Below are 60,948 nucleotides of genomic sequence, written 5' to 3' on the forward strand. Positions count from 1 at the left end.
CAAGGTGGCTTGTGATAAAATTGGCCTGAGCCAGGCGGTCTCCGGGTTCGGTTTAACCGTTCTGATCCTACGTGAAAGTTTCGGGACTTGTGTCTTTTGGAATTTCTGTTTGAAGGTTGCCATTCGTCTGCTCTCTCTGTTACAGCTAAGCCATGAGCCATCTCCATTGCTTCGACTCGAATTTGCACCTCGTCTTTGAGCCAATCCTTTAAGCTTATAACAGATCACTCCTGGCCCTTTTCCGCTAGCCAACGGCTGTATCTTTGCACCTGAGCCTCTGCGAGTTTCTTCACCAATAAATTATGCAATGTTCCTTCTCCTAGTTTTCCATTGCGCCCCTCGGCCTTAGGTTTAACAAGAGTTATTCTGACCAAGTCTAAAAATTTTTCAAATCCTTGAACGTCATTACTTCTCAGCTAGGGCATTTTCTCCAGCTGATCCATTTAGGCCTGCAGTTGCCGCCGCTGTCCGCCGAACTTGGATGTCAAGATTTTTTTCGGATCTTCGTATTCTGGCTCTGAAACTCCAAACCCTCGGATGGCTTCAAGTATGCTGCCGAACAAGCTGCCTTAATCTCGCCATTTTAAGATTTTACTGGCTCTTTAGATTGGTCCACAATTCAGATAAACAATACACAGCTCGTCCAGAATATCTAGCGTGTCTTCCAGAGGCGACCAAAGCTGCTCAATATCTTTCTCGACGGCATATGCATCCTTTGGTGTAATGCAACGCTTCTCCAGTGTGGTGGCTAGTTTTGGTCTTCTCGGATTTTCGTAAGCGACTTTGTCGTTTTAGCTTGATAGATGCTTTCTCTTTTTCCAGTTTTGGCTCATCGTCCTGTTTGTCGGTCTGTTTAATTCCCAGAGCATTATCGGTGTCAGGATTTTGCGCCTCGTACATTTTGAGCGGCAAGATGATCCATCACAACGCAGCAAACATTTAGCTTTTCAGATTGCTCCCATCGTGGTCGCCAAAAAATGTAGCTACGATGAGACACGGTAAACAAATCACACGATTTGGGCTCCGCTTTAAAGCAAAAATTTTCCCTTAACAAGAACGGTTACACTACTTCTCCACTCGAACTAAAAACCTGCTTTACTTTCAACCGCGTGCTCACTCTTTTTTTAAAACTCTCAAGAACTAAACCCGAAGATTATGTAACAAGACTGAAATCTGATGATTACTTAACATACTGAATTGCGTGACGCGTGTCACTAGTCTTAAAAAGTCTCTTGGCCAGATATTTTTTGATAAAAGAAAAAAATCGAGGATTCTAGAGGCGTTTAATGCAAGGAATTGACTTCTAGAGAAAAATTGCGAGGGCCGTGATTGAAAATCCTGTTTCATCTTCTATCTTCTACTTCTTAGTCTTTTTTTTTTCATCTTAAATTTCATATTACTATTATCAACTAAGGTTTCGTTGTTATCTTGCAGTGGCCCAAAAACCTGAGATTATTAAAGGTCCAGAGAACCAAAGTGTCTGGATCGGTTCCAACGCTACCTTTAGCTGCACTGCTAGGGGCTTCCCGAGGCCAACAATCCTTTGGAGAAAGGACAATGCTTCATATCCTTTACAGTCCAACTCCAAAGCAAGTGTTATTCACGACAACCGAACGAATCGCAGCCAGCTTTTTATAACGGGAGTAGAGATGGAAGATTATGGCAAGTATCAGTGTATTGCAAATAACAGCTTTGGGAGAAGTCAATCAGGAGTAGCTGTATTAAGCAAAGGTGAGATATTTTTGGAAATAGAGGCAAAAGTAAAGATCTTAACGAAGGTTAATGCAAGGAATTGACTTTTGGACCAAAATCTCAAAGGTTTAGAATTAAAATGCCTCTATCTCCTCTACATTTCTTCCCTAGTCCTCTGCTTTGTCTTCATTTTTTTTTCAGTCTTTCTCAAGTCATAATTCTGACTTTTACACTATACCGTTACCACTTTACCATTATTATCATTATTATATTGTTTTTTTGTTATTATTATCAGTACTGTTCTTATTTCACCGCTTAAATCTAAGACTACGGACTCGAGAGGAACTTCTATTTTTTTCATAGTTAGTCCAGCACTTACTCCCGCAGCCTCCGAGAATGGAAAGCCAAAAAATTCAGCATCTCACACTACTACAATCGCTGTATCATGCACTCTGGTGGCTTCACTTATTTGTTTAGTCATTGGGTTTGTGTGGATTCGGCGTAGAAATCGTGATAAAAAGGTAAATAATACTTCACACGACATTCCCGTCCATAAAGAAAGGGAAAGAGTTTGATAACAGTAATGCTAATAATAATAATAATAATAATAATAATAGTAATAATAAAAATAGTGATAATAACAATGATCAAAACTTTGCAAAGTTTTTCTAATCTCTGTATCTCGCCTCACAAATTAACAAAGATCGATGACACGCGAAAAACGTACCTTCCGTGGAAACTGGTTCATGGCTGGTCAATCCTAACATTCCTTCGTGTGCCAGCATAAGTGAGGTTGCTTACAATGATTGTCGTTAGTTCGGCTAAGGCTTAGAGTAAGGCTAAGTAAAACGCCCATTTCTGTCCCTACTTGTTCTTTTCTCCTCCAAATTATCCTTTCCTCCACTTTGGTCTTAAAAACAACTTATGCAGAAGGATTCAGGGACCCGTGCTCGACCATGCATTTTCACTGAGTTTATGGAGATGTTCAGCCTGAAAAAGGGCTGTATTTCTTAATTACATACCTTCAATTTGTCAAATTTGAGGGTCATCGTAAGGAAAAATGCATTATCATAATTACCTTTTGTCTTCAATTATAATTCAATGACAGGACAGAAAACGTGCGACAGAGGTGTATTTAGACAAAGGCAAGCACTTGCCAAACGGGATAGAGGACCTTGAAAATGACTGGTCGCCCAATACCCAGACCATCAAGAACCCCGAGGAAAGGCGCCCGTTAGTGGGGGATGGAGTAAGGGAAAGAGGGCTTCCAGACGGAAGCGAGCAGGATGATACGATGCAAGGTATAGAAGAAAGAGATCAAGATAGGTTAGTTTCGGGTCAGAGGTTTGGTACTGACATTTTCACAACTGATAAATGTGTTGACCTGGTTGTCGACGATCAGCGACCGATATCGTCTCAAGAGACCGAAGAAGGATGCGAAAACTTGGAAAATCTTGAAGTATTCGATGAAATACTCGGAGAAGGCGAGTTTGGAATCGTCTACAAAGGTCGCTATGGTGGGAAAGACGGAAACATGACAGATGTAGCTGTTAAAAAGCTAAAAGGTATGTACACGACATCAAAATGTCAAATTATTAATTCCTAAGTGCAGTGGTTTACCACTGAATTGATTTTTCGTCCTTTAAACTTTGCGCCATCTTACTTTTTCGTCATTTCTCCCCTTGCTGAAAACACCCATTAAGTCTACTTCTCTCTCTTCTGAACGCTCTTTGCCGCCTCGCTTTGTTTTCCATATCATGTATTTTACAATAGCCAAGCAATTTAAGAGGTCCTCCTGCTTTTATCTCTGTGCCACTGTAGACCTTAGTGCTATTGCCAAAGAAACCCTGCTTAATGAGATAAGGACCTTGAAGCTTGCTGGGAAACATCCTAATATTGTCACTTTGATTGGTACGCGGATAGAGGAAGGTAAGTCACTTTTCGACCAAGTAACGTATTAGAGATAGGCAGGTTCACCAATAAGGTAACGTTTTATCCAAGTGTAAGATCAGTTTGAACGGTGCTTGTGTTGATATTAAGATTAAAGAAAACTAGTAGACTTAGTGCTCTATCCATTCTAAACTTAGTGTTTTATCCACTCTATCTTAGTGCTCCATTAGTACCTCCCGCAAAAAAGTCCTATGCTCTATCCCTTAAGGGTTAGCTCAATGGATAGAGCACTGGACTGCTGTGCGGGAGGTCGAGGGTTCGAGCCCCGGCCGGACCAACACTTAAGGTCTTAAAATAATTGAGAAGAATATGCTACCTATGCTACCTTTCTATCACGAAATGCTTAGATATTCTAGTCTTATCGGATAGGGACGAATAAATAGCAGTCTCGTCTCCCGCAGGGTTAGGGGTAGGAAACATTAATTTCCCACGCACGAGATTACTGTGTGATGGATGTCCTCCCCTGGGGTGGGATGGGTGGGTTATAAGGTGAGATCGTTCCATGGACTGAAGCGGCTGCCAGAGGCGCCTGATACTGCTGACTTCCAATCTCAACCTTATTAGGAATGGGTGGGAATTGGCCCTGAAAAGCCCCCATGGGGAGTGGTCAACTAATGTATGTATGTATGTATGTATGTATGTATGTGTTATGCCAAAAATCTGTGCTTCTTGATCGGAAACCATTTGATGCTATGCTAAGTTCTGGGGGATTCATATGGAATTTGTTTCTTCGTTTTTCTGGCACCAACTTAACTTATTTTTACCGACGAAATCACCTTTTGATCAACTCCAGGGGCAAATATTTTTCAATTACTTTCTCTTGTTAACTTTTCTGCTGGTGTTTGTTCTTCTTTCACTAGGAAACGTTCTTGTGGTCACTGAGTTGATTCATGGTGGCAGTCTGGAAAATATTTTAAAGGCCAAGAGGGCTCCAGGGGAAAACAACAATTATTATAACGTCTGCTGTAAGCTTAATGACCGGCAGCTGGTTACAATTGCATTTCAGATTGCCGCGGGAATGCAGCACTTAGAAGAGAGAAAGGTAAAACCCGTTGACAGTGCGTAGAAATGTTAAGGTAACTTTGTTTACCTTCCATAACCGATGACTGCTCTCAAGTGATTATAAACAGCTCTAAATATAACGCTGGCAGCTCGAGGTTATGAAGGGCACGTTGGGGTTCTTTTGCACTTTGGTATAAGCCACTACTTAGTCATTCGTGAGTGTCTGCTAAGCTAAAGATTTATAAATTGTCTTCTCTCACAGTTCGTTCATCGCGATCTGGCAGCGAGGAATATTTTAGTTGATGCCAACTTGGTGGCTAAAGTTGGAGATTTTGGATTGGCCAGAGACATATCTGATGCTGGTATATACACCATAACCTCCAACGTAAGTACGCTTTGCAATCAGTTTCAACGACCAAGCAAAAAATCAACAAACTGAAATGCATTTCAATTGATGGTCTTCCATAGTATAATCGAACACATTGAATTAATTCCCCCCCAAAGAGCTGGGTATTACGTTTACTTAATTAATTATGGTTAATATTTGTGCTGATAATAATGACAACAATAATGATGATAACTATAATAACGGTCAGGATAACCACCCCCTTGGATTTTACTGGTAATGAAAAATAATTAGAAAATGTTACATATCTTAACGTTGAAAAAGAAATCGCATAAACGTACTGAATGCATCATTCCGTTGCATGAGTCAGCCTCTTCCCATTCTGATATGGCCTTGACTCTACTACAAACAGGACCTTGCTCACATGAATCTGTCTTTTCAACAGGGCAAGGTTCCGTGGAGATGGTCGTCTTTAGAATCTCTCCGAGATCTGCATTTTACATCCATGAGCGATGTGTAAGTTCATTTTGTATTTTAATACTGTCAGATAGCTGTCTCTTGACTTACAGCCGGAGGTGTTGGTCAGCAGAAAGGATCTCCAAAAACGTCATCTGCCCGCCGGCTCCGCTATATTCCTCAAAGCATTACTATGGTTACATCTGGGCTTCATTTTACGTTATTCGCTCGTCTCCATGTCCATGCATGGTGTATGTTTACCTATTTAAATTTATTGACACACCATGAAAAATTAGCATGACCTAAGTAATTTCTTCTTTCAAATGGACAATCTTATGTTCATATGGGTTGATTGAAATTTATATCAGAGGCCAGGTCCGACAGGAAAGACTCAGCGAAGTCTTAAGCGATGCAAATATTCATTGAACCTTAAAGAATACTACGAGACTTGATCTTTAATCAAGTCAGTGCTACTCCTCTTAACCAGAAGGTCATCAGCTTCTTCCCCTAACTTATTTAAGTTATTAAAGCATTGATGCTTATTTGCAGGTGGTCATTTGGTATTGTCTTATGGGAAATTGCCACTTACGGTAAGTGTCGTGTGATATTATGTGCCACACCCTATGAACTGGAAGTCATGTACTCGCCTTCCAATCCATAAAGCAGCCCAAAGTTAGGAAGGCTCCCCTGTTAAGCTAACTACATAGACACGAGCATCTTCATTTAAAAAAATGCGTATTACCAGTCAGACGAAATGAAACTACATTATTTTTGTCCCCGAGCTGCGCTTCATTTTGTATTTGTATTTTTTCCTTAAAGTTTCTGCTGAAATACTCATTGTCTTAGATCCTTGTCTCTACAACCGAATTATTTAAATCATGATGATCTTCTTTCAACCAAACAGGTGAGTTGCCATACCCTGACATCTCATCACCAATTGCCTTGGCGAGTCGACTGGCTACAGGATACCGGATGCCTCGTCCCGATCAGTGCTCGGAAGAACTGTAAGCTTTAAAGTATTGCATAATGCCGATAGAAAATGAATTGAATGATTGATAATTTTGTAGAGGACTTCAAACAATGAAAAGTTAATTTGCCATATTTTAAAAATAATTGAAAAGCGTTTTACTCTTCGAGACAAGTCTTGCAAGATCCTTTGACACACACTTCCTCTCGTTGAAAATCGAAACGATGCATGGAATGAGTCGTCATGATTTAAAATTTTTTTGCATATCAAATGTCACACTCAGCAAATCAGTGATCTTTCCAATGATCATTGTCATTAGTTCAAAATCCCCCTTTGTACCTCTTTCCACGTTTGATACGGTCGATCCAGATGTTGACATTGTCAGCTTCAAGAAAACGTTAACTAATACTGCATTAATTCTTTAGATATGAGCTAATGAGTTCTTGTTGGAAAGAAAATCCTATGATGAGACCAGCCTTTTCACAGATCGCCCAACAGCTGAAGAATTTTTTGCGAGAAGTGAAGGTAATTAATGGTCGTATTTACAAGATTTCCATTTCTTCCCTTCAGTATCGCCTTTCTTAAAACCTTATCTGTCCTCTTCCTCCTTCAATTTTTTTTGATCGATGATTCAATATACCCTTTCATGAACGCCTCTGTCACCCTGTCAGTTCTTCTGGTAAATTTCCATCTCATGCCATGAATACACTCATCCTTTCGTAAACATAGTCATCCATCCGCTTGCTTGTTTTTCCGTCCTTCTGTCGACATCTGTAGAACTCTCCCTTCTTGTGCTTGTTCCTAACTTCATTCATTACTTTTGTTTGATTCATGTAAGGCCATTGTTTCTCTCCTTATTAATTTTTTTGTGACGGAATTATTAATGGCTGACTCTTAATTCCAATGATTTATTTCAGAGGACATATATGAATATCACAGAGGAAAACGATGGAGAGGCTTGATGACGCCCTGATGCTAGAGCAAAACCCTCATTTTATTTGATTAGTAATAGGAAGAAAATCGCGATATATCGAATACGTGCATGCATATAGCTTTAAGGCCTAACGTATAATAATAATAATAATAATAATAATAATAATGGTTTATTAACAGATTTATTAGATGGCTCTTCCCTGTTAAAATACATCAATTACAATTAAAATAGATCAAATTAAGTTATTCACAAATTACGCAATATGCAATTAAAAGTAGAAGTAGAATTAACAGAATAGTAATTACAGTAAAACTAACTAATCACTCTTTACTCTTTTACATAAAAAAAATTCCTTGAAGGTCTTACAAAGTTTCTGTAATCTTTACAGTTTCTAATAGATTCTGATAAATTGTTAAGTGCTGTTTTCGATTGGGACCACTAATTGTATTTGACCCAGGTGCCGACCACGCTCAAAAGAATTAGATTCAATTTGTTTCCTTTTAAGTGAAGGTTCCACACGTTTTCTTCACAATAGATAGTGCAAATCGCAGTAAAGGATAGACGGTCCCTCCTGTCTTACTTTCGACGCTGAATTGGTTAAGAAAAAAAATTGCTATCACGTAAATAGACTGGCTTAGAGTGGATTGGCTTTGCTAAGAAAAATCTAAGCGCTCATCTTGCCTGGCTTTTTAGCAACTCCTCCTTAATAATTTTCTTCGCTCGCACGAAAACTACACTTCTATCCTGCTCAAGCCGCTTCCTGCGTGCTTTATAACAGAAGAGAGTACAGTCCATGCTTCTTTATTTGTTAAATAAAAGATAGAACTTTTGAAAGACCATGACTTGCAAATGAAACCTTGACTTCAAATCAGAGCTACAGAGAGTCAGAAGCGAGGAAACACAACCACTTACGAGAGAAGTGTGTGACACTCGACAGAAGAAAGAAATACAAATGAATCTTCAGCATATAACATGGCAACAAATATATTACTGTCAACAACTTTCCCGAGTAATGATTATTATATCAACACGTAAATGAAGATAAGGGGAAAAAAAAAAAAGAAAAACCATTTGATCATATCACAGCCAGAATAACAATAAAACTCGACTTTATTTGCGGTTGGCAAGTGTTTAAGTTTATTTACAGGAAGAGGTTTGCCGGTTCACAAGAGCCGACACAAGAGACCGAACAATACACAACAGCTAACCGTTTTGTTTTCATCCAGAGTGCATCTGTTAAAGCCAGCAGAAAGAAAAATTTGGAACGGAAATCAGAATTATTTTAACGTCTGCATAGTTGTTTTCAGAAAAGGTCTCCTAAAAAGGAGTGACCTTGATTCGAAACATTTGAGGGATGGTAAACACATTGGCTGTTTCTCGAAGCTTATTTTTTTTTCTCGAAGCTCTGAGTTTTCCTCCTTAAATTTTTTTCATGTGAAATGGAGGCGATTGTTCATATATAATATGAAGTAAGAGAGCTTCAGCTGGTGGAGTTTTTTTGGAAAATTTTTCATATTAGGCTGTGGATAAAAAACATATAAAGACTGAAAATGATACAAATCGAGAACTCAATTATTGTAGTGTACCCTAGCTTTTCATTTCCCGGGAATTAAAGTAGAGATTGCAAAGTGAAAAGCACGCCACCTATGATAAATTAAACGCCTTGGATAGCCGGAAGTCACAATACTTTCTTTTCGCCAAACTTGTTATTGGACCTTATAATCTTTAAATCTCGCACAAGTTCTTAAAACCAATATTAATGCAGAAGCAAGTTGCGACGGAGGTCAAAGAGTAAAGAATTGAAAATAATTGAAAAAAGGATTGAGTGTAAATAATCAAGAAAGTCATTCCACCCTTTGTCTGATCTCTTATGCAGAGAATTTGTAACAGTGAGGTCTGATCCACAAAGCCAATGCGACCCTCCTCAAGTCCAATCTTGCCTGTTCCCCTGCCCCCTCACCCGCCCCCCCATCCGCTCCCCTCACCACCCGCCCCCCAACAAACCAAGATTTTGGTCCTAGAGGGATGGTGAAGACCTCATTGTCTCCCAACCCTCCTCTACTTCTCAAAAAAAAAAAAAAAAAAAGGAACGAAAAAGGCAAAATGTGTGGGGTAAGTCTTAATAAAAAGAAGTTCTGAAGACCTGACCTCTGCATCAAAGTCCTCAAATGAATAAGAAAAACTCGCAAAATTTTCTAGCTCAAGCATAACATTTCCCTCGAAGCGTTTATAATTGGTGTGTAGATGCTTAAAAAAAGACTTTCGCGCCTCCCTTCTGGTTCAGCAAAAGCTTGTTCGAGAAAACAAAATCAAAGCCATTTCATGGAGAGATAACTTAGCAAAGGGTAAATAGTGGCTTGGAAAAGGTCGCCCCTAGTATTTTTATTCCAAAGAAGTCGAGGCAGTTGAGGCCAAGAGAGAACGAGAATACGACTACAACAAGAAAGTAACAAGATAAGATTGATTTATCATCAAGGTAAATTCAACACGGAAATAAATTAAATGAAGTTTGACAAGAGAAGCCGTCTTTTACCTTCAATCTTTAATACAAATTGCAAATTAATCGCATTGAACAAGTCAATTGAATCAACTTGGGAACAGCTTAAAAAAGACTACAAGATTTATTAGAATAAGCTGCCTTGATTATCTGCCTAGTTAAAAAATTAGTGTTGAAAAATACTCGAAACTCGAAAAAGGATAAGATATATGATAAAAAATTGGCACTGAAGTAATAACATAAAATAAATTAAGCAATTTGTTGCGATAAAAAATAAGGCACTAAACTTATCAGAAAAAAAAAATTAAATAATTTCTCCCGAAAGCAAAGCTCGTGATACTAATAATCCGTAAAACTACAAAACTTTATGAGATCAGCACAAAGAAAACGATTAGCAATTTTAACGTCTAGCCAGGACAATTCTGATGAAATGCTAATGAATCCTAATTAATTATCTTAATGAAAAATTCAAGCACGTATAATTAAGGGTAATCTCCTTTCAAACGTGAAAGATTAATTCTTCACGACGAGAGTCTCATCATTCACATATTCAATGATTCCTTTCAAGTGATTAGTCAACCAATTTACTATATCAATATTCTTCTAATGCATAACGTTTCAATTGTCCATGTAATATATTATAACGAAAAATGTACTGCATTTTCTCGGACAAGCGCCTGGGAGCTTATTTAGCATTTCGGCTACAAAGGTGGAACGTTTATTAGAGAAAGGCGCTTATTCGAGAGGGGTTCTTATCAAGAAGCTAGAAACCTTTACTGAATCCACTCTTGTTGTCACTCAAAATAGTTTAAAGTCTAGGGAAACAGAATAGAAGCTGTTGTTCCCTAAATACCCGATGGTCGTCTCTCAGGCTGGTGTCCGACGGTTTCCTCTTCATCTGAGTCCTTAAGAAGCAGAAAAACAAAAAAAGAAAAAACTATGAAAAACATTTCAGGCATTTCAATAGTTAGAGCGATGGTTAGAGTTGAACCCCCCAGTTAATTCAATCCCTGGATGTACGCAAAGCTTAGACTGTCCTCTGTGCCGCACCACAAAAAGCCGGGACTTGAAAGTTTCATTACAGAACGTTTGAACATTTTAGTATCCTGTTACAAGGACTACTATACTTTATAGAATAATTGAGATACAACGAGTGCAAGGATTGGTCAAAAAACTGTCGTTTATCGCTACGGTAAACCGATAGAAAATTGAGACTGTTAAATTTTATTCTAATTCAAAAAGCTTCGAAAATTCGGTAAACCCAAAGAAAATCGAAACATTTTAAGTTAACTCGAGATGGTGTTGAATAAAACCCTTACGTGTTCTCCAAACATCCCAAGTGGGTTATCACACTGATAAAGAAATAGAACGGGTACGGTCTATTGGTAAAATTGGTACATTTTGGACTCTCCTATCACTGAAAGGGTAATCTAACAAAGTAACCGCGCACAGCAAGTTGTAACACAAAGGCCATCCAAAATGAAACTCTACGATATGTCTACTTACACTGCTCCATGACTGTTCATCACCACTTGCCTCACACCACATGACAGTACCAGCAGACGTAGAGTTTATCACATCCTTCATCTTCAACTTCTTGACACGAGCCCAAAGCTGACGATTTCTCTGAAACGTTGTTTTCGTATCAACATATTAATTACTGCCAAGCTCAAGTTTTGATTCAACTTACATTCAGTGAGATGTATGTGATTTGAAAGCTTTCCTCGTGTTCTCCCAACATCCCAAGTGGGTTATAATGTCACAAACAGATAGAATGTGTAGCATATTGCTTAATATTAATGCAGTTTGGAGTATCATATCAAAAGGTGGTCTAACAAAGTAAACGCGTACAGCAAATCATAACAAAAAGGCCATCCGACATGAAATTCTATGATATGTAAACTTACAGTGCTCCATGACTGTTCATCATTTCTTGCCTGACAACATCTTGATGTCCCAACAGACGAAAAGTCTCTCAAATCCTTTGGACTCAAGTTATTGACACGAGCCCGTAGCTGACGGTTTCTCTGAAACGTTGTTTTCAATTAAACATGTAAATACTACCAATTCTAAGCTCATGTTTTGATTCAACTCAAATTCAGTGTCTGTTCCCTCCTCCAGCAAAACAGTATTAATCATCACGACAGTGTGATTTCTCAAAGGAGAGGCAAGATCTAAAAAACAACTCATTGTTATCTCCTTCGTTAACACATATACATTAAAATCTATTTCTAACCGCTGTTTCAGACTCTGAAAAGCAAACTTAACAGCTTAAACCTCAACAATGAAAGGTGCCATTTTGAAAAACAAAAAAAAACAACAAAAAAAAAGCCTAGTAACCTGGCCGTGCACAAAAAAGGCGTGGTGCACGAAGGTACTGCTCATTTGAGGTAAAAAGAAGTTCTTTTGTGAAGTGCCTTATAATCTTTGAACATATCACTCTTAACAACTAAGAGTGACTTGCATCTTATTTCTCCCTTCAGTATCACCCTTGAATCAAAGATGAAAAGGTCAAAAGAAATACAGATCACCAACAAAACAAGTTCCTCATTGTAAACAAATTCTCCTTGTCAGCGCCTTATTGAGAAATAATTATAAGAAGAACAGTTTGGAGAATATGCATACCGATGCTAGGGCACGAAGTTAACATAACACCAATATAATTTGTAAGAGATGCAAGTCTAAGAACACATGTTATACAACTATGACACCTCACCTTGCACAGATTTTTATTTCTTTCTTTAATTCTCCTTTCTCTATTGGTTTTTTCCACTGCGATTGAACGTTTCAAACTTTTTACTCTCTGCTTTTCTTTCGCCAACATACGTTTCATTTTCTTCACTGCATTGGTCTCTGCTTGCGAAAATGCTTGTGATGCTTCCTCTTGCATTCTCTTTCTGTACTCCTCTCGACGTTTATTCAGCTCAACCGTTACAAATTTTATTACCTTTATTAAAAAAAAAATTAAATATCACATCAGTTTCCTCTCTAAAATTCCCTCCCTTACTTCCTCTCTTAAAAACGTTGTTTACTTGTTTGATGATTGCGTGCCGATTCAGTGCAGCATTCCAGCCCCAACAACAACAAAAAAGAATGAGACAGACTCCATTTCTGAGTCGGTGTGTGGTGTGTGTTCACCACAGTTGTTTTTGTTCAGCTTGAATTCTTTTTAACAAAAAAGATATTGCAGTAAATGGTTTGAACCCGGGGGTAACATGTGAAGGTGTAGTCTGATCGTCCGGGTGAGTGTAGTCCTGAGAAGGACTGTTGTCGGTGGCAGTGACTGACGTTTCGACAACCTGTGCGGAAGTCATCATCAGAGTCAAGGTTGTCGAAACGTCAGTCACTGCCACCAACAACAGTCCTTCTCAGGACTACACTCACCCGGACGACCAGACTACACCTTCACAAAAAAGATATTAGGGGCATGACATTGCACAGTTTCATATTTTTGAATGAAATAAGGATTATGTGTGCTAAAGTGACGAGCAACTGCAGATTCTAACAAATTAAGTACAGATAACATTTATTTCACTAAACAGGTTGTTATAAATAAACCTAAGTAGCTCATGAGACGGACTTTGAATGAACATTTCAACCCCCTGATCCCCCCCCCCCCAAAAAAAAAACAGATAAACAAACAAAAAATAAATTAACACACAAGCGCAGGTACATGTTTAACTTGACAAATCACATTTTCTTAACACATTTTACCTCACCACCATCTAGAGTTTTCTGATCTTGTTCTTCAATGCGCTGCAGACAGGTACAGGGTGTGATGATAAAATTTAAACATTTTCAATAAAAAACACATACAGGACTATGAACCTGTTTAACATACACATGTGTACAACAGAGATGTTTAGTCCGATGAAGTACAAAATATGTAAATATATAAATATCAATCTTGATATTTAAGAGGTGAGAAGAGCATTAATTACCAAAGTTACAGTTGTACAAGCACCACATGCAGAAAACCCCTGAGCTAGGGGCTGGTCATTTCAAGTTTAGCCAAAACTGCATTCTAAGCCATCTTCAATTTTTCCGATGATCCTTTTATCTTAACTTCTATTTTTTTGAACAGAGGCAATAAATGGGGCTAAAGCTAATAGTGGAAGGATATTTCTTTAATTAAATCAACCCCCTCAAAGAGAATCCCTGAGGCTCACTGCTTGTGTAAAACGGCTGTTTTGGGTCAGACAATGTCTAAATAAGAAGTCCTTAAAAGTTTAGAACTGTTTCCCAATGAATCATATAATATCAAATGTTAAAAACAGTAAAGGGTGCAAGTTCTTAGGAATCTGCAGCGCCGATTCAGAGAGGGACAAGTTAATTTGGATTTATCAAGTGAGTTGATAATGTAAACTGGCCACCACAAAGGGTTTCCAAACCACTAGCCCTAGTCAGAGAAAAGGGCTACCACCAGGTTAATGCTTGAAATTTCAGCATCTTATTTCTCAGTCATTCAAACAGCTATGCAAGAAAGTTAAGGAGAAGGAGAGGGAAGAGGAAATGGAAGAAAATGAGAGAAGCCAAGGGGAAAAGAGAAGAGAATAAGGAAGAAGGAAACAAATGGGAGGGAGAAGATGAAGAGGAAAAAATAGCTCATTCCAAGCACTCAGTCAGAGGAGATGAACAAAATGGTCATGCAAAATATAGCATTTGCTGATTAATTAAGCTGGAACACAACAGTGTAAAAGGTTACACAGTCATTTCTCTGACAACTACAACCACCACATCTACTAACTTGTCATTTTTAGTGCTTCCACCCTTTTTGCTTGGTTTCCACTTATTGAGAAAAATATTGAAGGGAAAAGAAGTGGGGAGAGGGAAGAAGGCATTATGGAGAACAAAATGATGGAAGGAAAGGAGGTGGAGCTGTGACAGATGTAAAATGTGAGGAATGGAAAGAACAACAATAAAGAGATTATAAGGAAGAGGAGAAGAGACAAAAGAAGTTGAAATGATCTTCTCATATCTTGTATTTCACCATAATGAAATGCTGTAGCTTAATAATCTTCATGACAATACCTGGATATTGGCCTTAAGTGGCTATATCCTGTTGGCATTACATCACAGTAAATAATGAATGGTTGCTGTCTACATGCTATCTATTGGGTAGCATTGCTCCCTTGGAACTTAGAAATGAATAACTCACCTCAATGCACTCAAAAAATTCAATCAATAAATGAATCAAACCTCTAGTAATTTCCGAATCGACTCATTCTTCTCTAATTCTCTGGTAGCACTTTCTTTCAAAAGTTGCTTAAACTGTTAAAAAAAAAGTCCCAAATTAAGCCAATGATAGAACATTCGGTACTTCTAACGAAACACAAAGTAATACATGAACACCTTTAATGACTGGTCCTAGGGGAGGGACACACATTTAATGAAAATGTATCCTGTTCCAAAACCCACTAAGATTGGAGTTATATTTATCACATCAAGGCTTAGAACTCTAATTTGGCCACAAGGGCCACACCAAGGACCCAGCATGAAAACCTTAGCACCATCCTTCTTCATAAAGGTAATATGATCTATAAACAGCCAATCATATTCAGAGAAAGCTAAACCATGGCTGAGGTTTATCATCAGCAGGGTTCAACTGATGTGAATTTAAATTAATAAAATCCAGATTTAATGATAAATACCTGGTCACATGATGTCTGTGCATCTCAAAGGTTGTCAAGGACTTCGCTAAATTGCTGTTTGGAAATAAATGTAAGTATAAGTAATTTTGTTCTGAACATTGCAGACGTAAAATGAAAGTTGACATCTTGAAAAAGTGTGACTTAATGATTGAACAAAACATCATTGCAATATGTACTCTTTGTTTTTTTCCACTTTTTTCACTATGTAGCTATTTTTCAAGTTACATTTAACTGTCTCTACATTGAATCTGGCGGGAAAAAACCAAGGCAGCACTTATTTTAAATATTAGAGATACAATTAGGCATCAAAACAGGACTCTGTAGAAAGATCAAATGTATTTTTCTACTACAGATGGTAAAAACTATATCACCACCCTTAACTCAATGTATGCTGCAGGCATACATAAAGGTGAGACAACTAATAGACTCAAAAATACTACCTGCTGAACCTGTTCATATTGACGAGAAAGCCTGTCAAATGCTTCTGTCTTTTTTCTTAATTCCTGAAACCAGAAATGAATATTGAATTCAGATTTATATGCCCCAAGGCCCAACTTCATTAAAATTTACCCTTTGGAAACCTATTATATTCGTTTCTTTTACTTAGATTTGTACTTTAATTACTCAGGTTGAAAAGCATTTCCCATCCTGTACTTGTTTCCCATAGGAGTAAAATTGCATTAGATGCAAAATATTTTCAGGACATTAACATCTATACATACCTCAGTAAGAAATGAAGCATTTTGAAGTAAGGTACTGTTTTCCTGAGGAAAAAACAGTTACAGAGAATATTATTTTAACATGGTACATTACCCATTAGATTGTTATCAAGCAGTTTACACAAGAAATTCATTCCACAGTGATTATAGGTATCATTGATAGTCCTTAACCCAAGAAAAGAAGATTTATAAACTACCAGACATGATGTGTCAGTACAGTGAAATTTGTTTTTATTTTTTATGAGACAAACATCCAAAAGCTTGCAGCTTAAAGGCTTGACCTCATATCAATTTAAACTATAACATATATTTAACATATTGTAAATAACTCTGAAAGTGAGAAATACATCTGTAAATAATTACCTTGTGTACTTCATTTTTCCTTTTTTCAATCTCATTTCCTTCTTTTACTTTCTGAGCCAGTTTTCCTTTTACTTCTTTATACTTGATTTTCCTGAGATTTAACTGTTGTCTCAACTTTATGACTTTCTTTCTTTCCTCCACATTCCTCTTCTCAAATTCTTCCTTCTGCTTCTCTAGAAACTGGGTCAACAAGATTGATAAGACAACAACACTTAAGTCATCCCCAATAAATACTACCTTTTTAACCAAATAATGTAAAAGGGATATTAATATTTATACTACAAATAGCTGCATTTATTATTCCACTACTATGTCATTTTACCAAATTCAATGCATGGGGAAAAAAATGTGCCATGGTATTAACATTACTGTAGAACAAGGAAAAAATATCCCAAAAATGGCCCAGCTGAATGATCCAACCTTTGATTTTTTTGTTTTTGTTTTTCAGGCTTGACTTTTACAAATTAAACAAACTTTTAAGTGCACTGGAATTTTTTGACACTCTGACACTCTTAATGAACTGCAATCATTACAATATATTTCAAATTATGTTTACTTATTGGTATTAATTTCAGAGACACAATTTTGACAAATCAAATTTCTGTATCAACACTTGTACTATGCTGACACACCAACTTTTCATCAAACAATGTTTCAAGATAAATACCTCAATCTTCCTTTCCAGAGCTCGCAACTTCGTTGCTTTCTTATTTAATTCCTGTGGAGAGGTAATATGACAATTAACATATATTCACAAAATGAGTCAGATCGAGAGACAGTAAGAAATTAACAATTATTATCTCACAAGAACATGTAATTCAAAACAATCAAAACAGACACCTTATTAAGCTCCTTGTTCTTCTTCTCTAAATTCTCACAATAAACCTATTTGTAAAAATAAAACAAACACTAACCTGATAAATTCATGTTTACATCAGGTTTACAAAGAATTTACATTTTGATATCTGTATCATATTTTAGTATAATTTCACAACGGAGCAAATAGTTTCCAGCAATCTGATTGGTCAAGCTGTTCCTTATATGATGCTGTATAAACCGCTCCATGCGGTTTATAAAAAATGTTAAAATAAAATGTTAATAAATGTTACTAAAATGTTATTAAATCTTTTAGAAATTTCTCTGTTGTTCAGCTCTGAAATTATACTAAAACAATTATTCGCCTCAGGTTCGGTGAATATCGTCAAATAATCCCCTCGACTTCATGTCGGGGATTATTCGATGATATTCACCTTGCCTTCGGCGAATAATAGTTAAATATTATTGCCTAAAACTTCCCTGAACAATGGACAATGTTAGAAAAGAGACTGTTTCATAAATTTAGTTTTAGCAGCTAGATCATTTAATAACAAACCTCTTTTGCCTTTGTAATTTCCTCACCTTCTGGGTTTACTGCTGTTTGCTGTCCCTAAAGGAAGAGGATACATATATGACAATAGTAACAACTACAAAAAAATACTACTCCATATTGGATTTATAACCAAAAAAGAAGCTATTCAGCTTCAATTCAGGATCAAATATTCCAATTTTGACGCCTCTTGAATAAATGCATGTACATACAGGGTTAATGACTGTCAAAGGGTTTTCTCATGATATAGAGAAAAACTAGAGAACATACATGTAAATAGAGACTGGCAAACTGTTTAGAATTTTATCAAAACACACCCAAAATTTACACTCACCCCAAATCCTACAGGAAAGCTATGATCCTGATATTCAGTGTTTTCTGCAGGTTTTCCATTTTCTTGCTGCATTGCAATTACCCTGTTACCTTGACACACGACACGAACAGCAGGGTGGTTTGGGGGATCCATGGAATGAGATATTGGAATCTTCATTGAGCTTGCTCCTTTGGGGGAAACTGGTCTTGGATCCTCTCTGAACATTCCCTCAGGTGGCAGGCCTCCAGAACTGATGGGCCTACTTGATGCATGCTCACTTTCACTAATTTCTGCTTCTAAATCTCCCACAGTCAGTTGATGAGAAAAATTTTCAGTCAACCCTGCCAACTGGTCACTGGCAGACCCCGCATCAAGACAGTCACTTGCAATTAGAGACCAATTAGGGTCAGTTTTGGTGGAAGTTTCATGGCCCTGTTCATCTGTGGAATTCTCCCCAACCTGTTTTCCTGAAGAAGCTAAAAATCAATAAGGATATACTGATAAATAATTCATAATATTGTAACATTAGTAAGTCTTTTTAACAACTTTCATTTCATTGTCTATAAGTATTTGAAGTTCAGCAGACATTTTTATAACCATTCTGATTTATTCACATAAATTACCTTAATTATACTTTTTAAGACACATTCTAGAATATTGTCAAAAATTAATCATATTCATCTTCCCTTTCTCTTTCTAAAAACCTCTTTGAACTCTTTGAGATCAGAGCTGCACTTTGGTTATTTTGAAACTTAAAATGCGGGGGGCTTATCTGATATTAGTAAGGTAATAAGTCAAAGAAAATCTTTTTGAATGAACTGGATGATTTCAAAGCACCACTTTCAGGAAACTTTCCCCCTACAAATCTGAGAATTCTGAGTTCTATCATCAATTCAGATAACGTGATGTATTTTTAATTTGTAATTTGAGAATTTTCTCCCGTTGCTTAACATTTATCTCCCCTAAGCGAATCTCTTTGAATCAAACTTAGATGAGGTCTAGCGTCATGGACAGTGAAAATCTGACCCACTACAGTGAAAACTTACCTTCCATCTCAATGACCACTGTAACAACCTTGAAAAAAACAATATGCGTATTAAAATCTTCATTCTCTATGAATGCCTCTACAATAGACTGAATAGTGAGTCCACCAACAGGCATTGTTGTCGATCTATCATAGTAGATCGTGTAGGTTGAAAGGAGGTCCAGATTGAAATGTAATCAAGCTGCGTATTTCGATTTGACTTTTCTTCGTATTAGAATCACGATAAAAACAAACCTGTTTAAAATCATTTTCACCAAGATTCGCTGCAAACTGAAACATAGTTCGACGACTGAAACTGCAGACAAACTATTCTCTAGACAGGGGTACAATGAAGGGTTGACGGGGGAACTTGGATGGGTCCAACTTGTGAAGTATCGACGCAAAACCCTCGTGATAATTTAACATTCAGAAAGCGAGATTTTCCCATTTTCGTCACTCATTCGCTTCTATATAAACAGTGTCCCCTGCTGGCAGTATTAGCAGTAGCATTTAACGTAAAGACCTTAAAAAATTCAACTATAATTCTTTCAGAGTGAAAGTCGTGGAAAACAGAAGCCTAAGACAAAGCGAAAGTGCATGAGTTCCAACTTCGGATCACTTTAACGTAAAGATCACTGAAACTCATAGATAAGAGGACCTTTACACATACCTGAATCAAGAATAAAGGGGTTTTCCTTGTTCAAAGAGAATTGCGCCAGAAGTTTGAAAACTTTCTCCTGATAAAGAAGTGATAGCGACAAAGTACGTTCAACCAAAGCAAACGCAGTCCCTTGTTCTGTTTCGTTCTGTTTTGGTTCTAATTAATCGGCTGTCAGGTGACTCGTTCCCGCGCCGCCGCTGACACAATGTGATATGTAATGTGATACAATGGGCAATCATATCCTGTGATTTATAGAGCGACACCCGGCTTGGGACTGGTTAAGAGACTCCGTTGCAATTATAAGTGCTCATTCAAGGAGTCAGGATAAGTAGAAAATTTGACTAGTATGAGCAACTTCCAACTGATCTCAGGAAAACATGCTATTCGCAATCATTGCGAACCGGATTATTGGCCTCTCACATTACTTTCCTTGAAGTTCTATCGTTCCTTCGTGTGATCGCATCGTTCTTCTAACCTAAACGAGGAAGAGCAACTTGCTACATAAATATGAAAGCGACTTTCGGCCAAAGGATGCGTTATTGTTCCCGCTTTATTTGCAGTCTTGCCTTACTTTTTTCGTCATTTTTCGACTTGCGACTTTAATGACAACATTTTGCCCACATCACAACTGCTTTATTCTCCTTAATAGCTGAAGATCATTGATTATGGTTCGTCGGCATATAATTATATATTTTTGACGCTTCGCTGATCTGCCGGAGGTGAGATCGACTGAGAGGTTAAGAGCAAATGTTACCAACGGTCAAACATAGTGGCAACAGCCAAAAAAATCGATTCGGCTCATATTCTCAAGTTAGGTAGGCCTTATGGTGAAACAAAGCACTGCTTACTTCGTTTTGGCTGAATATCGATTTATTTTCGAGAAAATCGATAATAACTGAATTTCGACCAAATGCCGCTCTTGGAGCTCAAAATTTCAGACAAATCTCGGAGCGTCGCGCCACGCCACGAATTGAAAACGCTTGGACCGATAAACACTACCAAATCTTGAAAAACAACATCAATACATATGTTCACAGCAATTTGATCAATTCTTGATAGTTTTTTTTACACAACGTAATTGACTTTAACCGACCTTCTTCTAGCAAGATTAAAAATAGGTCAAAAGTAGCCCGTTATTTAACTATGTGCTATACAAAATAGTCGACTGAAAATCTGGCTTTTGGAAGGCGAAGTATGGGTCTTTTCGACCTCCAAAGGATTCTTTGGGGAAATGATTCAGTGCGATTTAATCAAATTTTAAAGTTGGATAAATTGGGTTGATTTGACGGTGCCGTCAGTTGTTCGCAAATGTTCACATTCACACGCGAGCTCAATTGTTTCGCATTTTACATCCAATCTACAGCTTGTTTAACATAGAATCCAATGGAAACCCAATCATTTTTAAAAAGTGAAATTAATTAATTAATTAATTAATTTTTTAAACGTGGTTTTCATTCTAAAAATATCTTGTTCGCTCCATTCGCTAGATATTGACACCTGACTTTGAAAGGGTTTCCATTGTTTGCGCACTGGCGTGGCGCACAAAAATACAAAACATCTGGTTTCGCCCAGTGATTTGGTGGCTTTAGCTATGTGATTCAAGAAAAATTCATGAGGTACAATTAAAATTGTCGACGGTTCAAACGTGAGCGACTTACCTTGCTTTCCATTCCCTTAACAATGACAGTTCTGACAGTTGACTTTAAAATGGCTTTCTTAAGGGCGCGCGTACGGAATAAAAACAAACAATAACATTGCTGTTTTAATTTCTTGTTTTCTTATATTTATTCAGTTTTGCGATTCAAGAAAAATTCACTTCCTGACGAGTGAATTCCACGTTAAATTTCACGCGAAAAAAGCAATGAGTGCGATATCGGTTTTTCGCGTGAAATTTAACGTGGAATTCACTCGTCAGGCAGTGAATTTTTCTATAATATCATCTTACCGTCCATATGAGGGGATTGCAGTCCTAAAATTGTTGCATTGCTCTCTTAATTGCAACAGCAATAGAACTTGGCAGGATAGTCAACACATCCTGATAATGATTGTTTACAAAGCATATCTCGGGGTTTCTCTATTCCCATTTCGTTGAAATACTTCGCGTAAGAGATCTTTGTTTAAATATAAGTCTACAACCGAACCGTGAACCAAATGTAAGCGGAATATTGCTAGTTCAGAAACATGTTTCTCGCCTGCAGAATAACGCTATTTAATTCAAAATGAGGTTCACTGAAATAAAACGCAAAAATAAAACATTGGACAATGAAACACGTGGCTACAGGAACTGAGGTCGTTTGTTATATATACGAAACAGGAGCAAACAATTATCTAACTCCGATCATAATTTAATGTATCATAATTGAAAGTTTCATGGTACTTCGGGGGATAAAGCTCATTTTAGGACAAAAAAAGAGCGAAAGATCTGCAAAGGGCATAGCCCATCATACATCACTGCAGATGTGCGGCAAAGAAAAGTGTAGTGTTTGAATATTTGTTTATTTAAAGGAAGTTTTATAAGGGTCAAACCTGGAAAACCACAACTTTCGCTAAAATGTTTGTACAATCCAACGTTCAACAACTTTATATTTCTACTACTTCTTCTCCAGAGACTACTGTGCATTGCTAAGTTACTCGTGCCGGTGGAAAGACTACACGTTCACATTTTTCACACCCGCAGTTTTCCCGGCAGCGGTCTCAAAAAAGCTCACATCTGGAAATAAAACCATTTCTCTGTATCTCGGAACTCAAGAAACGCTTCGAGTAATCATTGCACCAGCTGACACAGCAGACTCGAGTGCGAGTCGGTATACCTACATCAAATACTTGCCGGCATTTTGGAGACAGTGGCTTTTAAAAATCAACTCAACTAGTTAGTTATTTAGTATTCTTGCCCAAGAAGGTAGCCAAGTAGTGATCTATCCCCCTCAAATATGGTCGGGCCCAAAGCCATCAATGCATTATATGACGAAATATTATAGAGCGTGGCTGATGCGTAATGAAAAGAAAAACATAAGCCTGTTGTCTGGTCAGACCAGAATGTTCACGCCCATCGGGAAAAGATTGACATCTAGATTTAACCAGAAAAAAGAAAGTAAACAAACCCATGTTGTGCCTATCTCCTTAAATCTTTTTTTCCAAGATAAGAGATTTAAGAAGTGAATGACTACTTCTTATAGAAGTCCAAAGCCATACAATGCATCATATGGCGATATATTATTGAGTGTGGTTTGATATAAAACAAATGACCGTTATGCCAACCAGTCACGTTCTCTTGCGCTCCGTCTTATTTTCCTGTTTTCTACTCAAATTAAGACCTCCTAGGGAATTTGACGATGTACAAAGGTGTGTAAGCACCCAGAGCTTCGTCTTGGATTACCTGAAGGAAGAAAGTCTCTACCATGGCTCTGCGAATGAATGTTTCTTGCCGTGCTTTCTTTCAAGTTGGGATCATCAAAACTCCAGCACATGGGATATTTGCATATGTTTGAGCGTGTACGATACTCCCAGAGAAACAAACAACAAAGCTCCTTTCGTCCCTGAGGAACACAACAACAACAAAGCCTGTCTCATTATCTACGCCAAGCGAAGCAAACGATCTCGCCGCCCTTGCTTATATTATATAAATTTTTGTGCCTGCTTTTGTCCTTCTCTTATACGCTGTGGAGACATAGAAGCAAACTCAGGCCCAAAGAAGTCGCAATAATGTCAAGAATGTGAGCAGACCTTAAGGAAAAATCAGAAGCATACAAAATGCAAATTGACTTGCCTTACCGTAAATTGTCAAAGCATCAAGAACAAAGTCGCCGATATTGCTGCAATCGTCGATCAATACAAACCAGATATAATTCTCGGCAATGAGTCCTGGCTATACCCAGATATTGAGAACAGCGAAATCTTCCCAGATAATTATAACATCTATCGAAAAGACCGCATATCTGACAACCATGGTGGCGTTTTCCAAGCAGTGAAGAAAGACATTATCGTTACTCATCGTGATGATTTGAATACGGACTGTGAGATTATTGGGACCCAATGTCAGATCCAAAATAAAGATCAAAATCTCTATTCTTCGCTTCCTTCTACCGCCCAAATAAGACCGATATAAACAGTCTACATGAATTTGACTCATCTTTATTCAAATTAAGCGATAGATTAAATACTAGCAATGTAATCGGGGCGGGAGATTTCAACGCCCCGGACCTTAAATGGAACGACCTTAAACTGACAAATTGCTCCTTCAATTCTGAACAGTTACTTGAAATCATCGATGGACATGGAAACATGGACTTACCCAACTAGTAAAGGAACCTACTAGAGATGATAACATTCTCGATCTTGTGTTGACAAATAATGTCAATATCATTAACAATGTTAGGGTAATCCTGAGAATAAGCGATCACGATATGGTTCTTTTTGAAGTGAACCTGGCATGTAGAAAGAAAAAGCCAGTGAGATGCAAGATTTATATGAGGAAAAGGGCAGATACCACCCGTATAAAGAAAGAATTACAAGACTTTGCGAACGACTTTGTAGAAGTGAAGAACGAATCCGTAGACACAAAGTGGAGTATATTTCAACAAAGACTCACAGGAATTATGGATTCCTGTATACCACACAAGTTTACTACCTCACGCTATAACCTGCCGTAGTTTAATCGTAGCTTGAGAAGACAGACAAGGAAAAAACAAAGGCTATACAACAGAGCGAAGAAATCTGAAAGCCAATCCGATTGGAATAAATTTAAATTATTCAGGAAGCAATTACATAAGAACTTGAATGAGTCCAGGAACAATTATCTTTCTGACTTTCTGGGTGATTCCATTAAACAAAACCCAAAGGCTTTTTGGTCACACATCAAAAAACTAGGAAGAGAGGGTACAGATACCCAGGACCTCAAAGTTAGAAATGAAGTGTTTATCGAACCGAGAGCTAAGGCCGAAGTGCTAAATAGCCAGTTCTCTAGTGTTTTCAACAACGAAGAATCAGAGAATATCCCAGACCTTGGCGAAAGCCCTATCCCGACTATTGGAACAATAAAAATCACAACCCGTGGAGTAGAAAAGCAACTTAGTGAGTTGAAGGTAAATAAAGCGTATGGCCCGGATGGAATTCCACCCTGGTTTTTAAAGGAAAATGCCTATGAAATATCACAGGTCCTTACTGACATATATCAAGGTTGTATTCATACCGGAACTGTGCCTATCCAATGGAAACACGCCAACGTATGCGCTATTCACAAGAAAGGAAATAAATCGGATCCTTCAAATTATAGGCCCGTGTCACTTACCTGCATTGCATCAAAGGTACTTGAGCATATTGTACATAGCCGTGTTATGAAGCATCTTTCACGATATAGGGTGCTCACTGATTGTCAACATGGCTTTAGAGCGAAACGATCAACAGAAACACAGCTCATATGTACCACTCATGACATAGCAAGTGCTATCCAGTCTAACAAATCAATTCACGCCGCAATCCTTGATTTTTCAAAAGCATTCCACAAAGTTCCCCATCGCCGACTCTTGAAGAAACTTGATTACTACGGAATTCGTGGCCCACTACTTAACTGGTTTGAATCGTTCCTAACACAGCGTACCCAATCAGTGGTAATTGAGGGGGCATCATCTGCCCCTGTAGTTACGACATCTGGTGTTCCCCAAGGAACAGTCTTAGGACCGCTACTGTTCTTAATGTATATAAATGACTTACCTGATACTCTTAAATCTACTGTTAGACTTTTTGCTGATGATGCATTGTTATATGGGACAATTTGTTGTGATAAAGACACAGCCGATCTCCAAGAGGACCTGTTTAGATTAGAAGACTGGCAACAAACGTGGAAGATGGAATTTAATCCTTCAAAGTGTAATATCATGTGTTTTACAACCAAGAGAGATCCAACAAAGCGAGAATACGTACTCTGTGGACAAATCCTAGAAGAATTGGAATCTCACCCTTATCTGGGGGTAATGCTCGATAACAAAATGAGGTGGTCACCACACATTGAAACAATCACATCTAGAGCAAATAAGGTCCTGGGACTTATCAAGCGAAACCTGTGGAATTGTCCAAAGTCAGTGAAAGAAACCGTGTATATGACACTTGTGAGGCCAAAACTCCAGTATGCCTGTAGCGCATGGGACCCACATTAGCAGAAAGATAGAGTCGCTCTAGAAAGGGTACAGCGGAAAGCAGCCCGCTTTGTCACTGGAAATTACGATCGAACAACGAGCGTGACGGAAATGCTGCAAGACCTACAGTGGGACACACTTGAAACAATGAGAAGACATGCAAAGCTCTCCACTATGTACAAGATGTGCCACAGCCTCCTAGATGGGGATTGGGGAGATTATTTGATGACAAACAAAGAAAAGAGAACCCGAGGAAGCCATGATTTTACATTTATTGTACCGAAAGGACATAAAGATATTTTAGATTTTCCTTTTTCCCCAGGACAATAACTGAATGGAACAAACTCCCAAAAGAAACTGTTTCCAGTCAATCCCTCCGTATTTTTAAAAGCAAACTAACTTAAATTTATTTATCGGTAGTTTTAAATAGTTTTTAATAATTTTCAGTAGTTTTTAGTAGTGTTGTATATTTAGTATAGCTTCACTTATTATTATCTCATAGTTGGCGTGATGTCCTAAACGATTTTGCCGACATAACGATATTTAGATTTAGATTTAGATATATCAGAAGGAACTCTGCGCCTCGAACTAGAGCCTCTCGTTCACCCCAAGCCAAGCTTTGCATTAAGCGAGGGACAAATTGTCATGGAATGTTTGTCAGCAGGAGAAGAAAATATGGCTGCTCGGCTAAGAACTAGGTCAACTTCGTCTTCTGGCCCGTAAAAACCAAGACTAGCGGAATGGCTCTCAGTCCGCCTTGAACAGGTAAGAAGAGGTATAATTACTGTTTCCCGTCTTCTGCATCGTCTGTCGAAGTCACAGTGTACTCTTGCTATAGTTTTGAACGAGCAGCAGATATCCTTATGAGGAGAACGACATGCAATGCTGTTGAAGAGTTCACATCTTTTCTCTGCAATTCATTTTCTAAGTGAACGAAAATGCCAGTTTCAAGGTAATTTCTGTAATTAATTAATCAAACAATCAACAGAGATTAAAATAGTAGGGAAGAGGAAACAAATACGATTCAATTTTTCAGCGTCTTGAAAAATACTTGTAAATTATTCAAAATCCTTACCTCTACTCGAGGCAATTGTCATCTCGACCGGTTCCTTCTTACACAAAGTAAGCACCAAGTGTTTCTATGGATATTCAGTGTGGCTTAAGCGATTAACGATAGAAACACCCCTCTGAGTTTCATTTGGTAGGTTTGACTGTAATTCATTTTGAATATTACATACCGTCAACAGAAGAAAATTTAGTAAGAGTGCAGGCAAGTTGAAAACTTATCAACAGTAAAATACAGTAGTATTGTAGCAAGCAGAGGTTTTAATCACCGAACTAGGTTTATCTTTTGTTCTTTTTGTCCTAAAATGAGCTTTATCAACCTAAATATAATTTACAAAATAAAAATATGAACTCAACAAGGATCGGAGTTAAATAATTGTTTGCTCCTGTTTCCTTTATGTAACACTCGGCCTTAGTTCCTGTAGCCACGTGCTTCACAGTCCAAAGTTGTATTTTTGCGGAGTTGTCGATTTCTGTGGACCATAATTTTGAATTAATTAGCGTTATTGCGCACACGAGAAACATAATTCTGAACTAGCAACATTTCGCCAACATTTGGTTCGCGGTTTAGTCAAAGACTTATATTTAAACAAAGATCTCTTACGTGAAGTAATTACAGTCTCGTTTTCAACAAAAGGGAAAGAGAGAAACCCTGAGATACGCTTTGTAAACAATCATTATCAAGAGGTGTTGACTATCCTGCCAAGATATATCGCTATTATAGGAGCAATGAAACAAGGTCAGGACTGCAATCCCCTTTTGTGGTACAGCAATATGGACGGTAAGATGATATTATGTTAAATAAGCTGTAGCTTGGATGTAAAATGCGAAACAATGGAGTTTGCGTGTGAATGTGTACATTTTCGAATAACTGACTGCATCGTCAAAGCAGCTCATTTTATTCAACTTTAAAATTTAATTAAATCGCACTGAATCATTTCCCCAAAACATCCTTTGGAGCTCGAAAAGAACCACACTTTGCCTTCTAAAAGACAGATTTTCATTCGATTATTTTATATAGCACATAGTTAAATTACAGGTTACTTTTGACCTACTTTTAATCTTCTTAGAAGAAGGTCGGATAAATTCAATTAGGTCGTGTAAATAAATGATCAAGAATTTATCAACTTGCTGTCAACATATGTATTGATGTCGTTTTTCAAGATTTGGTACCTTTTATTGGTCCAAGTGTTTTCGATTCATGGCGCGACACTCCGAGTTCGTCTGAAACTTTGAGCTTCAAAAGCGGCATTTGGGTGAAATACAGTTATTAATCGATTTTCTCGAAAATAAATCGATATTCAGCCAAACGAAGTATGCAGTGCTTTGTTTCACCATAAGGCCTACCTAACTTGAGAATATGAGCCGAATCGATTTTTCGGCTGTTGCCAGCATATTTTGAAAATGTTTGATTTTTGGCCACATTTGCTCTTAAGAGCCAGGAGAGAAGTGAGCCAGGAGAAAAGTCAAATACTCACAAATTGGATTCTCTACAGATGACACTGTTAATTACCTTGCCATCTATGAGCGACCTAGAACCTCTCATCAGTTAACAATCAAGCTAAGTTCATTACCACAAAATATTATTTTTAGTTTCGTGTCCGTAATGACACTCAACCAAACTTCAAATGTGTATGTATACCTGTAACTCCTGTACAAATTCCACTTATCCTACTTTAAACTGGCTATGCTATGATCGTATGAGTGGAGTTTTTCCATTTAATCAACCAGTTGATGAATCATTTCATCTCATAATTTCCGAAAATGAGTTTGGCACCGTTAATTTCGACACAGATCGCTTAGAAAACACCTGCTTCAATCCTATGGAATACATGCGACATTCTGACAAATTCACTGACCTTGACCCTGACTCTAATTTCTCTTTAAGTTCCGGCTCATGTGATTACTTTCTTAGAGTTTCGACCGCTCGTTAGTGAAGAACTTAAAGAATTAGTCCAGACCTTCGCAATTGGTAAAGCCCCTGGACTTGATAACCTTCCCACGTGAATTACTTGAAAAGCTAGTTTTTAATTTTGTAAGACCCCCAGTTTTGTTTTCCTTTTTACTGAATTCAAGCAAAATGGTATTGCGAGCACGTCTAGAGTCGCAGACTAGAACACTGTTTAAAACGAAGCAAAAAACAAAAAAACAAAAAAAAAAGAGCAATCATTTACAGCTTGATGTACAGTTAAAATTTGAAGAAAAGGCTGCAAGAGAATTACAAAATGTTCACCTAAAGTGAAATCGAAAACAACGGAAACATTCCCTTTCGCGTCGTTGTTTCTCTACACCCTCCCGGTGGGAATAATTTTGTTCTGTCACGCAACTCTACAGCAACGCTACAACATAATTAAAAACAAATGTGTCCTTGAATGCCGTTTACCTGTAAATTATTTTAAATTTTAGGAAAGCTTAAACTTTGAAAGTGTACAAGATGTAGAAATTGGATCGAAAAGAAAGGATTCATCGAATCTAATATTTCCGATAAAATGCTCGGCTGCTGAAGTTGTCCGGTGAAGTTAGAAGGTTCGCTGCATCGACTCGTGGAGCATAATTTTGGGAAGAAGAAACAAGGATAGCCCGGAAGCAAATTTCCCGATGTAGTGTATTACCCATTGGCGCATGGGTGCGAGAGTTGTTGTTAGAACACGTTGTCCACCATTAAACTGTTAAGTTAATGTGCGTTGGTTTAATCCGAGTGTTATTGGTTAGATCCGAACCATCCGGGCGGGATACTACAACTGGCGACGAGGAAAACCACTGATTGAAGGATCTATATTGTAGTTTGAGAATGGCTGCCGCAATTATCACTGATTTAGGTGGAATATCTAGCTTCGATCTTCACGGGAATCCTACAACTGTTGGAGCACGATGGAAGAAATGGAAGCGATCATTTGAATTATTCATCGTTGGAAAAGGAGTAAAAAACGCAGCGCAAAAGAAAGCTCTTCTTCTTCACTGTGGAGGTCCACAAATGCAAGATGTTTACTACACGTTTCCAGAAGCTCGAGAACCTGGCGAAGGTGAAACTGTTTACACAGTAGCGATGGAACAACTCGATCAATACTTCACGCCCCAAGTCAATGTCCCCTACGAGAGACATCTGTTTCGAACTATGGCTCAGTTCCCTACTGAAAGCGTCGATCAGTTTATCACAAGGCTTCGTGGAAGGGCAGAATACTGTGAATTCGGTGATGCCAAGGATGAAAATATTCGTGATCAGATAATCGAAAAATGTATGTCTAGTCGTTTGCGAAGGAAACTTCTGGAGAAAGGAAGAGGACTGACCTTAGAGCAACTACAAAATACTGCAAGGTCTATGGAAGCTAGCGACAGACAAGCAGAAGCTATTGAGAACCCAAATGAAGGATTGACAAAAGGACTAAATTCCGTCCAAGAGAAAACTGAAGGGAAGAGATGCTACAGATGTGACATGTCAGGACACACTCAGGATGACAAGCGATGTCCCGCAAGAAAGAAAGAATGCCGGAAATGCCACAAGGTAGGCCATTTTGCAAAGTGCTGTAAAACTAAACAGGCAAAAGATCCAAATGATAAGAAGCCTTGGCGAAAGAAGCCAAGAGGGCCAAGGTCTCAGGCGAGTCTTGGCAAAAGCACATCTTTTATGTCATCATTAATATTACGAACTTGGGAGCTCCGCTTTTTGGCTTGGCTAAATCTATATATTATCATAATCTCGAAACCGGACAAAGGGTCAGGTGTTGTTGTCATGGACAGATCTGACTATGTACGTTTATTAAGTGTGGCGTCCATCAACGATGAAACGAAATTAAAGCCAATATCCTTGGAAAGACCAAGACCAATTTACAATCCTCAAGAAATCCGGTCGGAAGCTGGATTATTTAATCTATGAAATGCTGTTCATCAAAGACAAAACCAACACTTAACACTCAATCTGACTCCATCAAAGCAAAACCTTTTATCTGACAGTTCAAGCGCACCACGCTTGTATTTTATTCACCTATTTTATCTTTTATTCATCGTTTTTATTTCTTAATCACATGCATTGAGACCTTCACACGTACTTTTTCTATATAATGAACTCACAAAATGTATTTATTTGAATTTGAGAATGATGGCATGAAGCCGTCGAAACGTCAGTCTTTAATATCGCTGGTTTTTACCTCATGGTTTTTACCTTACTGTATGACGTAAGTCATGCTATGAGGTTTAGGGTTTGGGACCGAAACTCAATTAAAAATCACTCACTCGATTTGTTAGACATTAATTTATGCATTAACCCTGGATTAAACACTTTCTCTCCCCCTCCGTGACAAGTTTCCCGGTTCAAAGTCAAGGTGTACGTATATTCGGAGGGTGGCACAAAGGCGAGAATATGCCGAACAACTTGGACAGATTCATTTTGGCGTCCTGTCCTTTGAAGCGTGATTGTATTTTTTCATTCCAAACTTGATCAAAACATACCTTTGTGGAGCCAAACATGGAAAGGAAATATTTTACAGAATATTCGACTGCAGAGAAATGGGCGTCTGAGTTCTAAAAGTGACGATAACATGAACGATTCGTGTGTGAAGACCCAAACACCACGAATATGAAGTGAGCTTAAGCTTACTGCAAATTGGTAAGCGTGAAACTTCGTTGATTTTATCTTGTAGCCGCCGGTATTTCAACTAATTCTTCACACATTTGCAATTTAAGACAGTTTTTCTCCATCAAAACGCTTACAACAAACACAATAGTTGTGCCAGCACGTATTGCCACGTTCAAAAAATCTTTCCAAAGAAAGCCAGATCGCAGGTTACATGAAGGGCGCCAAAAGTTCATACCATGAGGTTGCTCTAAGGAGCCTTTGATTCTTTAAAAGTGAGCGGTAAGAAAAAACTCGTAGCTACAAAAGGTAAATAGAAAGCCCCCGAAATAATGTAAATATTTCACTGTTTAACCGAAAACTGCGTATGGAGCAAGAGAAGTCTAGGCTCCATAACAAGCCGCTATTCAGGAAATGAGCCCACGGTCTTTCCTCCCCCCTTCTCCCCAGTTCTTCCTTCCCCTTCTTGAGAGGGGTGAAGGACCGAACTCTTATTAGCTTACGCTTACGACAAGTTACAATAAGAGTGGGAAAAGGAAAACCTTACAAAAACTTTTTTCATTCGAGACCTTCAACTGTACACCAATGCTCTTTCGCTCAAATTGTATTTAAAGCACACGGTGAATTCATTGACGACGGATTGAAGTTAATGAAAATTTTTAGAGTAGTAACCTTCCATTTGTACTTTTGTATTATATCATCGTTTTTTTTAAAACATCCAGCCGGTTTTCGTTATGTAGGAGTGTATTGTTAGGTGAAATTATATTGCCAAATACTGTTCTCATTCCAGTGCAAAAACGTTAGAAATTGTGCATGGCTTGAACTAAGCCAACATGGCGACAAATCTCACTCGAAAGATCCCCTTTTTCTTACTCTGAAAATTTACGACATAAAATAGCACTTCGCCAAGTTCGATATCTGAGCACGCGTAAACTTTCGAATTTGTCTTCTTTCCGTAATCTTTCCTCTGGTACAGGCGCAGAAGGCCTATGGATATTATATAAAAAGTGCATTATATAAAAAAATGCATCGCTATATACCGTTTCAATACACCTTTTTAGTTAACTATCGTGCGAGCTGCTGTTTGTTTTGCTTGTTGACACATTTAAAGCTCCAGCTATGTTCGCGCCATCAAGATCCCTATGGAGCCTCCTTAATTTGGGTTGAACAACCACGAAGGGGAACACTCTTGTAGTCAAATCCTCTTAAGGGAGAATTTGTAATATCAGATCGAGAACCATAAAATCATGACGCAGTTCCCAGCACTAAGTTACTTTAGATAGTATCTTTTTTTCGATTAACTTACAAGTAATTAGATTCAGGTTTAATGATCATACCTGATGTCTTCCTATCACTTTTTCTTTACAGACATTTCACCATAAACCAAGTTTAGATTGAAGTTTGACACGATAACTGTTGTTATTCAGAGGGTATCCGATCAATTCGCCACCACAACAAACTCCGTAAACCATTCAGGGCATTAGACGTCTATAGAACGAGATTACATTGGTTAAGCTTTTATCTTTCTTCGATTGGTTTGAAACCCGACCATCCTCTCCGCCAATCACACGCAAAAGTAAAAGCCAATTAACACATGGTAAACACCACAGCGTACACTGTTAAGTTAGGAATGCACGCGGGATGTCGCTAAGCACACAAAAGCGTAAGAGTCGCGCGAGGAAATCGCGCGAGGCGATAGCCGAGAGCGACTCTAGCTTGTTGAGTGCTTAACATACTTCCTGAGTGCATCCATAACTCAAACTGGTGTTTACCATCTGCTTTATGACATAACATTGATCAATTGTAGCAAAAGAGTTCCCTTTTATGTAACACTGAAATCTTACTTGACCAGAAAAAAAAAAAGCGCGCGGAAACTAGTCTACATTTGCTCACGTCGGCAGCATACACCCATGGGCAAATAGTAGACACCAAATTGACCAATCAGAGGGCGCGCTTTACTTTGGTTATGTTACAATCACGACTCGGTCACCCCCGATTCCCGCTTTTCAAGCAGTTCGCTTGGTTTACTTTGAGTTGTCATTGGCGCCTTTTCATATTCGCCTTATTTCGATTCCCTGTTGCAGCTTCTTTGGTTTTGGTTTAACGAAACTCAAAAGGTACTATTAAACAACTGCTTTACAAGATTAATATCTGAAAACTCTTGCAAACCTTGGGCGATCAAGAACGATGCAATCTGTTGTCACGGAACTATAAGGCGACCCAATACAAGACGAAGAACAATCCTTTGCCTAATATGTATTTGGATTGAGAAACCATTCGCCACCTACACTTTATATTCTAAAATCCAAATGTTTTCTCATGAAGCTGAAATGCCTAAAAACTGATCAGTTATCAGATTCTTCGCAAACGAGTAGGTGTTTGCCATTGGGTCGGAAACCACGTCATTTTTCTCTTTCTATTTTTCTTTTTTTTATAACAGTCAACGATATCTTTGTAAAGCGCTTGAAACCTTAGGGATATAATCGCTGTAAGTGTGAATCATTTGAATTCAGTCAGAAGTGGTAGCCACTGTAACTGGAGAAATCTACACATGTCAACATAAACAAGTTCACAGTGAAAGTTATAATCATCATCCACCACTGTTTTACTTCCAAATCCTCATTTGTCATCTCTGAGGAAAGTTCCGCTTGGGGCTGCCACTTTACATGTCGTCAGCAACCACAGGATACCCACACTCGATCAAGACGTCGTAAAGACTGCCCACATTTATGTGTCGCTGGTTAGCAAGAAAAGCCAGGGCAGCATCTAATGGGTTCAGCGTTCGGTTGTCAAGGAAACGAATCTTTCTGGGAGTCAGTCCCAGTTTCTCAGCGACCACTTTCCACTCATCGCCGCCTGAAAGAGAAAACGAAACCTTTCTGCTTGGTTTTGAAGATATTTCAAAACTGTTAGAGGACATTTTTCCTTTGACTAAAATGTGAAAATTGAAAAAGGCAACTACCTCATGTGGATATGAATTTTGCATAGCAAAAAACATAGGTATTTCCCTGTTCACATGAATATTCGATCCATGAAATCTTAAATAATAATTGCATCAGTGATACTGTGTATCTTGATGAATTTAAATTTATTCTGCTTTCCCCTAATCACGTTAAAAAAAAAACCTCAAATATGGATAAGAGAACACGATGCCTAATTTCAAATACATGTCACTTACCACTTAATTCTATGGTAAGATTTCTCATCTGAGTAATGGGAACATTCCGCACGTCAAGCTTTTCAGGTAGTCTGGGACCTGACGAAAGATGAACACTGACAGTGAAACAAAAATCGAAACAAAGACAATAATAACGAATAAAAATCATTATTTAAACAAACATAAAAACAGCTTTAAATTCAAAAGGTGCACAGCTTTGTCGTTGAATTAAGAGAGACGTTATTGTATTCGTTTTGTCAGGAGACGAAGGATTGAACCTCGAACCTTGGAATTTCGCACTCTGATGCTCTGGTGTAGAGTTACAGAAAAGTAGCTGCTGAGCCACACCCTGTGACCATATACACATATTGGAATACTTTTTGGTGCCACTACCACGTTGTAACTAAGGAGAAAGATGTTTGAATCTCAGCATCTGGATAAATAAAGTATTCAATAAATCACACCGCCACAAATGACTCAAGAGAACATGCTTCGTAACTCTCAAACTGACCAGTAGTACCAGCTGGTGCGATTTCTCTCAGATGATTCACCACATCAAACTTGTTGGAACTTTTAGCCTTTCTCGCCAGACATCGAATCATTCTCTTGGTCTCAGGCTCCGGGTGTTCCAGAGAGGCACGGCTCACCTGTAGTTCCTCAATTAATTGCCTTACAATCTCCTTGGGGTCACATGTTCGAGATAAAAGTGATTCCACAACCTTCTCAGGCAGTGCTAATGATTTCCCGTCATTTTCTACAAGGAGGAAAAAATTCTTAATCAGCAAACCATTCGGTGGAGTGATATTAGAGAAGTGATGATAGGGTTTTCAGAATCAGAGGGTCGGTATATCCAACACTATGATCACGGATACACAAACGATTTTCAAGTTTGAAAAAAAATAGGTAAGCTCCTTACGTAAAGTTCACCGACCTTGAATTGTTCGAAGCAACCGCTATGAGAAGGTTAAGTTTTTGTATGAGTTAAACCAAGTGTTTATCAGTTTTCAACAAACATTCTCGCGAAACGCGTTGGAATCAATCGCTTTCTGGTAGTGTTAATTAAACATCTTGGTGTACTTGTTGTTTCTCAAAACAACAATTACAAAAATACACCAGACTGATATAGGAATAAAAATCAGCTAACAAAGAAAATGAGGAGGAAATTAAAACCATTTGCTAAACAAAACCTTAACGTGGCATATAAAAGACCAAGGTTTGAATCTCGAGGCGTTTTTAGAAAAATGATTTCGATTTCGAACTTCAATGTTGTCCTAAAAAACCAAGGCAGAATGACGAAAAACTGATCCGGACTGCCTCCTGCGGTAGGACGGAAGCTGAAACTTACCTCCCAAGTGAACACTTCCAAGTTCATCAATCGCAACCTGTTACAAAAAAATCGAGAGGGACAACGTTCAATATAAAGATCGTCTTTCTATGCAGAGGACAATGTGATCCCTCCAAAGCAGAAAAGAAACAACTCAGATGAGCATAGTGTAGCTATTTTTACAAATAATTGATCAATATTAGCATCTGAACGACGATGCACCCACCCCTTCCCCCTCCCTAGACCCAACATCAACCCCAACTTGTTATTAGTTGACTTTTGTTGGGTTATGGGAGGGATGGGTGCGCTGTTGGTCAACTACTGACTGATCCATTCTCGCGAATGGAGAGTTTCGGCGCAGTGTAACATAGAAGCTAAAGGTAATTACTTGGTATAAATCAGAGTCTTAGGTATAGCTCACCTGTTTCTCAACCTGTGCAAGCCATGGCGCCAACTGGCTGACGTGAACTTTGTTATTCAGAGCAACAGCAGACTTTGTGCAAACAGCGATATGCTTTTCACCACGTAGCTGCGATTCTGACCAGAAATGCAGACACTCCTCCTGAGTGCAACCTTGGGCACGATAAATACGGCAGAAGTTTATTGCACCTCCTTGACAACAGATTGAGCATAGAACACGCGAGTCATACTTCATATTCTTCAACCAACAGAATTCCTTGCGCATTGATTCGAGAATGAACACCACCTGCCTATGCACATCACGAGCGAAAATCACATCAAAGTTGTCATGCCTCAAGTCGGTAGACAAATTCATTCTTGACTGCAAACAGTCTGCCAATCCAAAATTATCTTTAGTTCTGTGATAAACGATCTCGACAGAAGAGGAATGGCAAAGAAGGATTACAGAGCACTCTTCCTCTCCACCTTTATAGAATCTGGCAAAATTGTGATACAGCTGTGGATTATCTGCACTCCATAATCCATCTTTACCCCACTGAAAGAACTGCAACACCAAGCGAGGGAACAATCCTGGCGGGACCTGACCAGATTCAAATTTAATGAAGAGAGAGGGAATTTGCGCAGATGCGATCAGTTTGAGGATGGCATCTGGTGGATGGGACATTAACATGGATGGAACCAGATATTGCTTCCCACAGGCAGCACCTGACGAGGGCCACAGACAAAGCAGACTGAATCTCTCCATGAGAGCAACAAGGCTCTCTGCTGTTTCTTTGTCATCAAACAAAGGACCCCAAAGATGTTTCAAAAGTTTTTCTTCTAGGATTCCCGTTGTCTCGAGTTGAAACCATAGCTCCTTGAACTGCTCCTCCTGATTGCTATACGGTTTAATGGTGATGACCCTCTTAAACACACTAATTAACCACTGAGGATCCAAAATCACCATTTTATTCAACTCTAGCGTGTCATCAAAATGGATCAAAATCCTCTGGTCCTGGAAAAAGTTCAATAATGTCTGGAACTCTTTATCATCAACAACTTGGCATACGCGCTTGGCGATTTGCCTTGCATCTTCCAGTGTTATCCACTTGTGATTTTGTTCCTTAACGAATTTCACCGCCTTCTCAAAGTTCAACCACTTGATTGGAATGGCTTCTTTCATTTGTGGCAACTCCTTGGCAACAGCAAGTACTTCCTTTCTCAAACGTGTGACTTCTGGGCACTCACTTTAAGACCTGATTTAGTGTTATCCACAGCAAACACACTATCAAATAAGTGGGTTCTACAAGGCTTGGCTTGTAAAGAACAAAAAATCTCTTGGGCAAATGCGCTAGGAATTCTGCCACCATGGGGACCGTCAGCATGGGTGCATACCAAGAATACAAGGGGCAGTTTCTCTGGCAAAACCCCACACTGAGAGTTGACTTCGTAATTCTCAGTTATGCCTCCAAAGGACGCCACGGAAGTCATCCAAAAATCTAAATAATTCAAATTGGTTTTTGCTCCAAACCCGTCCTCGTATTTCCTGAAAGTTCCTTGCCTCACAACTGGTTTGGCTACTTGGTGTGGATCACGGTTGAGGTCATAAACCAGAAGATACATCGCTCTAACAGTGAGGAAGATTGGGTGCGTTACATAGTAGACTGACTGTCCTCCAAAATCCAATAACACCGCATAGATTTCCTCTTCCTCCTCTTCATCTTCAACACCTTTTTGTAACCTTTCAATCAAGGTCACTATTTCCTCTGGTTTAAGGGGTTCGAGGAAAGGAACTGAGTTCTTTTTCTGCCTGTGTGCTGGGTTAGGTTCCTCACCTCTGTGAAAAAAAAAAACAAAAAAAAACATTGATTCTTAAAACTCTAATCTAATCTACATTTCAAGGTCAACATACATTCGTCAAGTTCCCTAAAATGGAATTTATTTAATAATACGAAATAAATTGAAAGCGATGATTTTATCAGGGTAAAAGTTTGTGGTACATTTTTTTTGTACAAGAAACGCACAGCCTTGAATTTCTTGTTGTCGTATTGTGTGTCGTGATAAAACTGCCACGATTATTCTTGGTAAGTACTGTTCGGTTGGGAAGTGGACAAAAAAGTGGCTATAGTGCAGGTAACCATATGACATAACGTGACCCTAAACAGAGACTAACAAAGAAACGTTTAGCTGCAATTACGATAGGTAATGTTAGTATATCATGCCATTTATATGTGGCACATGTACAGTATTCAAATAAAGAGAAAGTTAGAAATATCACAACACTTTATTATGCTGGTATTTACTTTCAATTTTTCAGACATGCTTTTTAATGTACCTATCAAGTTTATTGAAATTCAAAGAGGTCTGGTTTTCTTGCACCAAAAAGTAGATACCTGAAAATGATGAAACCAAACTACATGCCAAGTACTGACCTATTTGATCCATCATGAAGCAAGTTAGGTTGCTGGTCTTGGTCTGCTGCTCTCACAACAGTGCTCAGTAAGTACTCAAAATCTTTCTGTACCTTCTCTAATCTCTGTTTAACTGTTCCATTCTCTTCACTCAAGACAGAAGTTAGCTATGAACAAAGGTTAAGTGCCAAAGGAAGAATACCTTCCAGCTTTTCAATTTGGTCTGTGTGTGCAAACATAACAACTGGAAGTTTGTCACGAAAGTGTCCACTGTGGGAGTTTTCCATGCACAATGTTACAGCCCTCTCAAGGAAAGAAAGAGTTTTCTGTGTCCATTTATTTATTGATCCAGAGCATCTAATGCTTTTTAGATACTGAACCTTGGCCAAGTGAATGTACAACCGAAGTTTGGGTTTAAAATAACCCACTTGTTCCTCGTGTACGGACAGAGACTTTTCAAGAAAGCTGGCAGCATTTTCAACATTTCCTAATTCATAATGAATGCAGCCTAGTTCAAAGTACAAGTCCGCAAGGAACCTCCTTGAAGAATCAACTGTTGTATTTTGTTCCATCTCCTTCAAAGCTTTATTTTGAACCCCAAGTGCTTTTTCAAAGTCTTCCATTCTTCTATGCAAATAACCTTGCCAGTGATGGCAAATGGCAGATGACATCTCATTGTTTCCCACCATAATCTTAAACTTGAAAGCTCTCCAAAAAGACACCATAGCTTCTGAAAAGTGTCCGAGGTGACTATCAATGACACCAACTCGAAAATGACACTGTCCTAAGAAAGATGAACTGGTGGAGAGTCCATGGGTATTAAGTCCTTTGATGGCATTTTCCAGGGCATTCTTGGCTTCAAGAAAATCCTCTTTTCCATAAAGGAACATCCCATAATCAAACCAAGTTTCATGTGAATCAATTTTCAGCAGATGTTGGAGTTGTAAAATAAGTTGACAAGTCTCAATGTAAAATTGTGGATTACCATCCTGATAACTTTGCTCCACCATAAGCTTCAATGAATTTGAAAAGTTTACCTTTCTCTTTCTAGATTGAGCAAAGTGTTCCTGGCTCTCCATTCTGGCTGAGCGAAGCATGTCCTAACACCACAAATAATTAAAAAAAAATAAATTAAAAAATAAATAACACAAATAAATAGATAAAAATGAATAAATAAGACAAAAACATTGTTAACTTTTTAAAGAAGTGGATTTCTTGATGCTACATGTATTTCACCCTTATTACCCTCACATCCATCTGTAAATTCTCCAAAGTCTTATAAATATTAATTTCCTTTAGAACATGTAAGAGGAATTTTTCTAACAATCAAGAGCTTCTTGAGTCTGATAATTTTCTTCATTCTCATGACTTTAATACTTGATTTGAGGGAGAAACCATTAGGAGAAATTAGATAGTTATCAGTTTTAGGGGTTAAGTTTTTGGCAACAAAAACTCATAGCAGTACAGTAAGCTAACATCTTAAACTGAGAACCAACAGCACACCATCTATTATTTTTTTTTTCAAAATCTGTCTTCCTTTCTTCTGTTCTTCAATCTGCTGGTACATCTGAACCTTAACCCTGACAACTGGCTCAAAGCTATGGACTCAAAAGAACTTGTTGGCGCTGTACTGCTGGACCTTAGTAAAGCTTTTGATCTGGTAGTTCACAGCTTACTTTTATCAAAAATCAGTATGTACCACACTGATAATACATCTCTGCGGTGATTTGAGTCTTACCTGCACAATCGAATGCAGCGATGTTGTATCAATGGATCACTGTCTGATGCACTTCCCATTACTAGAGGTGTTCCACGAGGTTATATTTTGGGTCCCATCCTTTTCTTGTTGTATATCAATGACCTTCCACTTGCAATACCTGATTGCAATGTGGATATTTACACAGATGACACTACACTATAGATAGCTAATTCTAATCCCTTGCATATCCAACACGGACTTCAGGGAAGTCTCAACAAAGCAAATCACTGGTTCTTGCAAAACAAGATGGTCTCAAATGCAAAGAAAACAAAACAGCTACTAGCTGGAACCAAGCAAAACCTTTCCCACTGCACAAACCCATCAATCAGCCTTTCGTTGTGAGGCAATGAAATCTAAGAGGCCGTAAACGAGAAGCTGCTTGGTGTGAAGATTGACAAGCATCTTAATTGGAATAGCCATACAGATTACATGATCACTAAATTAAATTCTAGGGTAAATCTTCTTAAAAGAGCCAGAAAGTACCTGAATCTATCAATTAGGATTTTGCTATACAATGCTTTTATTAAACCAATCTTTGAATATTGTTGTTCAGTGTGGGGAAACACTAAAATCGATAATTTACAAAGGCTCCTTATGATTCAGAAACGTTGTGCCAGAGTAATTTTAATTGCAGGTACTGAATGAACAGTTGGCCTTTTTAAGAGATTAGGTTGGATCCCCATTAGTAACATAATAGAGCATAGGAAATTGTGTATTATGTGTAACATTGTCCATGGGAAATGTCCCGATTATTTTAATCATTATATTGGTTGTGTTAAAAATAGACATAATTACACAATTCGAGCATCAACTAATTTGGACTTATCCACACCATTTTTTAGCACAATGACCAGCAAGTGTTCATTTCTTGCAAGTGGCACTAGATTATGGAACAACCAAGACAGTTGTACAAGGGGTCTCACTTCCCTTTGTAAACTTAGAAATCAACTATACAAGAAATATATGGATCGGAACTCAAATTTGACAAATTTGGCCGCTACACTTGCCAAGCTGGCAATGGTTACAGAAAACACTGCACAAGGACATCATTTGAAATAACGATCCAAGGTAAGCAACCTTACCATAGCTCTACAAAATAACAGACATCCTAAGTTTATAATGGAAAGGTGGGTGTCGCGCTCCTGCACCTCCTCAGTCATCTCGTCATCAAATTCCTCTTGAAGTGTAGTCCTCTTTGAGTCGGTTCTTACGGATGTCAAACGAGGCTTAGCCCCGACATCTTAAAGAATTGCCGCAAATTAGACAACTCATAACGTCACATGCACCCAAATAAATCATTTTTTATATCAATTTGCAGGTGCCTTTTCACCTGAGATCGTTGAAGGTCCAGAGAAGCAAAGTGTCTCGATCGGTTCCAATGCTACCTTTAGCTGCACTGCTAAGGGCTTCCCGAGGCCTAAAATCCATTGGATTAAAAAAAATGCTTCATATCCTTTACAGTCTAACCCCAGAGCAAGTGTTATTCAAGACAGCGGAGCGAATCGCAACCAACTTTTCATAACGGGAGTAAAGATGGAAGATTATGGCAAATATCAGTGTATTGCCAATAACAGCATCGGAGCGGGAACAGAAGAAGCTGTATTAAGCAAAGGTGAGATATTTTTGGAATGAAAAGGAATAGATAAAGATCTTAACGACAGTCACTGCAAGGATTGACTTTTGGATCAAAATTGCGATGGTTGGGAATAAAATGCCTTTTTATCCTTTGCGTTTCTTTCCCATTCTTCTACGTCGTCTTCGTATTTTTTTTTTATTCTTTGTCAATTCATAATTCTGACTTTTTACATTTAGTATTGTCATAATTACCATTATTGCCATTAATATTATTATGATTTGTGTTTTTGTAATCATTATCATTACTGTTGTCCCCCCGCTTGAAATCTATGACTCAAGACTCCAAATAAATATATATATATATATATTTTTTTTTTTTTTTCATAATTCATCTATAATAACACTTACTTTCGCAGCCTCTGAGGATGAAAATTCAACATCTCAAACCTCTACAACACTCACTCCCGCAGCCTCCATGAATGAAAAGCCAAAAAATTCAGCATCTCAAACTACTACAATCGCTGTCTCCTGCACTTTGGTGGTGGCTGCACTTATTTGTGTAGTCATTGGGTTTGTGTGGATTCGGCGTAGAAATCGTGATAAAGAGGTAAATAATACGTTACGCGACATCCCCGTCCGTAATGAAAGAGAAAGATTTCATAATAATAATAACAATTTTGTTTTAAAAAAATTATCCTTTATTCACCATAATCACAAAAAATTATAACAAAAATTATGATAAAATTCTCGAAAATCGAAAAAAATGTGATAAAATGTCTTATAAAAATGTAAGAAAAACTAGAGGTTATACACTATGATAACGATAAGTCACTCTAATCATCAAAATATTTACCAACATATTAAGATAAAATCCTTAAAAATCGAAAAATACGTGAAAATGTCGACTAACAAATTATCTAAAAAAAAAAGCTTATTAACAAATGGCAGCCTCTGAGCTTTGAATATCTAGGTCTACATTAGTAAAATCCAATTTGGGCCATCTAATTGTTCTGAATCCTCTTAGGCAGATTAGGGCGGATCTTAATGATGCAAACGAAGGTTTTGCCCTGATCCAGGAAATTGTTTTTGAATAGTGTTCTCCTTTCTTTTCTGCAATGAGTTCTGCAAGGCGACGGTGATATCTCAAACGTTCTTGGCCCATTCCACCAGTCGAAGTAAACACAAAGAGGCGTAAATGAACCATGATCGATGTCTCGAACACGTCTTGAGTAGGAACGTTTATTCTCATTCTCATGCATGCGGTAAATCTGCTGCGATTCCAGATTTCTGTACGATTCAGCATTTGGGTGACAAGCTCGAATATCGAAAAATGCAGATCGATTGTGTTTCCAGAAACCACGAGCATGAATGTCTAGCCTTGCATCTTGCGCCATGTTGGAACCACTGTTTAAGAGCGAATGTTGCCAACGGTCAAACATTTGGTGGCAACAGCCAAAAAATCGATTCGGCTCATATTCTCAAGTTAGGTAGGCCTTATGGTGAAACAAAGCATTGCATACTTCGTTTGGCTGAATATCGATTTATTTCGAGAAAATCAATAACTGAATTTTGACCAAATGCCGCTTTTGAAGCTCAAAATTTCAGACAAATCTCGGAGCGTCCCGCCACAAATTGAAAACACTTGGACCGATAAAAACTACCAAATCTTGAAAAACAACATCAATACATAATCTGACAGCAATTTGAGCAATTCTTGATGGCTTATTTACACTTAACAAATGGTAAACACCACAGCGTACACTATTGAGTTATGGATGCACGCGGGAGGTTGCTAAGCACGAAAGAAGCGTAAGAGTCGCTCGAGGCGATAACCGAGAGCGACTCTAGCTTCTTGAGTGCTTAGCAAACCTCCCAAGTGCATCCATAACTCAATGGTGTACGCTGTGGTGTTTACCATTTGTTTTATAACATAACATTGTAGCTAGAGTTCCCTTTTATTTAACAAATCTTACGCGACCAGAAAAAACAAGGGCGCGCGGAAAAATAGTCTTTGCATTTGCTCACGTCAGCAGCGTACACCCATGGGCAAATGGGGGACGCTAAATTGACCAATCGCAGCGCGCGCTTTACTTTGGTTATGTTATAAAATCTAATTGAATTTAACCGGCCTTCTTCTAAAAAGATTAAAAATAGGTCAAAAGTAACCCCTTATTTCACTATGTGCTATACAAAAAAAAATCGACTGAAAATCTGGCTTTTGGAAGGCAAAATGTGGTTCTCTTCGATCTTCAAAGGATTTTTTTGGGGAAATGATTCAGTGCGATTTAATCAAATTTTAAATTTGGATAAAATGAGCTGATTTGACGATGCCGTCAGTTGTTCGAAAATGTTCACATTCACACACAAACTCAATTGTTTCGCATTTTACATCCAATTTGCAGCTTATTTAACATAATATCATCTTACCGTCCATATTGCTGTATCACAAAAGAGGATTGCAGTCCTAAAATTGTTGCATTGCTCCCTCAATGGCAATAGATATTGGTAGGATAGTCAACACATCCTGACAATGATTGTTTACAAAGCGTATCTCGCGGTTTCTCTGTTCCCATTTCGTTGAAATACTTTGCGTAAGAGATCTTTGTTTAAAATATGTCTACAACCGAACCGTGAACCAAATGTAAGCGGAATGTTGCTAGTTCAGAAACATGTTTCTCGCGTGCAGAATAACGTTAATTAATTCAAAATGAGGTCCACTGAAATAAAACGCAAAATTAAAACATTGGACTATGAAGCATGTGGCTACAGGAAATAAGGTTGTGTGTTACCTATACGAAACAGGAGCAAACAATTATCTAACTCCGATCATAATTTAATGCATCATAATTGAATGTTTCATGGTACTTCGGGGGATAAAGCTCATTTTAGGACAAAAAAAAAAAGAGCTCACTTTTTTCACATTTTCACATTTTTCACAACCACCTTTTCCCGGCAGACGTCCCAAAAAAGCTCACATCTGGAAATAAAACCATTTTTTGGGGATCTCGGAACTCAAGAAACGCTTCGAGTAATCATTGCACCGGCTGACACAGCAGAGTCGAGTGCGAGTCGGTATACTTACATAAAATATTTGCATTTTGGAAACAGTGGCTTTGAACAATCAACTCAACTAGTTAGTTATTTAGTATTCTTGCCCAAGAAGGTAGCCAAGTAGTGATCTATCCCCTTCAAATATGGTCGGGCTCAAAGCCATCAATGCATTATATGGGGAAATATAACAGAGCGTGGCTGATGCGTAATGAAAAATTTAACATAAGCCAGTTGTCTGGTCAGACCAGAATGTTCACGCCCATCAGGAAAAGATTGACACCTAGATTTAACCAGAAAAAAGAAAGTAAAAAAACCCATGTTGTGCCTATCTCTTTAAATCTTTCCTTCCTAGTTAATGAATTTAAGAAGTGAATGACTACTTCTTATAGAAGTCCAAAGCCAATCAATGCATCATATGGCGATATATTATTGAGCATGGTTTGATATATCAGAAGGAACTCTGCGCCTCGATCTAGAGCCTCTCGTTCACCCCTGAACCAAGCTTTGCACTAAGCGAGGAACAAATTGTCATGTATGTCAGCAGGAGGAGAGAACACGGCTGCTCGGCTAAGAACTAAGTCAACTTCGTCTACTGGCCCGGAAAAACTGAGACTAGCGGAATTGCTCTCAATCCGCCTTGAACACGCAAGAAAAGGTATAATTACTGTTTCCCGTTTTCTGGATGGTCTGTCAAAGTCACAGTGTACTCTTACTATAGTTTTGAACGAGCAGCAGATATCCTTATGAGGAGAACGACACGCAATGCTGTTGCAGAGTTCACATCTTTTCTCTTTAATTCATTTTATTAGGAAACGAAAATGCCAGTTTCAAGGTAATTTCTGTAATTAATCAAACAATCAATAGAGATTAAAATAGCAAGGAAGAGGACACAAATACGATTCAATTTTTTAGCGTCTTAAAAAATACTTGTAAATTATTTAAAATCCTTACCTCTACTCGAGGCAATTGTCATCTCGACCGGTTCCTTCTTACACAAAGTAAGCATCAAGTGTTTCTATAGATACTCAGTGTGGTTTCAGCGATTAACGATAAAAGCACCCCTCTGAATTTCATTTGGTAGGTTTGACTGTAACTCATTTTGAATATTACATACCGTTAACAGAAGAAAATTTAGTAAGAGTGCAGGGAAGTTGAAAACTTATCAACAGTAAAATACAGTAGTATTGTAGCAAGGAGAGGTTTTAATCACCGAACTAGGTTCATCTGTCCTCCTTTTTGTCCTAAAATGAGCTTTATCAACCTAAACAATAATTTACAAAATAAAAATATGAACTTAATAAGGATCGGAGTTAAATAATTGTTTGCTCCTTTTTCTTTTATGTAACACTCGACCTTAGTTCCTGTAGCCACGTGCTTCACAGTCCAAAGTTGTATTTTTGTGGAGTTGTCGATTTCCGTGGACCCTAATTTTGAACAATTAGCGTTTTTCCGCACACGAGAAACATGTTTCTGAACTAGCAACATTTCGCCAACATTTGGTTCGCGGTTTAGTTAAAGACTTATATTTAAACAAAGATCTCTTACGTTTTCAACGAAATGGAAAGAGGGAAACCCTGAGATACGCTTTGTAAACAATCATTATCAGGAGGTGTTGACTATCCTGCCAAGCAATATCGCTATTATGGGAGCAATGCAACAATTTCAGGACTGCAATCCCCTTTTGTGGTACAGCAATATGGACGGTAAGATGATATTATATTAAATAAGTTGTAGATTGGATGTAAAATGCGAAACAATCGAGTTTGCCTGTGAATGTCTACATTTTCGAATAACTGACGGCATCGTCAAATCAGCTCATTTCAGCCAACTTTAAAATCTGATTCAATCGCACTGAATCGTTTCCCCAAAAAATCCTTTGGAGATAAAAAAAGAACCACACTTCGCCTGCCAAAAGCCAGATTTTCAGTCGATTATTTTGTATAGCAAATAGTTAAATAACAGGTTACTTTTGACCTATTTTTGATCTTGTTAGAAGAAGGTCGGATAAATTCAATTAGATTGTGTAAATAAATGCTCAAGAATTGCTCAAATTGCTGTCGAATCATGTATGGATGTTGTTTTTCAAGATTTGGTAGTTTTTATCGGTCCAAGTGTTTTCAATTTGTGGCGCGATGCTCCGAGATTCGTCTGAAATTTTGAGCTTCAAAAGCGGCATTTGGGCGAAATTCAGCTTTTGTCGATTTTCTCGAAAATAAATCGATATTCAGCCAAACGAAGTATGCAGTGCTTTGTTTCACCATAAGGCCTACCTAACTTAAGAATATGAGCCGAATCGATGTTTTGGCTGTGGCCGCCATATTTTGAAAATGTTAGATTCTTGCCCACATATCCTCTTAATTGCTCTCCTGTCGTGTCTTGGAGTTGGGTTACGATTTCCACATCTTTGCAGACAATTCCCTAAAGCTCAGCTTCTAAGTCTCTAAGTTCGCTGTGGCGCTGTATAATAAAGCCACCCTTTTTGCAGACCATTGCATGGTCCACTGTGTACACGTCCCCACAAGCACATTTGGAAGGAATATCTTCGAATTGCCAGTCGTATCGCAATTGAATGGCGTCTCGGAATTCTCTTTTGTTGAGATTATATCCTTGTTCTTGTAAGGGAAGGACGGTTAACCATACCGATGAACCCTTTTCGGTAGCCAGATCTAGTGCTCGCTTGGTTGTGATATGTATTTTTATAGGCTGATGAATTGATCGTGTATAAATAAAGATTAAATAAATTAATTAATTAATAAATAAATAAAATAAATGGTCTTAAGTGGTGCCCTCTCATAAACACTCTTCACTCTTTCTTTGACGTCTTTGTCCCTCTTATGCTGGGAAGTCTGTTTTGATGACTTTACTGCCGAGTCTTCTGGTAAGTGATGTTGTTGGGCTTTAATTTGTTCGACGAGCGGTGCAGTTGTTGCAACGGATGTCTTGTACTCCCGCGGTGCTTCTATTAGCGGATTTGCAAGGCCAAGGCCACCCAAGCGAGCGGGTAAGGACAACACGTCTCTGTCCAGTTGATTACACTTGCGCCCAGTTATTGCAGGTATGAGGACATGGCTTATAGCACTTTCCAAAGGTTCAATGAGATCCTGGGAGTCGGGAATAGTCCGAAGAAAGTAAGTCCATCTGTGTTTAAGGCCGAACATATAAGCCGAGTAACAGGCTTGTAGTTCGGTTGCAGCAAATTCCGCGAGTTGGGGTATTTCGCTGACCCATTCTGATACCTTTTCATCGACATACTCCTTTTGGTATTCCTGTGAGCCAATCACTACGCCAAGATGTTTATGGCCTTCGCTTGTAATATTGATAGCTGTTGCCTTAAACACGTCTTTGGCTGACTCTTGCTTCTCAGGCTTTACAACGATGCGACATTTCCTAGCATTCGGCAAGTAGCCATAATAATCATGATAATGATAATAATGATAATAATAATAATAATGATAATAATAATAACAAAAATAATAATATTAATAGTGATAACAATAATTAAAATTTGCAAAGTTTTTCTAGACTCTGCATCTCGCCTTACATAGTAACAAGATCGATGACACGCGAAAAACGTACCTTTCATGGCTGGTCAATCCTAACATTCCTTCGTATGCCAGCATAAGCAAGATTGCGTATAATGATTGTCGTTAGTTCGGCTGAGGCTTAGAGTAAGGCTAAGGAAAACGCCCATTTCTGTCCCCACTTCTTTTCTCCTCCAAATTATCCTTTCTTTCACTTTCGTCTTATAAACAACTTCTTTAGAAGAATTCAGTGGCTTGCTCGCCCCATTTTCACTGAGTTTATAGCGCAGTTCAATCCGAAAAAGGGCCATATTTCTTACTTACATACCTTCAAATTGTCAAATTTGCCGGTCATCGTAATGAAAGATGTATATGGTACTTGCCTTTTGCCTTCAATTAAATGACAGGGCACAAGACGTGCGACAAAGGTGTATTTAGAAAAAGACAAGCAGTTGCCAAACGGGATACAAGACCTTGAAAACGACTGGTCGCCCAATAACCAAACCATCAAAAACCCCGAAGAAAGGCATCTGTTAATGGGGGACGCAGTAGGGGAAAGAGGGCTTCCAGACGGAGGAGAGCAGGATGATGCAATGCAAGATATAGTAGAAACAAGTCAAGTGAGATTAGATTTGGGTGAGAAGATTGTTGGCACTGACATTTTCACTGCTGATAAATGTGTTGACCTGGGTGTCGACGAACAGCGAAAGATATCGTCTCAAGAGACCGAAGAAGGAAGCGAAAACTTGGAAAATCTTGAAGTATTCGATGAAATACTCGGAGAAGGCGAATTTGGGATCGTCTTCAAAGGTCGCTATGGTGGAAAAGACGGAAACATGAAAGATGTAGCTGTTAAGAAGCTAAAAAGTACGTACGCGACGTCAAAATGTGACATTATTAATTCCGAAGTACAGTGGTATACCGCTGAATTGATTTTTCTTTCTGAAAGATATGCACCATCTCACTTTTTCGTCATTTTTCCCTTTGCGGGAAAACACCCATAAAGTCTGCTTCTGTCTCGTCTGAACGTTCTCTGTAGCCTCGCCAATCTTTTCCATACACCATTTTTTTACCATAGCCAAGCAATTTGAGAAGTCCCCTTTCTTATTTTTCTATCTATATGTAGACCCTAGTGCCATTACCAAAGAAACCCTGCTTAATGAGATAAGGACCTTGAGGCATGCTGGGAAACATCCTAATATTGTCACTTTGATTGGTATACGGATAGAGGGAGGTAAGTCAGTTTTCGACGATGTAACGTCTTAGAGATAAGCAGGATTACTAATAAGGTAACGTTTCATCCGACTGTAAGATCAGTTCGAACAGTGCATGTGCTGATGTTATGATTAGAAAGAAATTAGTAGACTTAAAACGTGTTATGCAAAAAATCTGTGCCTCTTGATAGAAAACCATTTGATGCTAGGCTAAATGCTGGGGGATTCATATGGAATTTGTTTCTTGGTTTTTGTGGCACCAACTTAACTTATTTTTACCGACGAAATCATCTTTCGATCAGCTGCTGGAGCAAATAATGTCCAAATACTTTCTCTTGTTAACTTTTCTGCCGGTGTTTACTCTTCTTTCACTAGGAAACCTTCTTGTAGTCACTGAGTTGATTCATGGTGGCAGTCTGGAAAATCTTTTGAAGGCCAAGAGGGCTCCAGGGGAAAACAACAAGTATCATAACGTCTGCTGTAAGCTTAATGACCGGCAGCTGGTTACAACTGCATTTCAGATTGCCGCGGGAATGCAGCACTTAGAGGAGAGAAAGGTAAGACCCACTGACAATGTGCCGAAATGTTGAGGTAACTTTGTTTACCTTCCATGACAGATGACCACTTTCTATATAGATTATAAACAGCTCAAAATATAACGCTGGAAGCTCGAAGTTGTGAAGGACACATTGAGGATCTTTTGCTCTTTGGTAGAAGCCACCACTCAATCATTCGTGAGTGTCTGCTAAGCTAAAGATTTATAAATTGTCTTCTCTCACAGTTCGTCCATCGCGATCTGGCAACGAGGAATATTTTAGTTGATGCCAACTTGGTTGCTAAAGTTGGAGACTTTGGATTGGCCAGAGACATATCCGATGCTGGTCTATAAACGATGACCTCCAACGTAAGTACGCTTCGCTATCAGTTTCAACGACTAAACAAAAACATCAACAAACTAAAATGCATTTTAATTGATGGTCTTCCATAGTATAATCGAACACACTGAATTAATTCCCTCCCAACGAACTGTGTATCGTGTTTACTTAATTATGGTTAATGTTTGTACTGATAGTAAAGACAACAAAAATGATGATGATAACAATAAAAGCGGCCAAGATAACTACCCCCTTTTTTTTTACTGGTGATCAACAATAATTAGAAAATGTTATATATCTTAACGTTGAAAAAGAAATGGCATACACGCACTCGATGCATCCTTCTTTTTCATGAGTCAGCCTCTTCCTAGTCTCAAAGGGTATTGACTCTACAACAAACAGGACCTTGCTCACATGAATCTGTCTTTTCAACAGGGCAAGGTTCCGTGGAGATGGTCGTCTTTAGAATCTCTGCGAGATCTGCATTTTACATCCATGAGTGATGTGTAAGTTCAATTTGTATTTTAATACTGTCAGAGAGCTGTCTCTTGACTTAGAGCCGGAGGTATTGCTTAGCACAAAGGATTTCCAAAAACGTCATTTGCCTGCAGCTCTGGTATTTTCCCTTGAGCATTACCATGGTTACATCAGGGCTTCATTTTACGTTGTTTGCTCGTCTCCATGTGCATGAATGGTGTATGTTTATCTATTTGCATTTATGGACACACCATGAAAACTTAGCATGACTTTAGTAATTTCCTCTTTCAAATGGACAATCTTATGCTCATATTAGTTGATTGAAATTTATATCAGAGGTGAGATCCGACAGGAAAGACACAACGAAGTCTTAAGCGATGCAAATATTCATTAAACACTCAAAGAATACGACGTGACTTCATCTTTAATCAAGTCAGTGCTAATTCTCCTTACCAGAAGGTCATCAGCTTCTTTTCCTAACTCATTAAAGTTATTAAGGCATTTATGCATATTTGCAGGTGGTCATTTGGTATTGTCTTATGGGAAATTGCCACTTACGGTAAGGGTCGTGTGATATTATGTGCGACACCCTATGAAATAGAAATCATGTTCTTGTCATGAGATTCCAATCCATTGAGCAGCCCAAAGTTAGGAAGGCTCCTTTGTTAAGCTAACTATACAGGCACAAGCATCTTCATTCAGAAAAATGCGTATTGCCAGTCAGACGACAGTTAATGAAGATCAGAGGCCCGCCATACGGCTATTGAACATTTTATTCGTCCTACATCTTTTTTGTCCCCGAGCTGCGCTTAATTTTTATCTGTAAATGAGCCATATAAAGATCCTTGTCTCTATAACTGAATTATTTATATCATGATGATCTTTTTTCTACCAAACAGGTGAGTTGCCATACCCTGACATCTCATCACCAATTGCCTTAGTGAGTCGACTGGCTACAGGATACCGGATGCCTCGTCCCGATCAGTGCTCGGAAGAACTGTAAGCTTCAAAGTCTTGTATGGTGGCGATAGAAAAGGAATTGAACTATTTATAATCTTGTAGAGGGCTTCAAATAATGAAAATTTAACTTGCCTTACTTTAGAAATAATTGAAAAGCGTTTTACTCTTCGAGGCAGGTCTTGTAAGATCCTCTGACATTCACTTCTTCTCGTTGGAAATCGAAACGATGCATGGAAAGAGTCGTTATGATTTTAAAAACGATTTGCATATCAAATCAAATGTCACACTCGGCAAATCAGTGATCTTTCCAATAATCGTGGTCATCCCCCTTTGTACCCCTTTCCACGTTTGATACGGTAAATCTAGATGCTGACAGTGTCAGCTTCAAGAAAACGTTAACTCGTACTGCATTGAATTTTTAGATATGAGCTGATGAATTCTTGTTGGAAAGAAAATCCTATGATGAGACCAGCCTTTTCAAAGATCGCCCAACAGCTGAAGAACTTTTTACGAGAAGTGAAGGTAATTAATGTTTGTATTTACAAGATTTCCATTTCTTCTCCTCAGTATCGCCTTTCTTAAACCTTATCTGTCCTCTTCTTCCTCCTTCAATATTTTTTTACTCGATGACTCAATACACCCTTTCATGGACTCCTCTGTCACCCTTTCAGTCCTTCTGCTAAACATTTTATTTCCAACTCCCGCCATGAATACGCTTATCTTTTCTTAAACATAGTCATCCATCCACTTGCTTGTCTGTCCGTCCGTCTGTCAACTGGTCGACATCCGTAGGAGTGTCTTTTCTTTCTTGTGCTTGTTCCTAACTTCATTCATTACTTTTGTTTAATTCAAGTAAAGCCATTGATTGTTTCGTTATTAATTTTTTCGTGGCGGAATTATCAATGGCTGACTCTTAATTCCAATGATTTATTTCAGAGGACATATACAAATATCACAGAGGAAAACGATTGAGAGGCTTGATGACGCCCTGATGCTAAAGCAAAACCCTCATTTTATTTGATTAGTAATAGGAAGCAAATCGCGATATCTCGAATACGTGCATATACGTATAAGGCCTAACGTAAAATGTAATATTAATAATGATAATAATAATAATAGTAATAGTTTATTAACAGATCCAGTAGGTGACTCTTCCCTGTTGAAATACATCAATTATAATAAAAATAAATCAAATTAAGTTATTCACAAATTACGCAATATGCAATTAAAAGTAAAAGTAGGATTAACAGAATAGAAATTACAGTAACTTGAACTTGAACTTGAACTTTATTTTTATTTAGACACGGTAAATCTATCAGATAAAATAATAATATTATTACAATCTATTATTACAGTTACAATCTATTTTAATCTATATAAACATGATCTAAAATTTAAAAGTAAAATAGAAAAAAATAAAGAAATTCTGCTTTACATAGATGCCGTGTGTGTTTTGTCGATTCAGAGGAAGAAATTGCGACAACCATTTCGGAAGGATTGAAGTGATTTTGCTTGCCGCAATTCAGGGGACAAGCTATTCCATATAACCGCACCGTTATAGCTAAAGCTATTTTTCAGGAAATTGGTGCGAGGCAATGGAACAGCTAGTTTGTTTTCAGAGTTCCTTAGATTATATGGAGGATCATATTTAGTGAAAAGAGAACCAAGATAGTCGGGCGCAAGACCATGTATAGATTTATAGACCATGGTGGCCACTTGTTTTAGTGTAAAATTAACTAATGACTCTGTGCTCAAATACATAAAAGAATTCCTTGAAAGTCTTAAAAAAGGTTCTGTAATCTTTACAGTTTCTGAGATTCAGGTGCCGACCACGCTCAAAATTTTTAGATTTCATTTGTTTCCTTCTAAGAGAAGGTTCCGCACGTTTTCTTCACAATGGGTAGTGCAAATCACAGTAAAGGATAGACGGTCCGCCCTGTCTTACTTTTGACGCTGAATTGGTTAACAAAAAAAAGTTGCTATCTCGTAGATAGACTGACTTAGCGTGGATTGGCTTTGCTAAGAAAAATCTAAGCACGCATCTATCCTAGCTTTTGAGCAGCTCCTCTTTTATAATTTTCTTCGCTCGCCGGAAATCTATTGTTCTTTCGCGCTCAAGTCGCTTCCAGCGTGCTTTACAACAGAAAGGGCACAGTCAATGCTTCTTTATTTGTTAAATAAAAGATGGAAGTTTTGAAAGATCATGACTTGCAAATGAAACCTTAACTTCAAATCAGAGCTACAGGGAGCCAGAAGCGATAAAACACACCCACTGACGAGAGAAGTGTGTGACACTCGACAGAAGAGAGAAAAAATCTTCAGCATGTAACATCGTAACAAATATATTACTCTCAACAACTTTCCCAAGTAATGATAATTATATCAACACGTAAATGAAGCTAAGGCATGAAAAAAAAAAAAAACCATTTGATCATATCACAGCCAGAGTAACAATAAAACTCGACTTTATTTGCGGTTGGCGAGTGCTTAAGTTTATTTACGTTATTTAAACGCCTATCTTCAAAATATTATTCATTAAATACAAACTATTTACACCATCATAATTAGAGAATATCTTTCAAATATTTATCATATGTGTATAAAAATAATAAAACGACCCACAAAACGAGAAGATAAACACAATAAGTAACACTACAATTCAGGCATTTCACTGGTCAATAGCCTGGGTGCCATGCCCCCATGATTAGCGCTGCAGGAAGAGGTTTGCCGAGGGTCTGGTACTAATCATGAGTACGAGACCCCAGCAAACTTGTCACCGGCTTACGTTGCCCAGGTCCCCGTACTTTCCCGAGGACGAAGAGACGCTTGCGCCGAAGCGCTTATAATGAGGGCCAACTCACAAGTTAATTCGTCAAGTCATTGACATGTCTTCTGGGAAAGGCTTGCTCAGCCTCATCACTACGCAAGGAAGAGCAGATTGCTCGGACTGCCTTCAGTCTTACCATCTCACGTGTTTCGGTGTAGATTTTGAAACGAGCAAGAGCTGTTCTTTGTGTTCTGTCAAAGATATGGACTCTGGAAGTGAAAGTGGAGTTGAATGCACCGAATTTAATATCGCTACTGAACTTTTTGAGGCTATTAAACTGCGAGGTTTGAAGTTTATTCATGAGAGTATACGCAGTATTTGAGGAAAACTCGACGAATTAAATATTCTTGTATCACAGTGTCCAAATTTACATATTCTGGCCTTTACCGAGACGTGGCTTAATAACTGAATTGCTGATGGTGAAATACCTCTCCTTGAATATAAATTTTTAGAAGCGATCGACCTAATGGTAAAGGTGGTGGGATTGCAGTGTACGTTAAAGAATCTATCTCTATAATTCGGAGGGTTGACCTGGAACAACAGTCTCCAGGAGAATGCATTTTGCTCGAGATTCTTCTACCCAAAACTAAAGGTATATTGTTTGGAACCTTTTATCGACCCCCCTCTCAGACAGACTTTATGAATCTGTTTAGGGATGTTCTCGAGTCAGCTAGTGCAGAAAACAAGGAACTTATCGTGACGGGTGATTTTAGTTGTGATTTCTTGGTGAAATCATGTTCGAAGGAAACAAGGGAACTAAAGGAAATTTTCAGGAATTTCGGTTTATCGCAGCTGATTGACAAAGCCACAAGAACTGCCAAAGAAAGTTCTACTTTGCTGGATTTGTTTGCTTCCAACTATCCTGAAAATATTATATGCACTAATGTTGTTGCATCTAGCCTCAGTGATCACGATATGTTGATCGCAGTGAGAAAAATTAATGCACGCAAACTGCCACCAAGAATAACTGAGTGCAGGAATTTTGCAAAGTACAATCCCTCTCGGCGAAAGATAGTGAGAGGTATGAAGTGTCCTTGGCTTTCTGGTGCAATAAAAAGCTTATGAATCAACGGGACTTTTTCTTACGAAAAGCAAGAAGGTCTGGAGCTGAGGTGGGTTGGAATACCTATCGACGACTAAGAAATAAAGTGTCAAATAAAATCAGGAATGAAAAACGTCGCTATCATGGGGATGAAATTCAGGAAAATCTTGATAGCCCTAAAGCCTTCTGGAGAGTAATTAAGAAAGTTTTTCCAAGCAAGAAAGGCAACTCAGCCTGTCCAGAATCTATCAAGACTGAGGAGGGATATAAAATTACTGATAAATCAAATATTTCCGAGAAGTTTAATGACTTCTTTACAAACGCCATTTCTAAGCTTTTGGAAACCGTTCAACAGCCCATAGGTACTCGCGAGTTTTGCGGTGATAATTTTACGGATCAGAAATTGTGTCTTCTACCAGTTACGGAGAGTTTTGGATTTAAACAATCCCTGCGTGTTTGCTGAAAGACAGTGCTGCTGTTATCACCCAGTCAATCACTTTTCTTGTAAATCTCTCTTTGACCACAGGCACTGTACCAGATGAGTGGAAGCAGGCGAGAGTTGTTCCTCTGTACAAATCAGGAGTTCTGGAAGTTATGGACAATTACCGGCCCATTTCGATCTTACCAGTAATTTGGAAGATTGCTGAAAAAGCCGTAAATGTTCAACTTCAACAGTATCTAAATCAAAATGGCCTCTTCAATTCATTTCAATCAGCGTTTAGACGTTATCATTCGGCGCAGACCGCGGTAACATATTTTTGTGACACAATTAGAAGATGCACAAAGGCAGAAAAACTAACTGGGGCCTTATTTATTGATCTAAAAATGGCCTTTGATACCGTCCCCCATGATGATCTCATTCGCAAGCTTAAAAGATTTGTTTTGGAGGGTAACTCTCTCGCATGGTTGACGAGCTACCTTGCTAACAGAACCCAGGCTGTTTGTGTCGAAGATGAACTATCCAGTCCAATGCCTGTCCTCAGTGGCCTACCGCAAGGTAGCATCCTCGGTGCTGTACTGTTTACTCTGTATATAAACGATCTACCGTCCTGTGTCCAATTCTCCAACATCATGATGTAGGACGATACAGTGATCTATCTGTCGCCCACATCCACCGTGGACATTGACCTTAATTTAAACCTTGATCTAGCTAATCTGTCTCAGTGGCTACACTATAATAAACTTGTTCTCAACATGAAAAAGACAGAATTTATGACGTTCGGCACCCGCCAAAGGCTCGCGAGAGTAAAGCGTGATGAAACTGATATAAGCCTCAATGGAAAGTCAATTAGGCCTACGGACACTTTTAAGTACTTGGGTGACGTTCTTGATGGCACCCTTTCCTTTAATGACCACGTGGATTATGTGAGGATCAAGGTATCTAAGATACTCGGTATGTTCTCTCGAATAAGACCTTCACCAACGCTAGAAGCTGCAAATAGACTTTATAAAGCCATGGTCCTCCCGGTTGTAGATTATTGTGATACTGTGTGGCGTGAATGTGGGCAAGGAAACAGTTACAAGATTGAACAACTACAGCGACGAGCAGCGAGGATCGCCTACTCCAAAGATGCCTCAAAACTAACAACTGAACAAGCTATGACTAAACTGGGCTGGGAACCCCTCTATTATAAAAGACGAACACATATTTTTAGATTTGTTAATGAGTGCATTGCAAATAGAGTTCCCAGATATCCTTTTAATTATTTTAATGTAAGAATTCGCGACATTCACCGCTACAATACTAGATATAATGATGGTCTTATTTTAGAAAAAGTTAAATTAGAATGCACCAAGCGCGCTTTTTTTTTATAAAGGTTTAAAAATCTTTAATGATTTGAAATATTTCTAATAATTCGTAGAATTTATTATTGTCCGAATTTACTTTCGTTTATTGTAACTATTTTATAATTTACTCTAAATTGATTTCTATTTATTTTTTAACAAGACCAGCATTGAAAGCAGTTTTCTTTCCTAAACTGAAGCAGCAATCCTGTAGAAATATGTTTGAATTATTATTATTATTATTATTATTATTATTATTATTATAAACTACCCACCTAGTTGGTCAAAATATTGTAGTTATTAAAAATGTCAAATCTCTGCGGTCCGGCCTCTACCTTTCATAGGGCCATTCGCGAACGAAGCTCAAAAATGAGATATTGCATAATTTGGCGATGTTTATATCTGTTCTCAACAACAAACTTCTCAGACAAATGAAACGTGCAAGGCTTGGAAAGAATGTTACTGTATAAGCAATATCCTGAAAAGAAATTTCGCCTCTGGTTGTCATCTTTTAAAGACATAGGCATGCTACGCATGCAGGAGTTATTCTTTTGGATATGTGGGTTGAAATGGGACACTTAGTAACTACTGCTGGTGTCTAAATAATTGTTGGCAAAAATAAACTGCATTATATAAGAACGATCCTTCGCAGTAAAGCACTATTTGAGCAATAGTGGAAATCAGACCTGAAAAAAATTTCAGGCCTGTACGGGATTCGAACCACTGACCTCTGCGATACTAGTGCAGCGCTCTACCAATTGAGCTAACAAGCCAACTGGGAGCAGGCCATCAAATTAATTCGATATAAACCCGTAGATGATAAAAAAAAAAAAATTTCAGGCCTGTACGGCTGTAATTTTTTTCAGTAATTTTTTGTATTTTTTAATTGTAATTTTTTAATTGTAATTTTTTTCTGTACGGCCTGTAATTTTTTTCAGGTCTGATTTCCACTATTGCTCAAATAGTGCTTTACTGCGAAGGATCGTTCTTATATACGTCTCATAACCGCAGTTCACTCATATGTTTCATATGTTTGTTGTTGTTCGATTTATCATCTACGGGTTTATATCGAATTAATTTGATGGCCTGCTCCCAGTTGGCTTGTTAGCTCAATTGGTAGAGCGCTGCACTAGTATCGCAGAGGTGAGTGGTTCGAATCCCGTACAGGCCTGAAATTTTTTTCAGGTCTGATTTCCACTATTGCTCAAATAGTGCTTTACTGCGAAGGATCGTTCTTATATACGTCTCATAACCGCAGTTCACTCATATGTTTCATATGTTTGTTGTTGTTCAATAAACTGCATTGCTACCACGTTTCCTGCAGTCCCCTCCTCAGCCCTAATTTGAACACGTTCTCTCTCTCCAACGTTGTGGGACGAGACCAAACAAAGACCTGCTCATAGGCTGTATTATTGCTTAGTGCCGCCTCTTCGTCAGAGACAAAATCTTAATTATTATTCTGGCCGTAAAGGGCCAGAATCACTGATTCCGTTTGGCTTTTCTGTGCAGCAAAATGCACAATAGGCGTTACGTAGCACTTTTTAATTGGGGTACTGAGCAATGTAGGTGGACTTAGACTGGGAACGAGATTGAATTTTGGCATCAAGTGCCAATCAGGCTTGAAGTGCTGGACCGTGCATTAACGATAACCAGGCTTGTTACAGTTAAGAACGAACTGAAACATTATGGAAACGTAATTGTAAGCTGAAGTCTTCAGCCGTCATCCCTACCTACGCATCTCGGCTGAGGAGGATATATCCCCTTTCTCCACTAACATCGAGTCAAGAGGACGAGCAAACGGCCTCCAAGTTCAACAAAAAGAAGGGCTTTCGAATCCCATTTGAAAATTTGCCAGTAAGGCCCAAGCCACCATCCTTGGTAGTGTCAGATACCAACCAAGGGGCATCGGTAAAAATTTCCCGTGGGCAGAGTACCAAAACAAGAAAATCAAATTGTTGCTGTCTCCCAGTTTCTACTAAAGGAAGATTTGTCAAGGTATGCACAGATGCAATACAACCTATGTTGAAAGAAAAAAGCTAAGCGTGGAAACTTTTGTTTATTAGATGTGGGCAGATGACCCTGTACTAGGCTGACATTTACAATGAAGCAAGTCCGCCCTTTCCATCCAATATTTCTTGGTCTTTGGTTTTGTTTGCCCCGATGAAAACAGCGTCGATTCCAAATGATCTAAGGTATTTAACTTGGTCTAAAACAATCGAAAAAAGAGGTGAAATGACAATGACCAAGGGACTAGAAGAGAATTCGTGGCCTTTCGAGCTCAATAATTTGAACACTCTAGGCAGCAGTTGAAAGATTTAGCTCTTTCCAAACCCCGTCGGTAGCTGTCCAAAAACATCTCTCCTTCCCACAATGTTCTCGATCATAAGTTTTTGCTCAGATTTTAATTCGCTGACTGGAAACACAGCTAAGCTTTCTCTAAGCGCTTGCTGGAGGTCATCTACGAACTTTACGTTCTCTGCAACCTTAGTCATATTGTGAAAGACTTTACTACAAAGCGAAGGTTAGATTTTGGCGCGCACAGAAAGCTACGTAGGCGTAAGTGCCAGTTGCTCAACATACCCAGCGTGGCCCGTGCGACGAAATAACTTCACTGGATTGGCAAAGTATCAGTCACAGCAAATTATACAAGAAATCTAGAAAGAGTTAAGCTTACTTCTCGTTTAACGTTCAAAGCGACATATTAACGCCTGCAACCATCGTGCCTTTAGATGAACTTCGCAAACGTTTACACGTTCTCTTGGGATATCTGCGAAAGTATTCAGTATAGTTTCCGGTAAGATTTTCGCGGAAAATCTGATCGACTTCTCTCACATTGTGTGCTGAGACAAATTTTTCACCTCGAG

The 60,948-nt window shown here is 38.4% G+C and overlaps 3 protein-coding genes and 3 pseudogenes across 5 annotated transcripts in view; 2 read left to right on the forward strand and 4 right to left on the reverse strand.

The window, feature by feature from the left end:
* Window positions 1–167, reverse strand: part of LOC148740910 (uncharacterized) — a 1,348-nt pseudogene extending 1,181 nt beyond the window's left edge.
* LOC148740909 (fibroblast growth factor receptor 4-like) overlaps window positions 1–8,184 on the forward strand; it is a 13,775-nt gene extending 5,591 nt beyond the window's left edge. The window contains exons 4-14 of the mRNA XM_088754902.1: window positions 1,435–1,731; window positions 2,056–2,213; window positions 2,801–3,257; window positions 3,514–3,621; window positions 4,503–4,684; window positions 4,907–5,029; window positions 5,436–5,506; window positions 5,996–6,036; window positions 6,351–6,450; window positions 6,839–6,938; window positions 7,331–8,184. Of these exons, the coding sequence (XP_088611028.1) occupies window positions 1,435–1,731; window positions 2,056–2,213; window positions 2,801–3,257; window positions 3,514–3,621; window positions 4,503–4,684; window positions 4,907–5,029; window positions 5,436–5,506; window positions 5,996–6,036; window positions 6,351–6,450; window positions 6,839–6,938; window positions 7,331–7,375 (1,682 nt within the window). The 3' untranslated portion in view covers window positions 7,376–8,184. The remainder of the gene's footprint in view (window positions 1–1,434; window positions 1,732–2,055; window positions 2,214–2,800; window positions 3,258–3,513; window positions 3,622–4,502; window positions 4,685–4,906; window positions 5,030–5,435; window positions 5,507–5,995; window positions 6,037–6,350; window positions 6,451–6,838; window positions 6,939–7,330) is intronic.
* Window positions 1–20,107, reverse strand: part of LOC148740890 (uncharacterized) — a 244,651-nt gene extending 224,544 nt beyond the window's left edge. Inside the window, exons 1-2 of the mRNA XM_088754496.1 lie at window positions 19,951–20,107; window positions 19,303–19,330 (exon numbers count right to left, since the gene is read on the reverse strand). Of these exons, the coding sequence (XP_088610622.1) occupies window positions 19,303–19,309 (7 nt within the window). The 5' untranslated portion in view covers window positions 19,310–19,330; window positions 19,951–20,107. The remainder of the gene's footprint in view (window positions 1–19,302; window positions 19,331–19,950) is intronic.
* Window positions 9,870–15,512, reverse strand: LOC148740911 (uncharacterized). Its single transcript, XM_088754890.1, has 7 exons — window positions 15,496–15,512; window positions 15,044–15,115; window positions 13,559–13,600; window positions 12,561–12,791; window positions 11,752–11,871; window positions 11,351–11,470; window positions 9,870–10,749 (listed from the first exon to the last, which is right to left on the reverse strand). The coding sequence occupies exons 4-7, from the start codon at window positions 12,732–12,734 to the stop codon at window positions 10,690–10,692; spliced, it is 474 nt and encodes a 157-aa protein (XP_088611016.1). The 5' UTR covers window positions 12,735–12,791; window positions 13,559–13,600; window positions 15,044–15,115; window positions 15,496–15,512; the 3' UTR covers window positions 9,870–10,689.
* Window positions 20,108–33,830: 13,723 nt separating the features above from the next.
* Window positions 33,831–41,276, reverse strand: LOC148740912 (uncharacterized; annotated as a pseudogene). Its single transcript, XR_015998982.1, has 7 exons — window positions 40,737–41,276; window positions 39,020–40,098; window positions 36,610–38,424; window positions 36,210–36,246; window positions 35,376–35,618; window positions 34,886–34,963; window positions 33,831–34,563 (listed from the first exon to the last, which is right to left on the reverse strand). The product of XR_015998982.1 is annotated as an uncharacterized LOC148740912 (transcript).
* On the forward strand, window positions 40,599–53,411 carry LOC111318983 (fibroblast growth factor receptor 3-like; annotated as a pseudogene). The gene is made up of 14 exons (XR_016000954.1): window positions 40,599–40,689; window positions 41,311–41,375; window positions 41,699–41,825; window positions 42,076–42,369; window positions 42,749–42,939; window positions 49,312–49,771; window positions 50,031–50,138; window positions 50,494–50,675; window positions 50,900–51,022; window positions 51,429–51,499; window positions 51,989–52,029; window positions 52,370–52,469; window positions 52,853–52,952; window positions 53,367–53,411. The product of XR_016000954.1 is annotated as a fibroblast growth factor receptor 3-like (transcript).
* The last annotated feature ends 7,537 nt before the right edge of the window (window positions 53,412–60,948 follow it).

The sequence above is a fragment of the Stylophora pistillata genome, chromosome 1 (assembly GCF_964205215.1).
Source record: "Stylophora pistillata chromosome 1, jaStyPist1.2, whole genome shotgun sequence".
NCBI lineage: Eukaryota > Metazoa > Cnidaria > Anthozoa > Scleractinia > Pocilloporidae > Stylophora > Stylophora pistillata.

What these genes read in the sequence shown, in the direction of transcription:
- LOC148740911 (XM_088754890.1), bottom strand. Translation starts at nt 12,734, where the DNA reads ATGCAAGAGGAAGCATCACAAGCATTTTCGCAAGCAGAGACCAATGCA. An exon ending in ATGAACAGTCATGGAGCACT is followed by an intron (nt 11,471 to 11,751) that starts GTAAGTTTACAT and finishes ACAACGTTTCAG; the next exon opens with AGAAATCGTCAGCTTTGGGC. An exon ending in ATGAACAGTCATGGAGCAGT is followed by an intron (nt 10,750 to 11,350) that starts GTAAGTAGACAT and finishes CTGCTTCTTAAG; the next exon opens with GACTCAGATGAAGAGGAAAC.